Source organism: Mustela nigripes, chromosome 9 (genome assembly GCF_022355385.1).
Source record: "Mustela nigripes isolate SB6536 chromosome 9, MUSNIG.SB6536, whole genome shotgun sequence".
In the NCBI taxonomy this organism is placed as follows: domain Eukaryota; kingdom Metazoa; phylum Chordata; class Mammalia; order Carnivora; family Mustelidae; genus Mustela; species Mustela nigripes.
This window is the reverse complement of record NC_081565.1, coordinates 36,298,470-36,366,177: the sequence shown is the minus strand read 5'-3', so window position 1 is coordinate 36,366,177 and position 67,708 is coordinate 36,298,470. Positions and strand designations below refer to the sequence as shown.

Here is a 67,708-nt window from a genome sequence, read left to right as displayed (position 1 = left end):
AGAAAAAGTACACAAAGTAAATAGATTTAAAGTGTTTTAAGTGAAAAGACAGAGATCATCTCTATGCAGAGCAGAAAGAAGGAACATTTAGACCTACCTGGATCTTCAGGGTAGGTTACCTAAGGAGATAATGTCTGCATTAAGACAGAAGGAAATTTAAGAATTAGCCAGGTAGAAAAAAGGGGTGAGGGCATTCTAGAGAGAGAAATAAGAATCATCATGGGCAAAGATATGAAAGCAATAATGAGCACAAGGGGCTCAGGGGAAACTACTAACATTCTTTCTTCTTTATTAGAACAAATGCAAGCAGGTAATGGCAAGATAAGCAAAGAAGTACAGAGAGATCTGTAAGTGGAGGGTTCTGTACATCGTGTAGGAAATATGGCCTCACTGAAGGATTTTAAAGAGGGTAATATCATGGACATTTTTGGTGAGGAGAGAGGACTTAAGACAGACAAAGTTGGAGAAATGGAGATCAGCTAGGAGACAATTGCACAGTCTGTGAGAGAAATGATGAGAGCCTGAACTAAAACAGGATGACAATGAGAATGGGGAAGAGAGATTTAAGAAACAGCAGATAAAATTAGCAAAAGTTGGGAAAAAATAAAGGGGGACCAGTGTAGAATGGCTCCTGTTTCTTTTCTTATAAGATTTTATTTATTTGATTGAGAGAGACACAGCAAGAGAGGGAACACAAGCAGGGGGAATGGGAGAGGGAGAAGCAGGCTTCCTGGCAAGTAGGGAGCCCAGTGCGGGGCTTGATCCCAGGACTCTGGGATCATGACCCCAGCTGAAGGCTGACACTCAATGACTGAGTCACCCAGGCGCCCCGGGCTCTTGTTTCTTGCCTGGGTGATTAGGTGATACTGATTGCTTTGGGGAACACAGCAGGAAGAGCAGACTGGGACAGAAGGAGAAAATGGTTTAAGTTATGAAGATGATAGACCTGGGGTACCTGTGGGAAACTGAGCTTGGGGATGTTTAGCAAGCAACTGGGATTTACTAGACTGAAGCCCAAAGAAGTCAGTGCAGAAATAACTAACCACACGAGGGACTACTGACTACCTAAGATAACCTACTTTAGAGAATAACATAGTTATTAAAATTGATGGTTAGGAAGAGTTTACAGTGAGTAGAAAAGGCTTACACTAAAATATTAACTGCCTTCCTACCTTATTAAACCTACATTTATTTAATCAACATAAAAATATGAATAGCAGGGGCACCTGGGTGGTTCAGTGGGTTAAAGCCTCTGCCTTCCGCTCAGGTCATGATCCCAGGGTTCTGGGATCGAGCCCCCATCGGGCTCTCTGCTCAGCGGGGAGCCTACTTCCTCCTCTCTCTCTGCCTGCCTCTCTGCCTGCTTGTGATCTCTGTCAAATAAATTTTTTAAAAATAATAATAATAAATAAATATATATATGAATAGCAAAGTCTGAAAAGAAACATGTCAAAGTGCTAGGGAAATTATTTTGAGATTGGAAGTTTATGGGATTCTTCCTTCTAGTTTTTCATATCTCCTAAATTCAGTATATAATACTATCTTAACTGTTTTAAAAAAAAAAAAAAAAAAGGCAATATTTCTTCCTGCCTCTAGTGGGACATAGCTAAACTTCCAAACCCAAAACCTTACACACAGTAGCCCCTCAATAAATGCAGTAAAGTACCAATACCTGGGATCTGAAAGCAGATGCTTCAGATTTTCCTATCTTCTTTTTTAAATTTTATTGATTTAAGTAACCTCTGCACCCAACGTGGGGCTCCAACTCCCATCCCCAAGATCAAGAGTCGCATGCTCTAACAACGAGCAAGCCAGGCGCCCCAGATCTTGCTGTTCTAAAAGCTTTGGCCTGGCCTGTCTGCTAGAGGCCTCTCCATGGTGGGCCTCAGCTCCTAGGGAGCCCGCCTCACCTCAGCCGCTTGACACTCTGCCCTACCTAGTGGGCCAGTGCTGGGCTGCCTCTCACCACTCCCACTGGCGCCCCCCGCGGCCTCACAGCACCCTTCATTCTCCTCTGAAACTTCCCGGGGCCAGGTCTGGCTCCTGTGGATGAGTGTGAAGGAAGGAGAGTTTGAGAAACTGACCTCTCCTGGAGGAGTGGCTCCGTGAGGTCTCACTGTCCTCTGACCAGTCCAGACATGTTCAGGACACCGGGCCTCTCCGGGACACTGGACAAGACCGTGTCCTTGCGGCCAGGGTAGTGGGGCTGGGCTGCTGGCGGGGCCCTTCCCCCGACATCGCCATGGAGGAGGCGGGGACGGGAGGAAAAAGGGGAGAGGGAGGGGGAAAGGAAAGGGAGGAGGAGGGAGAGGAAGAACGACTAGCGGGTTAGGCAGGGAAGAAGCTGCTGCAGCGGCGACGCGTCAACGCTCGGACCCACGGCTGATCCTCGGCGCAGCGCCCCCTACCCAGAAACCTCATCGCTGGAGGTGGGGTAGTCCCGCGGCGGAAAGGGTTCTGGGGCGTCGTTAAAGTCCCGCCTGAACCTGGGCTGTGAGCTTAACTGCCCAGCTCACGTCTCACGGAAGCCAATGAGGCTCACCAGACTGGAGGCCTCCAACCTGGAGGTGAGGCCTCAAGAAGTGGCGAAGGCCTCAAGGAAGCCTGAGGAAAGAGTTTGGAAGCCCGGGAAGAGGACCTAGGCGGGGCCTCTCCAAGAAATCCCGCCCATCGCTCATTCTAGATACTGAACTCTAGCCAAATACTACCAGGCAGATGCTGGAGTTAAAGCAGTGGAGTGAGTAGACAAGGACTCTGCCCTCAGATTATTAAGGCACAAGTTACAGTCTAGTGTATTAAGTGCCAGTTGTGGGTGAGGGCAGTGTGTTAGGATAAGGGCTCCCATCCTAGCCTGGGAAGGTGAAGAAGGGCCTCCCGTAGAGACACCTTTCACTGCAGCAAGAAGGAAGGAGACTGATGAAAAATTTTAATGATGAAAAATTCCCATATGATGGCTTCCATTCCTTTAAAAAGTGGAGATCTGGCCCATCTGCTAGGAGCAGAGGCAAGAGAAGTTGAAGAAAGTAAATAAGGTTTGAATTGATTTTAAGTAGAATAGGAAACTTTCTTTTTTAAGATTTTTTTTTTAAGATTTTATTTATTCATTTGAGAGAGAGCACAAGCAGGGGGAGAGGCAGAGAGAGGGAGAAGCAGACTCCCCCTTGAGCTAGGAGCTGGACCTAGGGCTTGATTTAAGGACCTGGAGATCATGATCTGGGCCAAAGTCAGATGCTTAACCATCTGGACCACCCGTGTGCCCCTAAGACTTTTTTTTTTTTTTAAATATTTTATTTATTTATTTGTCAGAAGGGGAAAGAGCAAAACCAGGGGGAGCAGCAGGCAGAGAGGCAGAAGCAGGCTTCCTGCTGAGCAGGCAGCCTAATGTGGAACTCAGTTCCATGACCCTGGGATCATGACCTGAGCCGAAGGCAGATCCTTAACAAACTGAGCCACCCAGGTGTCCCTAGGATGGGAAAGCATTTAAGGAATAAATGAAATAAGCTCCACAAGCAGGGAGTTTTGTCTGTTTCAAACGCTGATGTATCCCAAGTACTTAGTGCCTAGCACATAGTAGGCACTTAATGGAATGCATGAATAAATGCTTTTCAAGTGATAGTGGAGCTGACCATTAGTTACAGACCATGAATGTACAGTGATACAAACATGTACAATTTTATCCAACAGGGTCGAGCTACTTTCTAAAAGGCAGGTTCAGCAGAGGCAGAATTGGGATTTTGCCAGGTAAAAGTGATGAAAGGAAGAACTGAAGTGTTTGGGATGTGATTAAGTGATAGACCTTGAAGTCTATCATAAAGAGGGAGGAAATGAAGGCAAGAAGTTGTTGATGGACAAGGAGAAAGTGAAACGGATGTTCTGACAAGACTGAAGAATTGGCATATTTAGGACAAATCTAGAGGTTGAAGTCAAAGGATGGGATGCCAAACTATTTTAGAGAGCAAAACAGTCCATGGTGAGGCTTCAGATATGGCATAGCTAGACTGGAGCTGAGGTAAAGGACTCTAAGATGAAAAAGTCTAGGAATTGAGAGTCATTAAATGGGCTATCCATACAGATGTTTACATTTCCCACAGATTCCCTCCTCTTAAAGATGCTTCCCTGGGCTCCATCCAGCCCCTTCCCCAGTCTTCAAAGGATCTGCCTTCATACTTCAATGTTAGCCATAGATCCTAAAAGGATAATGGCATGGCTGAGCCAGAAAACAGAATAGAAAAGTTAGAGAGGGCGGTAGTGGACATCTATTTTGTTTTATTTTGTTTTCATACCAACATGCATACACTTTTCTGAAAACAGTCTGCTTCCTTTGGAGGAACTACAACATCCCGGCTTCTTCAGTCTCAGTCCATGCGCAGGTAGAGTGCAAGTAACTCTGACCTGTTAGAAGAAGCATTCTGTTTCCCTGAGAGCAGTTCAGTGAGTAGTTCAGGGATGGATACATGACCAACTGGAACCCATAAGCACAATGTTGTCAGCACAACACCACATTTTCAGCTTCACTTGAACCTGCTATGACACAAAACCTGAGAATATAGTTAGCACAGAAGAGAGCCAAGAAATAGAAAATAAGGACATCTGGATGGCTCCATTGGTTAGGCATCTTCCTTCAGCTCAGGTCATGATCCCAGGGTCCTGGGATCAAATCCTTCAGGGAGGCGGGGGGAGTCCCTACTCAGCAGGAAGGGTCTGTTCCCTCTCCCCTGCTCCTCCTCCTGCTTGTGTGCTCTCTCTTTTAAATAAATAAATAAAATCTTTTTTTTTTTTTAAAGATTTTATTTATTTATTTGACAGAGAAAGACATAGCAAAAGAGGGAACACTAGGGGGAGTGGGAGAGGGAGAAGCAGACGAGAGCCCAATGCAGGGTTTGATCCCAGAACCCTGGGATCATGACCTGAGCTGAAGGCAGACGCTCAACAATTGAGCCACCCAGGTGCCTCAGTAAATAAAATTGTAAAAGAAAGAAAGAAACAGAAACTGAATCCTGATGACATTGAAATTAGTTCCTGAATCAACCCTACTACCTGAAACCAGACAGTCCTAACTCTTCAGTTAGGGTCAATATAGTCCCATTTGCTTACACCTATCGGATTTTATTTACTGTCTCTTATATCCAAATGATTCCTCACAATGCAAGTGGGTCCTCAAACTCTGGCTCTGCTTTCTGGGATAGCCATATTATATATATTATATATATATATATATACTATATAAATATTTATATATTTATATATAAATATAAATTATATTTACAAATATAAATAAATTATATATAATTTATATTTACAATTTATATATACATATAATTATATATACATATAAATTATATATACATATATAAATTACATATATAACATATAAGAATATATAATATTGTATAGTAACAAATTATATAATTAATATAATTATACTAATATATTAGTAATAAATTATATATATAATTATATAAATTATATAATTAATATATATTAACTTCTCTGTGCCTCAGTTTCCGTTTATATGGGAAAAAATAACAATACCTACTTCAAAGGGTTGTAAAGATTAAACAAAAGAGTTGTAGGAGCGCCTGTGTGGCTCAGATGGTTAAGCATCTGCCTTCCACTCAGGTCATGATCTCCAGGTCCTGTGATCTAGCTGCATGTGAGGAGCCTGCTTCTCCCTCTCTCTCTGCCTCTCCCCCTGCTTGTATTCTGTCTCTCTCTCTCAAATGAATAAAATCCTTAAAAAAAAAAAAAAGAGTTGTAAAGATTAATAGAGTATTATTAAAGAGTAAAAATTTAAGATTATAAATTTGTTTCACAACACTGAGAAACAAGAAACATTACATTACTTAATTTTTCTAAGTTAAATTAAATACGGTTCAAATCCCATTTACTAGTGTTGGAAGACATCCATTATTAAATCACGATGTGGCAGGGGCTTTTTTCCTCTTTAGCATGATACATTCACCAACAAAACAACCCTTCCCCACCCCCCACCCCCAAAAAACCACTTAGAAAATAACCTCTGCTCTTGATATCACAGTTGCCACTGGGATGTGCATTGTATAAATGCATACAGTCCGTTCAAAGACAGGTGGCTCCACAGCATCTCTCTCAGGTTATGCACACAGCATTTTTGCCATAGTTCCCAAGACTATGTGCTGGGTGTTCAGTGCCCTAACCATTAAATTGGCTCTCCCCATTAGAAGCCCTTGCCCCCCTCCCCCAAAATCCTGCTGCCTACCAGTGGACTTCTGTACAGACCCTGTCACTCATGGAACCCATTATTATCTCTTTTCTCAAATTTCTGAACACACTTCTATCCTTGGGCAAGTCTTCTTTCAATCATCCTCCATCTTCTCCTTCTCAAGAACACCTAGCTAGGGGCGCCTGGGTGGCTCAGTGGGTTAAGCCGCTGCCTTCGGCTCAGGTCATGATCTCAGGGTCCTGGGATCGAGCCCCGCATTGGGCTCTCTGCTCGGCAGGGAGCCTGCTTCCTCCTCTCTCTGCCTGCCTCTCTGCCTGCTTGTCATCTCTCTCTGTCAAATAAATAAATAAAATCTTAAAAAAAAAAAAAACACACCTAGCTAAATTAAATTCCCCCTCCCACACAAGAGCCTGGATAAAGTTGTAGACTGGATATCTTGAAACTTGGGTTCGGGACTAGAAAACTAAAATCTATTACCAATTCCATGAGACAAGAAACCTAGAACTCCTGGAAGAGAGGAATTCTATACATAACATAAAAAGTTACCTTTTTATCCTACTGGTTGTTTCCTTTGGCAAGAAGTAGGAGAAAACAATTAAAAGCTTGGTAAATTGTCCTGCCATAAATGTATGTAAGTATTCAACATTGCTTTTGCTTTTTCCCATTAGGACTCAACTTACCTTCTTCATCCACAGGTAGCAAACTCAAATGCAAGGCAGGCAATACAAGTACAAGTAAAAATGGACACATATAAGCAAACAAAATCACAGGCACAATAGATAAACTGCAACTAGCCTTAGCTTTGGCATCAATGATGAGAACATGGAGAGAACCATGGTGAAGGGGAGCCACTGCTACTTGGCTCTAAATGGTCTTTACTTAGGGGCGCCTGGGTGGCTCAGTGGGTTAAGCCTCTGCCTTTGGCTCAGGTCATGACCTCAGGGTCCTGGGATTGAGCCCTGCATCCAGCTTCCAGTTCAGGGGGGAACCTGCTTCCCTCTCTCCCTGCCTGCCTCTCTGCCTACTTGTGATCTCTCTCTCTGTCAAATAAATAAATAAATAATTTTTTTTAAAAGATTTTTTATTTATTTATCAGAGAGAGAGGGAGAGCGAGCACAGGCAGACAGAATGGCAGGCAGAGGCAGAGGGAGAAGCAGGCTCCCTGCTGAGCAAGGAGCCCAATGTGGGACTCGATCCCAGGACGCTGGGATCATGACCTGAGCCGAAGGCAGCTGCTTAACCAACTGAGCCACCCAGGCGTCCCAATAAATAAATAATCTTTAAAAAAAAAAAAAAAAAAAAAAAGGTCTTTACTTAGTGGAAATGAGTGTCTACTGCTACCAGATTTTAAACTTGAAATACTGATTATTATGTACAATCTGCTAGTAGTTTTATAGTGTTCGCTACTCCAGTTTTTAATGCTGGCCACATTGAACCAAATGGTACATATCAGTACATAATTTTTAAGCCCTTTTGTGGTTTCAGCTGCTATATATATGCTGCTAGCTGTCAAATTTTACATCTCCACCATAGACTGCTCTTCCAAGCTTCAGATCCATGTATCTAATTGCCTCCTGCCCAGTTTTTCCTTGTCACAAAAACCTCACATTTGAATGTCTAAATGGAGCCCATTACCCTCCCCCCAACCCTAACTTGGTTCCCACCCAGGTCTGTGTTTTCTATTTCAGAAAAATGGCACTAATAGGGACGCCTGAGTGTCTCAGTCAGTTAAGCACCTGCCTTCAGTTCAGGTCATGATCCCAGGGTCCTGGGGGATAAAACCTGACATCGGGCTCCCTGCTCAGTGGGGAGCCTGCTTCTCCCTCTTCTGCTGGGGCTCCCCGTGCTTGTGCTTCTCTCTCACTCTGACAAATAAATAAAATCTTAAAGAAAAATGGCACTAATATACACACCAAGCCTCCTGAGTTAGGAACCCTAGAGTCATTCTCAACTCCCACTCTCCTCCACTCCATGCCATTGGTAATGAAGTCTAAACCAACTGTATCTTTGGAATTGTACTTGAATTCATCATTGTCTCACTCACTGCCTTGGTTTAGGCCTCATCTAAACTAAACTAAAGCAAGAGTTCCTTAATTAATCTCTCCTCAATCTCTTTGCCCTCAATAGAGCCAGTGTTCTAAGACACAAAACTTGATCTTGTCACTTTCATGCTCAAAATTTTTCAATGATTTTCCATCCTCTTCAGGATAAATTTCAGTTTCTCAGACTGAAATTGAGGGGCCTTGGTGATCCTGTCTTTCCAGGTCCATCTTTTACTGCTTCTCCAACCCCCATACATTGAAATACCTGCAATTTCCCCAATGGTACATGCTTTCTCTGCCCTAGCACCTTTAGACAGGCTGTTCCTCCTATGTGAATTGTCCTTCTCTTGCTCCCTATACTTTCATTTTCTTGGCTCCTCAAAACAAGCATTAATCATCTCATCTGGGAAGCAGCCCCTGGCAAGAAACCCCAGGCTAGTTAGATACCTTCCTCTAACCCCATAGTACCCTGTGTATATTTCTATTTTAACTATTACTTGACTGTTTTCCCCCCACTGAAATGGGACCTACTTTAGTGCAGAGACTGTCTTATTTCTATCTCCTCAAGCCTGAGACAGTATCTGATCCATAGTAGGCAATCAATAAGTATGTTGAAAGAGTGAATGAATAAATAAATCTAGTCCAACTCGTGATACCTAGGGGAGAAATCCTTGTCTGAAATCACAGAGCTTATTAGTGACAGAGTTAGGAAACCCAAATCTTAATTTCAGCTCAGTGCTTTCTATCAGACTAAGAGGCCCTTTGATGGGGGTGGGATGAGGAGAGAGGCATTAAATTGTACCTTGAAGGTGGGGATTGAAGTTTGGCCCTGAAAGGAAGAGTCCATTTGGAACAGAGTGGTGATTTTAGGATAAAGAGGGGCAAATGAAGAAAAATGGTCAAGCATATTTGATTTGTATTCACATACATGCTTGCCAAAAAGTTCTTAACCAACTTAAAGTCAAATAAAACATTTCACAGTTGACACAAGATTTTAAAAGGGGGTAGGGTGGGAACAGAGTCCTTATATTAAAGATGGAACAAGGCTTATAATTAAAAACCTTAAAAAAAGTAATTTTTAAAAGATTTATTTTAGAAAGAGAGCACACACGCACACGCGTGCACAGAAGAAGGGGCAGAGGGAGAGGGAGAGAAGCAGACTCCCCAGTGAGTGCAGAGCTCCATGCAGGGCTTGATTTCAGGGCCCTGATATCATGACCCGAACTGAAACCAAGAATCAGCCACTCAAATCAACTGAGCCACCCAGGTGCCCCAAAAGAGATTCTTAGCATATACTATGTTCTATCCTAATCATATGAGTTTGTTCATTTAATCCTCACAACAACTCTATATGGTAATATCACCCCCATTTGACAGGTGAGAGAACTGAAGCACTAGAAGATTAAGCAGTTTGATTTCATAGACAGGAAGTAGCAGCACCAGGATTTGAATAAAGCAGTTTGATGCTAGAATCCACGTTCTTAATGACAATGTCTGAAGCATAAATCTGGCTCTGGCAATCAAGACAAAAGGTATCACTAAGGTTTCACTGTTATGAAATATTAGTTGCCTGACAAGAGGCAATGTTTTGGCTCTAAATTCAGGGAAAAGGCTGTTAGGCATGTGGGGGATGGGAGTTCTTTGTTCTGTGATGCAGTGATGACCTCGGTAAACTGCCACTAGGCTGAGGAAAATGGAATGGCTGTTAGAAGGCCTGCTTGGGGCTGAAGGGGACATGGAGCTTCTCTGGAGCCAGTTGACCCATGCCCTGGCCTGCAGACACTGTGGCAGCAGCTGCCTCCAGAGTCCAGGGAATCTGGTGACACTATTCCTGTTCATGATTTGGCAGATCCGGAGGTGGTGGCAGCTTGGGAGGTGGCGACAGCTTCAACCCTGGTACTCTGGAGACATGATGCAAGGCACGGTGGGTGACATGGATGTGCAGCTGGGTGAATGACTCTTGATATTACATGTTGAGTTCAGGCAAAAAAAATTACTGACATGGAAGGACTTAAATGTGAGGCCGGATGAGTGACCATGGATACCAGATTTAAAGACAGGTGAATGATCACTGACCCTATAGTTACGGTAGGGAATGCTGATCTCTAAATATGATCTAGGACATGGCCCAGGTGGGTAAGTGACTACTGACCACAGACATGGGGGCCAGGTGAGTAACTTCATCTGGATGTGGAACAGAGATTAAGGGCTTTATGACACACCTTGTGTCTCTGAAAGGTTTCATGCCTGAAGTATCTTTCTCCACTCCCCAGGGCCTACCACTTCTGTACAATGTGGTTTTCTTTGATCACCTGTGGAAGCAGAAGTCAGAGGATGAAGAGGAGGAGGAGGAAGAAGAGGAGACACCTCTGGATCCACTGAAGCCATTTTCATTTCCCAAAGAAGCTTCCACTAGAGAGCAAGCCATCACAGCCCCATCTCAACCATCCTGTGGTTCTGAGGACCTCCACAAAGCTGTAAGGACACCAAATGAAGTACAAACACAGAGCCCAAGCTCTTCCAGATCCTTCCCCACCTTTCAGATCCTGACCAACCTGCCTGTGAGGCACAAAACAGAATCAGGAAGCTATCTACGTCAGAGAAAAAGCCAGCTCTTCTGGGGTCTCCCCTCTCTGCACAGTGAGTCCTTGGAAACCATCTTCCTTAGCTCAAGTGGCCCCTCTCCCCTGAAGTTGTCTGTTGGTCCCTTTGTCTTCTTCAACAAGCTTGCCTTCGTGGCTAGGTCCAATCTGCAGCTTCCCCAGTATTGCTCCCCAGTTCAGCCTCCTACCCATAAAATCCACATTACGGAAGATCTAGAAGGGATAGCCCTTGATCCTCAGCAACTTCCTCCTCCTTCCCCTTCTGTCCCATCACTACCCTTCCATCTTAAGTCCTTTCCCACAGACCACCAGGGAGTCCTATGTGGTGCTAAGGCATATACACAGTGGCTTTTGCAGCAGAAAGAGGTCCCTTGGATCTCTAAGGATCAACCCCTGTACCTACAGCCTGAACGCCAAAGAACCAGACCTTCTAAGCTCTCCCTCTTATCTGAGGTCTGGTGGGATGTGCCACCGGATCCCAGCATCCAACAACACATCCTAGATTCACTCTCTGACTCTCCACTGTATCCTCCTAGCCTTCTGGGAGTCCTGACAAGGCTTGAGGCCCCACAGAGGACAATGGGACAAAATGAGGACACCACGGCCACTAAGCCTGTAATGCCAGCTCTCAGCACAAATCTGACTTCCCTTTCAAAACTCCAGGAAGTCACCCCTATAGAAGGCTTACCTACAGCTAAGGCCCTCTGGGAAACCACAAGGCAAAGAAAGTATCCTCAAATCTCTGAGCCTTCAATCCTGGTCCATTGCCAATCTGTAGACCCCATGACAGAGACACAAGAAACCAGCCCCCTGGGAGTTCCACCTGGATATAAAACTCAGTGGAGAACCACAGGACATAAAGGGAGTTCTCAAGCCTTTGAGCCTTCAATACCAGCTCCCTGCCAAGTCCGAGATGCTCTGTCAGAACTCCATAAAGTCATCCCTGAAGGAGGACCTTCTGCACCAAAGAACTTCTGGGAAACCATGAGTCACAGAGAGAGCCCTCAGACCTCTAGGTCTCCAATGCCATGCCTTTGCTCTCCCCTAGGGCCCCTGCAAGAACTCCAGGGAGAAAGTTCTCTGGAAGATCCATCTAGGTATAAGCCCCAGTGGGGACACAGAGAAAATTCAGGAAACCCATGGGCCTTTAGGCCCCCAGCCCTGGACCTCAACCCAGCACTCTATTCAACCAGCCCTGTATATGTCCCACCAAGATCTGAGACTTCGTGGAATGGTAGGGAGAGTAGAGAAAATCTCTGGGTTTCTGTAGACCCCATTTCTTCTCCCAGGCTTCCTCTATCTTCCTTGCTGGTATCCCTAGGAATGAGTTCCCAGGGAATTTTGTCTGAGTCCAAAGCTCTGGAAGGGCAGAGAGAGAACCTCTGGACCTCTGAGTCCCCAGCCCCTGACCACAGCCCATTTCTAGCTTCCATTCTGGAACTTCACAGACTCAATCCTATGGGAGGCCTCACCAGATCAGAAGCTGCATGGAGGGACATTGAGCATTCTAGGAATTCCTGGGCTTCTGAATCTCCATCTCTGGCCCTCAGCCCATCCCCAGCTCTTAAATTTGAGCCCCTCAGAGCTAGGCCCATGGGGGTCCTGTTTGATTCTGAGGATAGATGTGGGGATATAAAAAGGAGAAAGAACTCCTGGGCTTCTGAGCTCCCAGCTTGCAGCTTACCCCAAGACCCACATGGAGCCAGATCCTTGGGAGCCCTGACTGACTCTGAGCCTACTGGGAGGAACAAGCAGCAGAAAGAAACCTGTTGTGTTCCCGGATCCCCACTATGGGGCCCCAGCCCACCTTCAAACTCTAAATCAAAGACTCACATAAGTGAGCCTCCTGGAGACCAACATATCTGTAAGCCAAAGGGGGAAACAGTGGAGCAGAGAGACAACTGCTGGGCCACTGAGCTCCCAACCCCAACCTCCAGCTCTCTCTCTGCCCCTCCTCCAGATCCACATATTGACTCTGACTTTGTGTGGAGGAATGTGCAACCAAAAGGGATCCCCCAGGGCTCTAGTCCTCCAGCAGTGGATCTCCTGCAGCCAAAACGCTGGCCTGCTACTTTAGCTAAAGCTCTGAAGATTGAGCCCAACCAGCCTGACCTACCCAAGAGAGAACTGTTTCCAGGGACTAAGGCAGAGACTCCATCCTTCCAGGGAGAGGCTGTCCCAGAGGTGACCCCTAACTCTAGGATCCAGGCCTGGCACTGGAGTAGAGAATTGGAACTCAGGCTGAAAAAACTACAGCAGAGCCCTGCTTCCAGATCCCCTGACCCAAGTCAATCGTTTGGCAGCAACTCTGTGCTGAGCTCCACAACTCAAGGCTCCTGGAGACTCTCTTCCTGCCCCCCACAGCTGAATCGTCCCTCTAATTTATGCCCCCACTCTTCAAGCTGTCATCCCTCCAAAATTCACAGCCCAGATCAACCTGTCCAGATCTCCCACTGTTACCATTCACACTCTTCTTCCCAGCCACAGCCACAAGGGTCTGGCAGGGCCGAACAAAGGTCTCAGACAGAGGAAAGAATGAAGATGAAGATAGTAGCTGAGGTCTTATGCCAGGGGCCATGTGTTTGCATGGAGACTGGTGAGAACTGCTCAGACCTAAGCAAGTCCTCAAACCCTGAGGTTCCTGCCTCAGGTAACAAGGCTTCAGCCCCATCTTCAGCCAAAAAGAGAGGGAGTCCCAGGAAACCCAAAGCAGGAGACCACAGAAGAGGGGATGCAAGACTGGAGTCATCCACAGTTACACGGAAAAGCCACCCAGCCCAGGCAAGACGACCAGTAGAAGCCCCTGTAAGCAGACTTTTCCAAAGACCTCAGCACCAAGACCATAACTCTCAACACATTGCTCTTCCTCACCACCTTCACTCTAAGGCTGCAGGTCCCCAAATTCAGCGAGGAGCCGGGCTGGGAGCTGGTCACATCCTGACCCCTCAACACTCTAAGCACTGCCCTTGGGCCCACATGGAAAAGCATTTCTCCTCCCCTACACCTCAGATTCCCCTTACCAAGGGTCTCCAAAGAATGTTAGCCAAGTTTCTGGTCACCCATGACCCCTGCCAATCAAAACCATAAAAGGAAAGGCTGGTAGTACTGGCACCCAATACCCTAAGATTTGAAGCCAAACCAGTTGTGGGATGGGGAGAGGAAATCCTAATAAACTAGGTTAACTAGACCAATCCCTCTCACGTCATCTTTGGAATCTGTGGTACTGAGAATTATCAGCTCCCTATTAGCTTCTGCTATAGCTGTACTACCTCAGGATCCAAGAAGTAGAGAACTCTGGATTTTGCAGGCTTAATTAACTTTTCAAACCCTTCAGATCATCAGCCTGGAGTCCACACTTCTCTGCACTACAGGGGGAGACTGTAACGCCAGAAGAGTCCAATGCTACCCATGAAAAAAACTTCACAACAAGTGAACATTAGAAAAATACATCCATTCACATGAACACAACTGGTCTGAGTCTAGTCAGCTGTTCTTGATCCTCGGTACAGTCCCCTTCTTCACCCACTTGACCCACAAGTTCTCTATACTTCTGACCATTTCTTTGATCATCTATCCCCAAGAACATAAAAATAAGTGCCTTTTTGTATGCTCAGTGACGATGGGGATTTTTTCTATAATTGCCTGTTCATAGCCTTTACCCATTTTTCTACTGCTGCCCTAACAAATTTACCACAAAACACAAATTTGTCAAAGGTCTGACATGTCCCATGGAGCTGAAATCAAGGTTGGCAGGGCTGCATTCATTTCTGTAGGCACTGAAAATTCATTCCTTGTCTTTCCCAGCTTCTAGAAGCTACCCACATTCTTCAGCTACTGGCTGTCTTCCTCCATCTTCAAAGCTAGCAAATCCAAGTTAAGTTCTTACCGCTCTGCTTTATTCTGCCTCCCTCTTCAACTTTTGTTTTGTTTTGTTTTTGTTTATTTGACAGAGAGAGATCACAAGTAGGCAGAGAGGCAGGCTGAAAGAGGAGGAAGCAGGCTACCCGCTGAGCAGAGAGCCCGATTCGGGGCTCGATCCCAGGACCCTGAGATCATGACCTGAGCTGAAGGCAGAGGCTTTAACCCACTGAGCCACCCAGCCGCCCCTCCCTCTTCAACTTTTAAGGACACCTGTAATTACATTGGGTCTACCTGGATAATCCGAGATACTCTTCCTATCTTGAAGTCTAACCATTTTAAAGTCAGCAACCATTAATTTAAACTGCAATGTTTAATTCCTGTGCCAGATAAAAATAATATATTCATAGGTTCCAGGAATTAAGGTGTGGACCTCCTGGAAGGGCCTACCTACCACAAATATTATCCTATTATGCAGGCTACAAATATTTTCTCCCAATCTGTAGCTTAATTTCTAATTTTGTTTAAGGTGACTTTCACTGTACTAAGCTTGAAAGTTTTTATGTAATTAAGTAGACCAATTATTAAGATGATAATTTTTAAAATGTGCTCATATGTATTTTTAAAGATTTATTTTAGAGACAGACACAAGAATAGGGAGAGAGAAAAGGAGTCTTAAACAGACTCCTCACTGAATGCAGATACGTGGCTCCATCTCGTAACGCTGAGATCACAGCCTGAGCTGAAACCCAAGGGTCAGATGCTCAACAGACTACACCACTCTGGTACCCCATAAAATCTGCTTGTATTTTTCTAAAATTCTACAATACACATTACTGCTTCTATAAAAACAAGAAGTTTTTAAAATGTGAATTGTCAAGGTGCCTGGCTGTTGGTAGAGGGTATAACTCTTGATCTCTAGGTGGGGAGTTTAACACCCACACTGGGCATGACTACTTCAAAAAAATTAAGTGAACGGTCTATGCACAATGCACATATGTCTGACAATATTATGTACACTTGGAAATTGAGTGAATTTTTTTTTTTTTTTTTTTTGCCACAAAAACGGGGGGAAAATAAGTGAATTGTCTAGCACTAAAATCTGTCACTTCCTGCCTAAACCGCCCAGAAAACCCACAACTTTAAAACGAACTTCATGGGGCACCTGGGTGGCTCAGTTGGTTAAGTGGCTGCCTTCCGCTCAGATCATGATTGTGGGGTCCTGGGATCGAGCCCCGCATCAGGCTCCCTGGTCAGCAGAGAGCCTGCTTCTCTCTCTCCCTCTGCCTGCCACTTTGCTTCCTTGTGCTCTGTCAAATAAAAAAGTAAGATCTTAAAAAAGAAAAATAAACTTCACTTGGGGAGGCACCTGGGTGGCTCAGCCGATTAAGCATCTCTTATTTTTAGCTCAGGTCATGATCTCGAGGTCATGGGATCAAGCCCTATGTCGGGCTCTGCAATCAACAGGAGTATGCCTGACTTACTCTCCCTTCCTGCCCCTACCCCACCACTGCATATGCGCACATGCACACATACTCTCTCTAAAACAAACAAATCTTTTTAAAAAAAAAAGTAGCAGGAAAAATAAAATAAAAAATAAATTTCACTTGGGGCACCTGGCTCGCTCAGTCAGTAGAGCATGCAACTCTTGATCTTGGGGGTTAAGTTCAAGCCCCATGTTGGGTGTAGAGTACTTAAAATCTTTTTAAAAAATAAAGGTTCTATGAGGTTAAATCCACATTCCCAATCCACTGCTAAACTTTTCATTCCACAATATTCCCTCTATTCCATATATACAGTTGACAAAAACAGACAGTACATGCTGTTCCTCTGCCTCCTGTCACTCTTCTGTTCCAAAGCTTTATTTAGCCTAAACTTGTCCAGAGGGTCTTTGCCCAGAACTCACCACCTGCTGGCCAGGAGTGGAACTGAAGATATGTTTCCTCTTCCCAACTACTGCCCCCACCTCCTAAATAATCTCAAAGCCACTGCAATTCTTTAATTTTTTTGGTTAATTTTAGGTAGGTTCCATGCTGACTATGGGGCTTGAACTCAATCCTGAGACCAAGAGTTGCATGCTCTACCAACTGAGCCAGTCAGGCACCCCGAACACAATACAATTCTTAATTTCTACTTGTCACAGGGGGCATTTCATGAGTATGTGCCTATCTTTTTGCCCTTGGTGGAAAAGAGTAACAAACCATTAACATTTGGCTCAGTTCAGCTGAATTAACGACTGGCAGACCTGTGTTCTCATAGGCATTGTGACTAGACTTTCACGGCAACTTTTAAGATCAGTATCTTAAATCCAAATATATCTTAGGGTGCTGGGTAGTTCAATTGGTTAAGTATCTGACTCTTGATCTCCACTCCAGTCTTATCTCAGGGTCATGAGTTCAAGCCCTGTGTTGGGCTCCACGCTGGGTGTGGAGCCTCCTTAAAAAAACAATAAAAACAAATATATCTTAAGATATTGGGTTTATAGTTTCATCTTTGCTTTTCCATCTGCAGTATACTGTTGGTCCTCTATAGTCTGTTTCATGCCATATTCCTGGTTAGAAATCCATCTCCAAACTGTAGCACCTATCCTATGAAAGAAGCAATTAGCTACAGTAAAATTATAAAATCCAATTTCTTTCTATGAACACTGGAAGGAAAAAATGGGACTGCCTATATGATTTGCCTCTTGGTTTAGGTATGCAGGTGTCTGCATGTGCAAGCTGACAGTTCCTCACACTGCTTTGTACAGTTTGCAAAGCACTGTCAACCACTTATCAGAGGCCCCAGAAGAATTAAGTGCCTTGTTCAAAGCTACACTGCTATAAGCTCCAGTGCCAAAACCAGAACCAGACCTCTCTCTCACTGTCAGTCTTGTTCCCTGGTTTTTCCCAAAGGATCTATAGAGCTCCATCTGTCTTCTACAAACACACTCTGTGTGACATGTAAAAGTAAAACAATCATTCCAACTCAAATTTCTCACATTATCAACCAGTATCTCTACATATTTTGCAAGAAAATACCACTTGTCTTCTAATCTGATCCTATAGCTTGATGCAGAGGCACCACCCAAATGTCTTTCCCCCAAATGATTGTCTTTGGCCCACAATGAAGTCAGGCTGCCAACCCAGTGATAAGCCATATGGATGACAGAATGATAATGTTCAAAGTGGAAATAAGACTGAAGGCTAGCCATCAGGAAACATAAATGGTGGGAAAACCAGAAGAGGATGAAAGACAGAATGTGGCAGAGAACGAAACATGGAGAATGAGGGAAGAGTCAACTCAATCTCCAACGTCCAAAAATCTCTATTTCACAACACACCAAGTTCCATCAGCCAATAAAATTATCTTGTCCTTGCAGATTATCTATCTTTGTAATCCATACCAGTGACTGGTTAAGTACTAGGAAGACCAGTAAAAAGCTGACTGGGGATTATTTTTTCTGCACCATACTCCTCTCTAGGTAAGGCATCACAGTACTGATACTAAGAGCATTAAATGATTATGTTGGTACCCGTTGAACAAAAAGGATATTCTATACCTGGACATGGACAAGACTATGCAAGCAATCATCTGAACAGGGTGAGCAGAGGAGGATGTTAAGTTTAGGAAAAAAATACATCCAATACTAGAATTTTATATTAAGAAAAAACCCATATTTTTTATAATACAAATTACATAAAGGTGGACATAACTAGTAATCCTCAACCAAAGCATCAATGTTTAGGACTTTCAGATGCATGTAAACAATATCCACCTCAGAGATTCTCTTTCTGCAACCCTTAAGATTTTTGGAGGGCAGCCGAATTCAGTCGTTGGTCAGGAAAAAAAGAGAGCTCTGCAGGCTAAACCTTACCATCCACATGAAACACAACTGGAGCTCCATCAGGCAGGCTGCACCCCCTCCCCTGCAGTCCTACTCAGTGATGATACAGACATGGGGCAAGGTGGCAGTTCATACTACAGTAAATCAGAAGGGGAAAGAGGGTGCAATCTTTAATTTTTCACATTTGAAGAGGGCCTTGACAGTAAGGGATAGCCCAAGGCCCTTCCCAGGAAAAGAAGCAGGCACAGGGGCCAGGACTCAGGCTCCATTTTGACCCAACGTTTATTGTCCTTTTACAACATGTCATTTTTGGTTTAGAAACTGCTTGTGATTAGTTTTCCAACATTAACTCAAAAGCATGTAAAATAAAATCAACCTACTCTCTATATAAACACCCAGCAACTGTGGCCCTTCAACCTCCTGCCCAGGCTGGGTAGAAGGAAGGAGGGAGGGCTTGGGTAGCACTGAGTGAAGTGCAGACGCTTTACTGTGGGGAGTGGCAGTGGTGCCTTGGTTCACACCCACACAGGTCTCCTGCACTGCCCCAAACTACAACAGAAATGGCGTAGGCCCAAGGCCCAATTCCCTGTTGGTAATTCACTCTCTGCCTCCCAAATGAAAATCGCTTTTATTTTATCTCTTTTGTTTGTATTTTTTTGCAACAGAAACCCCCTGTCCAGAGTCTGACTGTAGCTGAACTGTTCAGACTGAGGAATGGAGCAGGCCATGGGCACACCCCTGGTCCCTCCTGGGCAAATGCCCCCACCCTCAGGGAACAAGGTCCAGCCAGGCCAGCTCGCTGCATGCTGGCCAGCACCACTTAGCCATACAGATCATCATCATTGTCTTCCGTGTACACACTGCCACCTGTGCCGCCTCCACTGCCCTGACTGGGGCCAGCTCCACCCTGGTTTCCTGAAGGGAATCTGTATGCACAAAAGCAGAGCCAAAAAAGAGAGTTAGGACAGGGCCTGTGTAGGATTTTCACAACTAACCCTCCAGCCTCCTTAGGATTTCCACAATCCTGGTTGTATAATTACCCAAAAAACAACTTAAGAACTGCCCACTGTAATGAAATTACCTGAAGCTGCCAAAGCCCCGACTCTGCTGAAGGGTCTGAGCAAACATCTCATACTTCCGGATGTCATTATCACTGACAGAACGGCGGGCAAAGCGCATGGCTTCCTCAAAGTGATCTCGGCGGATCTCAGGCACTGGATCATCTTCTTCTACCTCCTATAAGGTTGGTAAACACAGACCACCAGGGCTAAAAGTCCAGCCCGAATTCCTTCCCTGGCCTTCCTGGACACTCCCCTCCCTTACTGTCTCCTCTAATCCAAACCGAGTAAGTTGAAAGGCCAATCTTCCTAAGAGTCAGTGCCCTGTTTAAAAACCTGTCAGTGCATTCTGGAAAAAGCCCAACTGTGGCAACAAAACTCACGTTAGTGGTTGCCAAGGTCTTAAGAGTAAAAGCTGTAGTACTGAAGTGGCATGAGGGAACTTTCTAGGGCAGAAATTTATCTAAACTGTGATAATAGTTATAGAACTTAAATACCCATTTGTCAAGATACACAGAGACAGTATATATAAAAAGGATGACTTTTACTACATGTGAATCATATCTCAATAAAGCTAAATTTTAAAAATAAAGTTTCTAAAAAAATAAATAAATAAATAAAGTTTCTAAAAACAAAACAAAACAAAACAAAAAACTGAAACCACCTAAATTTTAAAAAGATAAATGACTTTCAGCACTTACTACATCAGATGACACCTTACCTCATGGCCTCACTCCAGTAACATATGCCCTCTTAAATCTATCCAGGTTTCCCCCAATTCCTGCAATCCTATTTCTTGAGCCAGTTATTTGGGCTACTTATTTCCTTATTCCTTAGCCTTTACAGTCTCCTTTCATAACCCAGCTCCAACTCTAGCTCTTCCACTAAGAAGCCACTCCGACTGCTGTGACATAAGAGATTGCTCCACAGAATTAAGTATATCAATAGTTTCTAAGCTTTTACGGGAGAGAAGGAGAATCTCAGAACTCCTACAAAAGGTAAAGTTTCTCATTCATTTATTTATTCATTTATGAAGTCTCTAACACGGTGCCAAAATACACTAGAAAACATACAAGATTATATAGATTCCCTATCTTTATGAAGCTTACATACACACCCCAAATTCTGCATTTAATTTCAGGAGGTCCATGGATCACCAAGGAACACAGGCCCACGGATCCCAGGTTCTAAACCCTGCTCTATTTGTTTATGTGCACAATCATATTTTGATTTCCTTCACAGAGCCTACTTCAGGCTGAGCATACAGACTAGACTATGCATCTCTCCTCGGCTTTTACAATTCCAGACTGAGGAGATTAATACTCCATATTCTCTCTGACGTCCACCTAACGGGGCATTTATCAGGTATCTTTTCAAAACCTTACAACTCTTAACTCCAGAGCATGGCAGACGCCCTGACGCCCCACAACTGGCACATATGGCGAAAAGATGCATACTCACCATGGCAGATGGATTGGTCTGCCTCTCCCGTTCTCGCCTAATTTCACTCTCGATAGATTCACGGATGGCCAGCTTGCAAGCACGCTGGCAAATTTCTGTCAGGTCAGCTCCAGAGAAGCCATTAGTCATCTTAGCCAGGAACTCCAAGTCCACATCCTAAAAGAAGCAATAGAACCTTACCATTTAGCCTCTCCACCCCTGCAATACACTGATCTCTGAGCCACCCAAGCACTCCTAATACTAGCCCGTGCCATCTTCTGCTGCTGTTTTACTCCTGATTACGAACTGTATTAATACCTTCAAATCTTCCATCTTCCCCTGACATCCCTAACCCCAATGGATTCCCCCCAATGGAATCTTTTCCAGGAATTGAACTCCATACTAGGCTGAGCACTCACAGAAATCCCTTATCACCAATGCCCTTGCACCTGCCTTGGCAACTGGAGACTTGCGCAGGTTGGCCTTGAGGATGGCAACACGGGACTTCTCATCAGGAAGAGGAATATAGATGAGCTGATCGAGGCGGCCAGGTCGCAGGATAGCAGGATCAATAATGTCAGGTCGATTGGTAGCGCCAATAATAAACACATTCTTTTTTGTAGACATGCCATCCATTTCTGTCAGGATCTGGTTGATGACTCGGTCTGCAGCCCCACCGCCATCTCCAATGTTGCCACCACGGGCCTTGGCAATTGAATCCAGCTCATCAAAGAACAGTACACAGGGGGCAGCTTGGCGGGCCTATGGGAGAGATACACGGACTCAAGCATTAACATAACTGGGTCTCTCAGACCTGAGAAGGAAAGGAAATTAAAGTGATCTTCACTGCTCCAGAACAAGATATCTTCAATTCTCCCAAGAAAAAGCTACCTTGCTGCCAAACAAGCGAGAAGACAGCTCAACTGCTTGTAGCTCACCTTGTCAAAGATTTCCCTGACATTGGCTTCAGACTCCCCAAACCACATGGTGAGCAGCTCAGGACCCTTGATGGAGATGAAGTTGGCCTGGCACTCATTAGCAATGGCTTTGGCCAGCAAGGTTTTCCCACAGCCAGGAGGGCCATAGAAGAGTACTCCCTTGGAGGGTGTCATACCAAACTTGAGGAATTTGTCTGGATGCTCCACAGGATACTAGGAAGAAAAGGAAAGATGGTTTGGCATACCCCCATAGTCTGAAACAAACTTAACCGAAGAGCAGCATCCCTCCCATGGTGTAAAATCTGGTTCTCTAGGGGCACGGTCCTTGGTGCCTATAAATTGAGAATAATAGGTTCATGAATTATGCTCTCACAATTCTTGAACTACTAACACCCCAAGCCACCTACAATATATTGAAGCAATGACTCACTCTGGACAAGTTACCCTACCTGGACCAGCTCCTGAAGCTCACGTTTGACATCCTCCAGGCCCCCAATGTCCTCCCAGGTCACCTGTGGTACCTCCACCACAGTTTCCCTCAGTGCTGATGGATTGCTCTGGCTCAGGGCCCACTAAAAAGAAAAACTGGGGATGAGATTACCAATGGAAAGGTCAAAATGCATGTGTGTATACCTGAGATAGGGGTGCAGTCCTTACCCGGAAGTCATCCATAGTAACTGCCAGAGAGTTCATGACTTCAGCATCGATAGTCTCATCCTCTAAGTCAATGAGGTCCATCTTCTTGCGGATAGCTTGAAGAGCAGCTTCCGAGCACAGGGCTGCTAAGTCAGCGCCCACATGCCCATGAGTCTCATTGGCGACCTGCAGAGAAAAGATCTACTTACTACTCTGTAAGACCTAGCTGCCTTAGGAGGCTCAGAGTATATATAAAATCCTGGCCTCTTCCCGATACGCCTATCTCTGGGTCCTCCCATTTCCCTGAACACATACTAGCAGTTCTTTCATGGCTGGGTTTTAAGTAGTCAAGCCTAGAGTTGGGGCCTGGAAATAAAGCTGACCTCAAAGTTCTGGTTTACTCTAATGTGGTGTCAACAGAGAAATATGTCAGCTCCAGTTTCCTGGATTCAACCTCAGATCAATTCCTTTCCCCTGTCCAAGAATCAAAATCAGTCTCTTTACATCTTAAGCTTATGTTCACTTTAACTGCCCGGGAACAGGTATCGTAACTCAGGGCCAGCCCTCTTCACCACTCCACCTGCTCCAGGTCCACATCGTCTGCCAGCTTCATGTTCTTGGTATGGATCTGAAGAATTTCCAAGCGTCCTGTAGCGTCAGGGATTCCAATATCTACCTCCCTGTCAAAGCGACCTGTGGGACAGTGTGTGAACACAGACAGGGCTCATTTCTGGTCCAGAGGGAAGAAGGGACAAGTCTCAGGTGACCAACCATCCCTGTCTGTCCAGGACTGTCCTGGAACTGATAGTTCCATGTCCTGGGAAACTCCTCAGTCTCAGGCAAACCACGATGGCTGGTCACCCTAGACAGGACACAGAATAAGGGAAAGGCCCCCAGGCCCTATCACTGCAAGGAGCTTCAAGAAATCCTCAGATTAAATGAAGGACAGGAATGGGATCAAAGAGATTCAGCTCAGTAAAGCTATAGTCTCCCTTTGAACAAGAGGAGGGTTGAAAGAAATCTGGGGTCCTTACCAAATCGCCGAAGGGCTGGGTCAATGCTATTGGGTCTGTTTGTTGCTGCCATTACAATCACATGTGCTCTCTGCTTTAGACCATCCATGAGGGTCAACAACTGTGATACAATACGCCGTTCCACCTCCCCGTGGGTCTGTCAGGACAGGATGTCTGGTCAGAAGTGAAGTGAGGACCTTTCAACCCCCACTATCCCCTCGGATAAGTTCCTACTTTCTCTCTTTTGGGAGCGATGGCATCTAGTTCATCAATGAAGATGATAGCAGGAGCATTCTTCTCAGCCTCCTCAAAGGCTTTACGAAGGTTGCTCTCAGACTCACCAGCCAACTTGCTCATGATCTCAGGACCTAAAAGGATACAGAATTCAAACAATGACAAAACTGTATCCTTCTTCAATCCTGAAAGAAATAATCTCTTATCTGCCCAGCCCAGAGACAGGCACTGTATGAAAATGTGGTAACCTCTGCCTACTTTCTCAGAGACTCTACCAGACACTATCCCAGGACAGCCACCAAACTAGGCTGAAGAAAAGCCAAGGAACTCACAACACCTATCTCACAATCAAGCTCTAAATGTCAAGCACATGCTCTGGGACTTCTGGCCAGAGCAGGAGACGCAGCAAACCAGTTAGACCTCTATCATTCTCAAGGAGCCAGGTGATCTCAGCCAGTCTTCCCTCAAAACCTCTCAAATAAATTTGCAGACAAAATTTGAGTTCTCCTTCTATCTTGCTCCCTCTAAATGCCTTCAGCCTTTCCACAATCTTTCTCAAGGGGGTTAAGTCGGGGGCACCAGAGTACAATACCTTCCCCTTTTTGCGTATCTGTCCATAATGTACGCTAGCAGAAGAAAGATGATGAAATATACACGAGGGCACGTGTGGAAATAAACGCCCGTGAGTTCTCCAGCTCATGAACCTGGATCATGCTCAGCTCAGAGTATGATCCAGCCAAACGAAGGTGAATCAAGTCTCCTACCATTGATCAAGAAGAAGAAGGCTCCAGTCTCATTTGCCACAGCTCGGGCAATTAGGGTCTTCCCAGTCCCAGGAGGTCCATACAGCAGGATTCCCCGAGGAGGCTGAAGAACAGTACAGAGGATATGTTTAGGTTCAGAGTCCTACCTTCTCCCATCGCCATCCACTCTAAAATGGTTTGACTGCGGCTCTATCTAGAGAGGGTGAGAATCAGAGCTTGACCCTGACACTAATAAAAATAAGCTCTCAGCATTAACTGCCAGGAAAACAGTTTACTTCAGATTATACTCACTCATTCCTCTTATTAGCAGAGAAAATACAGTCAGAAAACTGACGTTTATGACATTTATCACATACATTGCATACAAGACTCAGAGCACAGAAACCACCTAAGAAACTCTAATGTGGCGAAGTCTAAGATCCTGGACTACAAAATAGCAAGAGGCCACTAGGTCAAGGGCTTGACTTTGGACAGACAAGGGCCAGGACTAGCTTAGCCACCTAAGTGGCCTCATTCACAGGCTGCACATGGGAAATGCCCACGCAAAAGATAAAATTATTTGTATGGTACATACTAGATGGAGGAGTAATTTCATCTTCAGTGTGCCCCATGATATGCAAATGGTTAGGAAGTTACACTGTAGATCTGCAGTTCTCAAATGTTTTGGATTCAGGAGCCTTCACACTGCAAATTTCCTGAAAGTTCTACTTCTGTTAGGTGATACTATTATAAACAAGCTAGCAAACCATGGTATTTGCTTTTATAGAGTCCATGAGATAACAATGGTTTTTTACATTTTTTAAAGGACCGTTAAAAAAAAAAATAGACATGTAACAAAGAATGGACCTACCTGATTCTATGTTAGTCACCAGCCGAGATTATGTCTCACGGGGCCCAGGATGCTTACCTTAACACCAATTGCCTTAAAGAGAGCAGGATGTCTGAGGGGTAGCTCTACCATCTCCTTTATCTGAGCCAGCTGTTTTCTGCAGCCACCAATGTCATCATAGCCTACTTCATTCAAGGATTCTTCCTCATCCTGGATAAAGAGACAAAGAAAAAAGAAGGCAGGATATTAGTAACAGCAAAAGTTGAGTTTCTCTAAACCCTTCTATAATCTAGAGAAATCTTTTCTAGGATTTCCTCTAAAGGGATCCTGACTCAAAGAGCAACTCTAAAAATCCCAAAGCAAAGATTTCTAGCACAGCCTTTCCCTTTCACACTACTATCCTTAGTATTATTACTGGTAAGGGCTCCCCCACAGACCTAAAGCTGGAAACTCTGGGAAACAGGCAGAAGTCTGGATGCCATCATCAATATCACTTCTACAAAAATTATTCTAACCACTTAAGATCTTTCAGGTTTAATCTAGATTTTATTTTATTTTTTTTTTTTTTAAAGATTTTATTCATTTGGGATGACTGAGTGGCTCAGTCGGTTAAGCGGCTACCTTCGGCTCAGGTCATGATCTCAGGGTCCTGGGATCGAGTCCCACATCGGGCTCCTTGCTCTGCAGGGAGCCTGCTTCCTCCCTATGCCTCCACCTGCCACTCTGCCTGCCTGTACTCTCTCTAGCTCTCTGACAAATAAATAAAATCTTTAAAAAAAAAAAAAAAGATTTTATTCATTTATTTCACAGACAGAGATCACAAGTAGACAGAGAAACAGGCAGAGAGGAGGAAGCAGGCTCCCTGCTGAGCAGAGAGCCGATGCGGGGCTTGATCCCAGGACCCTAGGATCATGACCTGAGCTAAAGGCAGAGGCTTTAACTCACTGAGCCACCCAGGCGCCCCGAGATTTTATTTTATTTTAAAGATTTTATTTATCAGAGAGAGCACACAAGCAGGGGGAGGGGCAGGCAGAGAGAGAAGCAGGCTTTCCACTGAGCAAGGAGCCCAATGTGAGACTTGATCCCAGAACCCTGCAATCATGACTTGAGCTGAAGGCAGACGCTTAACTGACTGAGCAACCCAGGCATCCCAAATAATCCAGATCTTAAAAATCACTGGTATCAGGGTGCCTGGGTGGCTCGGTGGGTTAAGCCTCTGCCTTCAGCTCAGGTCCTGGGATCAAGCCCCACGTTGGGCTCTCTGCTCTGCGGGGTGCCTGTTCCCCGCCCCACCGCCTTCTCTCTGCCTGCTTGTGGTCTCTGTCAAATAAATAAATAAAATCTTAAAAAAAAAAAAAGTCACTGGTATCACATACTTCTAGGAAACACACAGGTCTGAAAATGAATAGTTGAAAAATTTTCCCACCTCTGGAAAGCAGCTTAGTTCCAAAGAGCAACCAGTTTTATTTTAATTTTTTTTTTTGGTGGGAAGAGAAGGAAAGGGAAAGAGAGAAATCTTTTTTTGTTGTTGTTTTTAAAGATTGTATTTAATTATTTGACACAGAGAGAGACAGAGAGCAGGAGCACAAGCAAGGGGAGTGGGAGAGGGAGAAGGTGAGCAGGGAGCCTGATGCGGGGCTTGATCTCAGGACTCTGGGATCGTCACCTGAGTGTACGGTAGATGCTTAACCACCTGAGCCACCCAGGTACCCCAGGAAAGAGAAAATCTTAACCAGGCTCCATACCTAGCACATAGCCCAAAGCAGGGCTTGATCTCACAATCCTGAAATCATAACCTGACTTGAGATGAAGAGTCAGACGCTTAACAGACCAGGCCACCCAGGCGTCCCAAAGAGCACCCACCTGATTTCAGTAGTTATCACGTGACTGCCCCACTTTTGTAATTATGAAACTGGGTACTGGAATGAAGGAGAGAACTCACCTCTCGTTTGATAGGCTCCCCTTCACAGTGAATCACTGTGTCTGGAGCAACAATGCAGTAAGGGCTGGGATCTGTCTCCACTACTTTGAACTCTACAGCACGCATTCCACCCCGGACAAGGAAAATGTCTCCTGTGAGAGCAATTAGCACAAGTGAAGTTAGAGAGGTCAAATACCAGAGCAAGTGAGAATTCCTCATTAGTACCTAGAGTCTAAAACGCCAAATTCGTGCTCGCTTTGGCAGCACATATACTAAAACGCCAAATTCATTAGATATTGCTCTTTTCCCTTCCCACCTCCACTTTATTAAGCATCAGGCAAAAGGAAAAAGCTAAGCTGTGAAGCGTCCCACTGCCACTCAAGGACGCTGAACAAAACCTTATGGGTTTTTTTGGTATATCAGGTTTTAGCCTCTGGCCTAAAGTCCATAGGTTTTTGATTTCTGGACTATAAGTAACCAAGCTTTCACAACCACCACCAATGGTCAGGATGTGCTAAATATTAAATACACTTTGGACTGGGACACAGTCACAAGTGCCCAAGCCCTCCTCCTGGGACAAAAGAAGATAGATTACTCTACTAAAACAGGGAGTGGAAGTAGGAAAACGGGGCAGGGGGAAGGGAGAAGGAGGGAAGGACAGTACACATAAGCATGGGTGCAGAATATATGCGTAAGCACATATATATGAGAATGAGATAAAGACAATCCAAGGTTCACTCCTAGGTAGCCCTACAACCAACCATCCTTAAACTCAGTCCCTAGATTGTCTCTCACCTTTCCGGATGGGTCGATAAGCTTCCAGGAAGTATGGCTTAAGGTATACCTCGAAGAGATTGCCAGTGATGCCTTCCACCGTGTCATCGATGGGTAGTACATGGATACGTTTGCCGTACTTCACATCAGGGCACGGCTGGATGCTGAGGATGACAAGCAGACTCCACATTACCAACCACACTGCAGCCCCAAGCACTGGGTGTCCAAAAGGGCCTGGCACAGAAAGCTGATGGCGAGCGAAAGAGAAAAGGCAGGGATGGCTTTAGGTGAAGAGAGGCAGGACAGTAGTGTGAAAGTGAGGACAAAAGAGCAACCATGTAGAACTAAGACAAGTCATACTCGGTAGGGTAGTAGCAGGAGCCATCAGAAGAAGCTACTGGGGCTGCTCACTCCTCATCAGCAAGCCAAAAGGAAGACCCACACATGTAAAGCCCCCAAAATAAAACAGGAGAAAGGGTCTTTAGTGAGAGATATCCAAAGATGACCCATTCTATATCAGTAACCCAATATTACAAAGTGTCAGGATCAAAGAAATAGAACTGAAAAAAATCATCTCAGCCAAGTGATCAGAGCATCTTGACAAAGTGACTAAGCACCTCTAGGAAGAAGGCTACATGAAACCTAGAATCCATGAAAAATAATCAGAAGTCTGAGATGTTCCCGGCCAGATGACAGGTGGTTGAAGAGCAGTGGCTAATGAGGACTCCAAAATGGGGAAGCCTCTTGCCTAAAATTAAGGCCAAAATCACTCCAAATGAAGCTATTTAGGGATCTAACTCAAACCATGTCTCCCTGCTATATTAACTTGGATCCTTAAAAAAATTTACTCGGGAGTCCACCCTCTGTGCCCACACTTCCACCTCTTTCTGGCCCCAACACAAGCCATTATTTCAACATAACAGTGAGACCATTTTATAGACACACACCCTCAAATGGCATCCTAAACCAGTGTCTAGCATGTGATAAATTATACCTCTGGAAAAGAAAGAAGGAAAGAAGGAAGGAAGGAAGACAGGCATCAAGAAAGTCATAGAGGGACGCCTGGGTGGCTCAGTTGGTTGGACGACTGCCTTCGGCTCAGGTCATGATCCCGGAGTCCCGGGATCGAGTCCCGCATCGGGCTCCCAGCTCATGGGGAGTCTGCTTCGCTCTCTGACCTTCTCCTCGCTCATGCTCTCTCTCACTGTCTCTCTCTCAAGTAAATAAATCAAATCCTTAATTTAAAAAAAAAAAAAAAAAAAAGAAAGTCATAGAAATCCAATTTGTCCCAAGGATCAGCAGTAGTAAATTCTGAAGTCCCAGGGAGGAAGAAACAAAACCTAGACAGTCTTGCTATAATAAGCCTTCCCATGGCTAGGAGGCTTCTGCTTTGTGTAGCTGCCAAGGACTTCGCTGGGGTCCTGTCTATAATTCAGGCTGTCTCTGGCCTCCCATCCCTGAGGGTACAAGAACCCCACACACACCTGATGACATCTCCTAGGTGTACACGAAGGTTGTTCCGAACAACTCTATTCATTCGAATCTTCTCATCGGAACATGTGTCATCAGAAAGCACAATGCACACAGCTTCCCTCCTCTTCTTTCCTTTCAGCAACACCGTGTCACCTCGGAACAATTGCAGCTCATCCATCTTGGGCTGAGAAAAGAAGGTTAAGGGCTTTGGGTCACTGGGCCAGGGGTTAAGCAGCAGCCCTGGAAGCCAGAATACCCAGTAAACCCTGCTCTATCTGTGGTCACTGCAAAAAACAAACGAACAAAAAAAACCCAAGGAAAGAAACCCGGGAAAAGCCCTCAGGTTAAGTGCAATGAGGAAAGATTAGACCTTGGACCCAACTTACCTGGGACAAAGACACCACACTGTTGTCCTCATTGATGGCTTCATCAACAATTAACCGATTGGGACGGTTCTTCTGTTTAAGAATGGCTGTTGATAAGTCATCACCTTTTGAACTAGAAAGAAAATGAAGTTAGTCCCAATACATACTCTAGTCCCAAGGGCCCCACCAGTCATTAAAACTCACACTTAGGAAAGAAATAGTGGATAAATGAAGCTGTCCCTAAACCAGTGATGTGAGATAAAAGATATTCATCCAAGGTCATATAGAGTAACATTTAGCACATACAGTTCCCATTCCAGCAGCTCTTGGTATTCTGAGCACTGGTAACCTAGCTGTAAAGGCCCCAAGTGATCCTGCCCCAGAGTCAGGAAACTATGGCCTGAGAAGACTAAACAGATGTAGAGGCTGGATAACAATTAGAGAAATGACAACAGTCTTAATATGAGACAGTGATTAGGAGAAGGGGCTCGCAGTAAGACCTGCTAGGTCTGAATCCCAACCCTGCCACTGCTTGATTGTGATCTTGGGCAAGTCATTTAACCTCTCTGGAAGTTGGAAGTTCACCATCTGTAGAGAGGTGAATACAGTAGTACCTATCTTACAGGATTATTGTCTTAAGTGAGATAATGAATGCAAAATGTTCAACACAATGCCTGGCACATGGTATTAATGGTCACAATGATTAGCACTGCAGAACAAAGCATAAGCTCGCTCTTTGCTAACCTTCTTGGAGAATGAAGTGAGCAAGACAACTTCCTGTAGGGCTCAGCGAAGCCCCAAGTCCCACCAAGCAAGCCTGGGGACAATGAAGCAAAATCATTAGCACTACTATCCTTACTGGCTAAACCAGCTGAATGCCAGCGCATTCGATATACCACAGAAATGCCAAGCATAAAGACCATGATATTTGGGGAAAACAAAACAACTCAACTAACAGATATGAAACCTTAAAAAAGATGGCCAAGCTCAAAAACAGCTTCACAAATCACTGCAAAGACATACAATTCCACAATGTTGGCTCAAAAAGTCAAAACCAAGAAATGCTGAGACATGGAGCAAATCCAAATCCCTCACCCAAATCAAGGCTGCCTGAGTCTAAGCTTGGTTTAAGCCCTCTAAATAGTTTCAATCATTTCCTTGAAGATTATTCACTTTATACCAACTTCTTACCTACCTCTTCTTCAATCTTCAGTAACTAGACTCAGTGGGCTTTCCCTTTGAAAAGTTATCCTCTTTTACTAAGGCTCAGGAAAACCTGAACATTAACCAAAACAGGGAGACCAGAAAACGGAGAAAATGAAGAAATAAAAAGGAATCTTTCCCATTAATTATTCCTTCAGTTAACAAATTAGCAAGTATACATTACAGGCCAGCCACCCTCCTAAGTTGGATGTATCTTCACAACTTGCAAGAAAAAAAAGATGCCCATATTCCAGAATACCAGAGAAGGCATTGTGGGGTTTCTCCATCTTTTGGTCCTGATATACCCAACAGAAATACAAATCCCGTTCATCTAGCAAATCTGCTGATCCTCTCACATAGGCTGCGTCTTTAATCATCACCTTAAAACTGATTTCTAAGAGTAGAGTTTCCTCAGCTTAAACTTGCCTCCTCAACCTAAAAATGTAGCACTCTGGGCACAATGCTGCATAGCAGGCAGACTCTTCCAGTGCTTATCAACACGCTGGAGAACAAGTATGGTCAATTCGGCAGCTGAAGGCAATTCCATCCCATCAACTCTCCCTCTCTCCCACACATCAAAATACCTTCCAAAGACTGCCCACTTTCCTGTTTAATCTATGGTACTGGGGCTAGAGAAAAATAAAATGCCAGATGCCTCTAGTCATCACAGTTTATATTTTAACCCCAAAGCTGCATTCTAGGAAAACTTACCTGCCTACCATTCCTGACCCTGGCAATGGAGATGAGCAGTATGTCCTTCTCTTAAGGTAAAGACCTTTACTTCCCTATCTATCTACTAAGATCAAAGGAAGTAACCTCTAAAAGAGAGCTTCAGCCTGATCGTGGGCCAACAGCAGTCCTGGAGGCTCTTTGGGGACATCCCCCATTGTCTTCTGCATGAGTCAGGCCCTTTCCAGAACTCCAATGGGCCACAGGGGACTTGGAGGGAATTCAGGTAAGAGTCATCAAGATGACCTAGAGGTTAGAAACCATCTATGATGCCAGGTTCCGAGAATTTTGAATTCTTATTTTTAGTCTTGAAAATAAATGATTGACTAAATTACCTAAGAGAGTAAGAATTAATAAGTAATGGTCCTTTAAAAGACACCCAAGTAATACTTCATCTCGGTTTAGAGACCAAAAAAAAGAAACACACCTCAAAAAACTTAATTCTCTTCAAGTCAGGAAAGTGATTTGCATAAGAGTTTCCACAGGATGGCTTTTTTTTCCTTTTTCAGTATCTAAAGCTCTTGATTCTAAATATAATGGGCAGGGGGTTGAGGTGGTCATCTCTTATCTGATGCTTTCCTGAAGAACTGACGACCCAAGATTTCTCAACACAGCGGTTTGGAGAAAGGAGTGTGTGTGTTCAAAGAGTTAGGGCAACTCTAACTTTCTCATCACAAAGGCTGATATCGAGGAAGGCCCGCAAATTACCATCTGAGATTCGAACTTTAGCAAACGCCCAAAACAGTAGAGAAAAGTTCCTACTTCCCACCCCACTTCCTAAAATTAAGGAAAACTGACTAAAGCTTTATCATGTGAACAACCAACATAAACTACGAAGGCCAGAAACCTAGGGCCCGCCCTCTCCCTAACAGCCCCTCACTACTCAGGTCGTGAGGATGTCAACCAAGGGACAGGCCGAGCCAGCTCCGAAAAGGCCGTCGTGAGCTTCCCTGAGCTCGCCGAGTCTTCCCGGTCCCCGCTCCGGCCTCCGCCTGTCTCGCAGCTACTAAGGCCTTCACGTGGCCCAAAGTCCACGCCCACCGGGCCCAGTTAGGGCGTCAGGCCCACGGGGCCTGCTCCCTCCGGGGACCAAAGGCCTTCCGCGGATAGTAGACCTGATCGCAGGTGGGCGCCCTAAGGCCCTGGGGCTCCGCGCCGGCCATGTGGACTAGAGACTTCACAAGAACGGGACAGTGGTTCCCAGGGAGCCAATCAGGCCGGCCGGGCCTGCATGACACAGCACGATCTGGCCCAGGCCCCGACCCAGGCCCAACGCAAGCCCGGCCTAGGGGACGCGCGGCTGCGCAGCCAGACCCGACCGCGGCCCCTCATCGCCCCCCTTCTTCTGCTTTCCCTGTCTCCCTCCTTCCCTCTCTCCACCTCTTAGACGCGCCCACTGCCAGGCCCCGCCGGGCCTACCCAGCTCGGCGAGTCCCCAGGTGCGCGCACCCGCAGCGGGCGGGCGGGCGCGCGCACACACTCACTCAGCTCCAGAGGCCATGGCGCGCGCCTCTCCCGGCCGGCGGCTGTGGCGGCCCGCGGGTAACGGCTACGAGGGGTGGCAGGCGACCGACTGGGCCGGGGCTCGGCTCTCCCAGGCAGGGGGCGAGCTGCGGCGACAAACCCGCAGGCGGCCTCCTTCTCGTTTCCTCCTAGCGGCACCGAGGCGGTGGGCGGGCGGTATACACTGGCTCCTGATCCGGGAGGGGGCAGCGGCAGCAACGACTCAAACGACGGCTGCAGACGCTGCGCTGAGACTGAACCCAGAAGAGCCGAATCATCGGAAGGAGAGGTGCTCTCACCTCAGCCAATCAGCGCCTGGCCTGGGGACTCCCTCCCGCCTCTCTGCGCCTCTCCCCAGCAACCCGCAGACCAGAGCCAATCAGGAAATTCGCTTGTGGCCTGGCTCCCGCCTCAGGGATGCAACACGCCTAGTAACGCCACGTCAATTGGCCGCAGCGCTACGCTTCCTCGACGGATTGGAATTTACGACCAATCAACAAAAAGGATGGGGCCAGATCGACGGGCGAAAAAAAGAGCCTTTAATCCCTGGGAGGCGGACTCTCCCACTTGGCTCCAGTTCATTGGTTCCTGATCTTACCCTGCTGAAGAACCTGGCACAATGGATTGAACCCTTGTATTAGTCTAGTCCTGTTGCAGTGATAACCTACACACCATTTTCTTCCCAAACCTAAGGATCCACCCTAAACCTTCTCCTGGCTTCTTCAAAACGCTGGCTGGAGCCATGCCTACTCTGAACCCTTTGACTAGCACCCCACCTTTTAATCCACTCCACCCTATTCTTGTGGCACCCTCTGGTAACCCTAATCCCATAAGCTTTACAGTTCCTCAGAGCTTGGAGGTACATGCTTCCTCTTACCACTGGGTATTTATATTAATGGCTAGAGGAGGGAGGGCACTCAAGTCCAAAAAGGAGTCTAAAGGCAACCACAGAACCCAGTAGATTCAATAGAACCCAAAGCAGCAAGAAAGCTGCATGCTGGGCGCCTGGGTGGCTCAGTGGGTTAAGCCGCTGCCTTCAGCTCAGGTCATGATCTCAGGGTCCTGGGATCGAGTCCCGCATCGGGCTCTCTGCTCGGCAGGGAGCCTGCTTCCTCCTCTCTCTCTCTCTCTGCCTGGCTCTCTGCCTACTTGTGATTTCTCTCTGTCAAATAAATAAATAAAATCTTTAAAAAAAAAAAAGAAAGCTGCATGCTGAGACTTGAAGTCCTTGGGCCCCAAATGCCAGCTAGCCCTGACTAAATTCAATAAACAGATTTGGTATCATGCTGATTATATTAATTCACCCTTCACCTCCTATCCACACAGACAGGATTGACTGAGACTGTCAAATCCCAAATTTCTAGAATTTGGGATAGGGGTAGGGAGTCACTTAGAGACTCAGAGGTCTGCTTGTCCCTCCCCTCTAAGAACCAAATGTTTGCCCTTGTCCTGAGAGGTCTGCCCAGACCACCTTCCAGACCCAGCTCCACTCATTCTGTGACCTTGCACAGGATCCTGGGCTTTGAGACTCTGGCTTTTAGGCAACAGAAAGAACCAAAGCCATTGCAAGGATTCCTGTGGCCCTTTCCCTTTCTTCTACCCAGAACTCAATCTCATAAGGTAGATGATGTTGGGAGAGGGCATCTTAGAGAACCAGCACTCAACTGAATCAGACAGCTGTGAGCCATCCCACTCAAGTATATGTAGTAGGCAAACAAGAGATAAATATGCATTTTACTCAACACAATTAACAGGAATATAGGAAAAAAAGGTGTCAGTCATAGCAAAGTTAATGCCTTTTTGGTGGCAAAGGAACCAGAATGGCAGTAACTAGGCCAAATTTTGCAGGACTCCTACCAACTTCACCAATACCAGACTTATACAGGAATGATCCATTTCACCCACACTCCTCAAGAATGGTAAAGCAGAAAGCCGTCCCCACAGAGAAATGGGCCACTGGAGCCCCAGCTCAGGCTCTTTAAAATGTGGCAGCTACAGTTCATGAGGCTCCGGCAGAGATGTCTGAAACTCCTCAAGAAGGGCTTCACGGTCAGGGGAATGAATCCAGTCCAGATAGGTTTCTAGGTACAGGGGGAGAGACCTGGAGAGCAAAAAGAGTCATGTTTGAGGGTGAAGGATAGGCAGCCACTCCATCCCTTTCATTCATTCCCACCCCCAACAGACTCAAGGACTCCAAGAAGCCAACTGCCCTCAGCCCCAACCCCGCAGGCCTCAGCCTCACCATGCAGCATTCTCCTGTGGCAACTCTGTTTGGGCCTTTAGCCTCCACCAGAGAGCAGTGGCCTCATGCCTCCGATCCATCCTCCTCAGAGTCTGAAGCAAGTGAAAGGAAGCATCTTGATTACCTGCAGCCCCACCCCAAAGTAGAAAGGCTTAGAACCTGACACAGCCTTAAGCATTTTATAAAAGGAGAAACTGAGGCTTAGAGCAGGAAAGTATCTTTTCTACAGTCACACATGGAACCAGGAGGGTCCATTCCCAACCATTCCTTGCCCGCCCAAGAAAAAGGGCTCAGCTGACTGCTTCTCCCCAGCAAACTCTGAGCATAGTTGTGGTCTTTGTGTCTGAGGACACTGGAAAGACTGAGGAACTCCAGAGAGTCCTCACACACACTTGCAAATGTCTTCAAGCCTGGGTATATCCCTAGGTATATATGGTACAACCTCATTCATCCCCTTCTATCTGGGAACATCACTCTTCCACTGATCCCCAAGTACCTCCCAGATGGCCCTCTCTGTCCTTGTACATCTGGACCTAGCTGATATCATGCAAATATACATACCTGGGCACATTTGCACACTGAGAAGGAAGTCCTGTAGGGCTTTCGTATCTTGGTCAACGGCCACCCACTGAAGTCCACGACTAATCAGGGCAGCTGCCCGAAGCTGTTGTAGTGCCACATCTGATATACACCCCTTCTCACGATTGGAAGCAGGCCCTGGGGACCACCCCGAAGTCAAAAAAGTATGTCCCTGCTACACAGGCACCTGTGTACTGTAGTACTACAGAATCCCAAGTACTCCTCCTTCTCTTCTTATGTCTGGAGTACCCCCCCAACCTTTTTTTAAAGTCTCCTGGTAGGCTAGGATACAAGGAAAGGCAACACATTCACCACCCCTCCCCTTCCAGGAGGGACGAGGAAAATTGAGAGTCTAGATCACCTTGTTCTTCATCCTTAGGTGTGGTCCGGAAAAGCAGCTCAAGGCACCTGAAGTGGAACACAAAATAGGGGTGAGGAAGAGTCAACCTCAGAAACTCTAGGGTGAAAAAAAAAAAAGAAAAGAAAGAAAGAAAGAAACTCTAGGGTGACTCGGTAAGAATGGAGCTTACTCAGGTCCCAATCAGCAAATTATCCCTCCACACTTCCCCTAGGATTCTGGTTGGCTTCCTGAGCTCACCGGCTAAATTCACTAATTGCCTCTTTTGGGGCCCCCAGCTGCACCCAGGCTTGACCCTGAAGCAGGTAGGTTGCAGAGACCCAGGATGGGCAGTGTGGTGACTCTTTGGTTCCTTTTCTGGCATCTTCCCTCAGCTGGGGCATCTTGGGAAGCAGAGATGATGTGCGGCTGAGTAGCTCCTCACATACAGTCAAGGCATCCTGGGCTCGGCCAGCCTGGATCAGTGCTGCAGCTGCCTCTAAGAACACCTCAGGCATACAAGGCCCTGGAGGGGAAGGTGGGGGAAAGAACTGGGGTGGGAAGAGGACACAGTGTCTTAAAGAGACATTAGTCACCATCCCCAACCTCTTCACCAGGCTCTGGTACCACAGAGACCACCCATTGCTTGCTACCCCGGACCTTTTGCTCGAGAACCTTTGTGGTCTGGCCTTCCAGCTTGGACAGACAGAATAGCAGAAGAAAGAGAAAACAACAGTCCTATTCTACTCCAGAGGAGACTCCAACCCTCTCACTCCATTACAGAGAATCTTGAAGACATACCCACCTTTGATTCTGAGCCATCCAGCACCAGAGCCAGTAGGTCCAAGTAATGCTCTGCAGCATCCTCTGCCCTGAGAAGTCATAGCCTATGAGCTTCATCTTAGGCCCTTAGCAGGGTCCGCCAAGGGCTCTAAACTAACAAAAGGATGCTCAAGGTCCCTGGGGAGTAGGGAGAGTGGGAGCTTGGGGCTCCAATCCAAGCTTGGAGCTACCCTCCTTACAGAATGGATTTGGGAGATTTCAGGGTTTTACACTTGATCTTAGCCAAAAGGCCAAGAAGCGATTGATTTCAGAATTTTAAAGGTACAAGAGCTTAGTGTCTGGGTGAAGAATCTTAAGTTCAGGTCCAGCAATAAGGCAGAAGGTCGAGGAGTGGAAACCTATGTCCTACCACTGACTCGTCCACACAGCTGACGTGCAAGAACAGAAGCAGAATCACACCCCAGGGAAGGCATCAGAAATGGGAAAAGGAGCTCAGATGAGCAAGGCAGTGGAACCTCACCTTCCCACCTGTAAACATCGGCTTGCTAGCAAGTACTTGGCCTGGCTCGGTGTGCCACAATGAAGGGGTGAGGCTGGGTGAGGTCTGGGGAGTAGTAACTCTACTTCAATGAGAAGCTGAGGGGCTTCAAAACTGTGAGTGACATTCAAGGCCTAAAAGGGACAAAAAGAAAAAAGTATATCTTTAATCTTTGGAAGTCCTATTTCCTTCTATTTACAATTTGATTAGTCTCCCTAACACTTCAGCAATCCCTGTATCTTCAGTCCCTTACCTCAACCAACAGCTCCAGACTCTCCAACTCTGCTGCTGTGTTCCCCAGTTGCCGATACAGCCTAGAGGCCTCCAGAAGTGGGGGACCACATGTTGACCCCCCTTTCAGGGCTGCAGCCAAGTACAGCAGAGCTCTTTGTGGATTGCCCTAGAAGGTTGAGAGGACACAAGCCTCAGCTACCCTCATGACGCAGAAAGGTGTCTATAACACCCATAAGTTCCCCGACCCCCACTAGGACTGTCTTTACCATTTTACGGAGACAGGTCCCTAGAGCCGTGTACACCTGGACCAACACAGGTCGTGAGCATAGACCTGAGGCTGCTTCTTGTAGGCTGCTCAGTGCCCTGGGCAGGCTTCCTGTGATCAGCTCCTGGAGGCCTAAGGTCAGTTCAGGGTTTAAACTTAAGGAAGCTGGGGGATGATAGGTAACAAGAAGTACAGAGAAGCTCCACTGAGCTGAATGGTACATGACAGGGAAGGTTTGAGCCAAAGGACCCCTTAAGACAGGGAGCGGGGAGGAAGGGATGAGTAGGACTGCTAGCTGACCTTGGCGATAGGCAGAAGCTGTAAGAAGGATATCCCTTAAGCCCCGGGCATCCTGCAGGGTCAGTGGAGCATCTGACTCCTCAGCTGGAGGGCTCCAAGTTTTCAGAAGCAGCAGCAGATTCTCAGAGGCCTCACTCTGAGGAAAGAAGGGTGATCAGAGGCTCTAAGCCTATAAACCACCTCTCCTCTCCTATCTCAGTCTATCCTGACTGGACCTTGAAATCAAGGGTCCTCCTGATTCCTGTTCCCTCAGTTTTAAGACATAGATAGCTATGGGGTGAGGATAAAGGGAGGAAGAAAACCTTGGGGGCACTGATGATCTGTTTTAGTGAGCCTCCTCATTCAGTATGAGCCCAGAGGACTCAGGGCAAGAACTATGTGTGGGTTATTGATGAGAAGACTGAGCTGGGAGATGACTTCAGCAAGGTCAATAAAAGCCCTAACCCTATCCAAGATCATTAAGCAATTTGAAAAAACACTCAAGAGGCACCTGGGTGGCTGGGTTGGTTAAGTGTCAGATTCTTGATTTTGGCTCAGATTATGATCTCAGGGTCATAAGGTCAAGCCCCACATCCGGCTCTACGCTTGAGTCTGTTTGAGATTCTCTCCCTCTCCCTATGCCCTGCCCGTGCATATGATCCCTCTCTCTTTCTCTCAAAACAAATAAATAAATATTAAAAACCTACCACCACTCAAGAGAATCCCCCCAGTGAAAGACCAACCAGAGCAATGTCACCAAGAGTCCCAGAGAGAATCCAGGTCTTCTAACCACCAACCCAGCAGCCTTTCCAGCACAAAATGATGCTACTGCCTCTGAGACAGGTGAGAAACAGGAAGAGACCCTTAGATCCAAGTTACTTCCCAAATTACCTGGTTGCCATTCAAGGTCTGCAGCAAGAAGGTCAAGTCCCCCAAACAGTCAGTGCTTAGCCAGACGGCAGCCTGCAGGCCAGCCAGGTGGTGAAGGGCAGGGAGCACCTCCAGAAGGGTGGAATAATGGAGAACGGAGTCCCACAGCCCCCTGAGCCCACATTCCAGTCTGGGCCCCAACTTCTTCTGGGTCTCCAGCACTGTAGAGGACAAACATACAGCTGAGGTTGGGACCTCATCTCTGCTTTTCTCTTTCTGCAGGAGCCCAAAGGTCACAAAAAGTGCTCCTGGTCTGAGGAACACCTGGAGGATAAGAGAATTGCAACTCTCTCCATGGAGGTGACAAATTTTATTGCTCCTGATATCCCCTTTGCAAGTACTTAAACCCAGACAATCTGGCAGGGAAATGGAAAGCAATCTCTGGCCCTCACCTCTCTCCAGGCCCTGTTGGATATCCTGTGCCTGGTCCTCAGTGAAACCCTGGGCCAGGCTCGCCCTCAGGGTAATGAAATTGCAGGTAACAGTCAATTCCAAGGGGAGAACAGGAACAGCTGCAGGGAGCCCTGGAGGAACACAAGTTGATCTCACAGACCACTCCCTGCAGAAAGATTCCCCAAATAAGATCCAAACCCAAAGATCACCTCACCCCAACCAAAATGGCCATTTGCAGAGTTTGGAAAGGGCGAGTGATGGGGCAAAGAGATTCACCTGCACCAAAGTGAATTCCACTCCAGTCCTGTCTGTGACTTAAATAGGATCCCCTGTCCCTTGGGGAATTTTCTCAGTTCCAGAAATGCAGAACAGGAACTGGTCTCTAGCTGTGGGGGAAGGTAACTGACCAACCTGAGGAGTATCCTACTTACCCCTCAGACTATGGAGGAGTCCCCTGAACCCTTCCAGTGAATCTTGAGCCAACTGCTGTCGCCTCAGAGACAGACCCGAGTCCTGAGCCACCTAACAGATGTGGGATGAGGTATCATTGAGGATCAATCCTTATTTCTCCCCTTGCAACAGTGGCAAGGGATGACGTTCTCCAGTCATTTCTGGCTCCTGACGGGGGAAGCCAAACTCACTCCCTCCCCATCAGTTGCGGTAAATCCACCGGAAACCCCCTTTCTGGTAAGCGAGGGTCCCAGCAACCGTGTTACCTTGGCCTGTCGAACGAGCTGGTCATTCTTTTCCCTCCACAGGTCTAGGCAGCTGGTGTGTGGCACTGAGGTGCCCAGAGGGTTCTGGTGCGACATGGTGGTCTAGGCTGGGGTTGGACACCTGGAGGGGAACCCTGAAAGGTAAGCCCGGCCCCGCCGCGGTCCCCACCGGAGCGGGGAGGGGTCCTTCCGCTTCCGAAACCCCCCGCAGCTCCTTTGCTCCCCTCCGGGCCCCAGCAGGAGCGACTCGCCCTTTACAGGAGAAATGGACTATCTCCTGGACACTGTGGCGGCTCCCACCCCAGCCTCTTCCATCTCGCCTCTGGTTGGCCCGGCCGGCAAAACTCTCGGCTGCGGTTGGTCCTCTTCAAGGGTTAGTGCCCGCGGGAAACTCGAGGAAGAAACGAGTCGGGTAGCGATGCGTGAGAGAGGCTACGGCGGACCAGAGGGCGGAAGTGCTACTTCTCAGGGTTCGGCTTGCTAGTCCTTCGCGCAGGCCAAAACCCTGAGAAATCGATCTCGGTACTAGAAACCGTGTCCCATCCCTTCCCTCGCAGCCACACTTCCAGGTCTGTCTAGCTTTGCCCCCGCAGAGGGAAGGCCCGCGCAGTGCATGCTGGGAATCGTAGTACCGCCCGGAGTCGCCACAAAATACCCAGCCGAGGCACAAAGTATCTCCAAAAACGAACTGAGGCCAGACCAGGGCCCTTGCTAATCCGCCCATCCTTTCTTTGCTCACCATGGAGCACCAGCACGCTACCGCATTCTGCTCAACCCTATGCAGGCCGACTGCTGGCAGAACGGCCCTGGGCTTGCACAACCCGCTCTGCTCAAAGGTACCTGCCCCTTTCAACAAATGAGACCCAAGAGAACTGGCTATCAGTACGCAGAAACAAAGCAAAACTGTGACCCTTACCACAGATAAAACCAACTCAATATGGGTAAGCTGAACTTCATTAAGAACTTTTGCTACAAAGGCAAGATCAAGAAAATTAGGGGTGCCTGGGTGGCTCAGTGGGTTAAAGTCTCTGCCTTCAGCTCAGGTCATGATCCCAGTGTCCTGGGATCCAGCCTTGCATCAGGCTCTTCAGCAGGGCACCTGCTTCCCTTCCTCTCTCTCTGCCTTCCTCTCTGCCTACTTGTGATCTGTGTCTGTCAAGTAAATAAAATCTTAAAAAAAGAAAGAAAATGCAAAGTCAAAAATGGAGAAATTATTTTCCGATTATTACCTACCTTATAATCTTATAACCGACCAGTATCCACAATATGTAACTCTCAAAGCTCAATAATGAAAAGAATCTAAACCATTTTAAGATGAACAGAAAAACATGAATAGGAATTTTATGGGGAAAAAAGGTACATGAATGGCTAAGCACCATATTAAAAAATGATTAGCCATCAGGGAAATGCAAATTAAAACCACAAGATAACATGGCTGGCTCAGTATGTCTCTTGATCTTGGAGTTGCAAGTTCAAGCCCCATGTTGGGTGTAGAAATTACTTAAAAGAATAAAATCTTTTTTAAAAATCTTTAAAAAATAATAAAACCATAAAATACCATGACACATGTACACACACAGAATGGTTACAATTCTTAAAATGCAGATAATGCCAGGGGTACCTGGCTGGCTCAGTCCAGGGTGTGTGACTCTTGATCTCACAGTTTAGAGTTCTAGCTCCACATTAAGTGTGGAGCCTACTTTAAATAAATAAACAAACAAACAAACAAATAAAAACACAGGTGATACCAAATGTTAGTGAGGATGTGGAAGAACTAGAACTCTTACACATAGTGGGAATATAAAATGTTATAGTTACCTTGGAAAATAGTCTGGCAGTTTCTTAAAAATTAAATCATAAGCTTATCATAGGACCCAAAAATTCTACTCTAGGGAAACCTCTCAAGAAAAATAAAAACACATCTACACCAAGAATGGTATGCAAATGCTCACAGCAGCTCCAAAAATATTCATAATAGCTAAAAAACAAAAAACCCTAAAAGCAATCCAAATGTCCATTAGCAGATCATAGCCATACAATGGACTATGACTCAGCAATAAAGAGGCAAAAACTGATACATGCTTCAACATGGATGAACCTTAAAAAATTCTAAGTCATTGGGGTGCCTGGGTGGCTCAGTGGGTTAAGCCTCTGCCTTTGGCTCAGGTCATGATCCCAGGGTCCAAGGATTAAGCCACACATTGGGTTCTCTGCTCAGCAAGGAGCTTGCTTCCCCCTCTCTTTCTTTGCCTGCCTCTCTGCCTACTTGTGATCTCTGTCAAATAAATAAAAATTAAAGACCACGTATTTGATGACCCCATTTGTATGAAATGTTCAGAAAAGACAAATTTAGAAAAACAGAAAACAGATCAGTGACCTGCAGTGAAACTGAGGATCAGTTGTAAACAAAGTATAGGGACTCTGTAGGAGTGATAAAATTTTTTCTAAAACTAGGGGCGCCTGGGTGGCTCAGTGAGTTAAAGCCGCTGCCTTCGGCTCGGGTCATGATCTCGGGGTCCTGGGATGGAGTCCTGCATCGGGCTCTTTGCTCAGCAGGGAGCCTGCTTCTCTCTCTCTCTCTCTCTCTCTGCCTGCCTCTCTGTCTACTTGTGATTTCTCTCTGTCAAATAAATAAATAAAATCTTTAAAAAAAAGAAAATGAAAAGACTAGGGCAGTTGGCTCAGTCAGTAGAACATGGGTCTCTTGATCTCAGCGTCAAAAGAATTCAAGTCCCAACTCAGGAGTGGAGTCTACCTAAAAAAAAAAAAAAAAAGAGGGATGCCTGGATGGCTCAGTCAGGTCAGTGTCCAGCTCTTGGTTTCAGCTCAGGTCATGATCTCAGGGTCCTAGGATTAAGCACTGCCTTGGGCTCCATGCTCAGTGTGTCTAATGAAGATTTTCTCTCTCCCTCTACCTCTCCCTACACTTGCACACACACTCTCTCAAATAAATCAATCTTAAAAAAAAAAAATGAAAGGACAACTCAAGAAAATGAACAAAGTATTTGCAAATCATGTATCTGACAAGGTATGTATACCTGGAATATATAAACAATGCTTATAACTCAAAAATTAGGAAAAAACTCAATTAATAAACAGAGAAAGACTCTGAATGGACAGTTCTCCAACAAGCACAAGAAAAATGCTCATTACCTTTAATCATCAAGGGCATGCAAACCAAAACCATGAGATACCACTTCACACCCACTAGGATGGTTAGAATCAAAAGTAGTAATTATAAGGCACGGATGTGCAAAAATTGGCACCCTTATACACTAACCATGAGAGTATTACGTGGTACGGCGCCTTGGAAAACAAACTGGCAGTTCCTCAAAAAGTTAAACATAGATGTACCATTTGACCTAGCAATTCCACAATATACCACTAGGTATATACCAAAAATAAATGAGAACATACATCCAAACAAAACTTTTACATGGATGTTCAAAGCAGCATTATTTGTAAAAACTGAAAGGTGTTAAGAACCCAAATGGCCATCAATGAATGAACAGATAAACAAAATGTGATATATCCCTGCAATGGAACATTATTTGGCCATAAAAAAGAAATGAAATACTGATACGTGAAGCAACATGGATGAACCTTGAAAAATTAGGCTGAGTGAGAAGCCCGACAGAAAAGGACACATACTGTAGGATTCCATTTATATAAAATGTCCAGAATAGAAAACACAGTCAGAAAGGAGATTAGTGGTTGCCTAAGTTTAGGGATGGAGGTAGGGAGGGTTGGAGGGTGATAGGAAAATGTACCGAGTTTCTTTTGGGGGTGATGATAATGTTCTGAAATGGACTCTGGTGAGTTGTACAGCTCTGTGAATATACCAAAAGTTATTGAATTGTGCACTTTAAATGGCCAAATTTTATATGAATTGTACCTCAATAAAGCTCTTTAGAAAAACAGTGAGTTAGTGTGGAATGGGTGTTTTGATGTCAACTAGGAGGCAGGGATAAGAATTTTTAACCATATATCTTTCTCCAAAAGGATCTTGAAGTTAGATCAGAAGAAAACGAAATAGCCGATGGCAGATCAGCGTATTTTCCTTAGGCTTTAGGCTTCAGGCTCCAGGAAAGGAGGCTCCCTGCCAAGAAAAAAAAAAGAAAGAAAAAAAAAGGACGAGGTGGAACCTGACTAGGAGAAGCTGAGGAACTGGAGTCCTGAAATCCTTCCCATTGGTGCTAGGGATGGAATAGGGTCTTTTCTTCTCACAGAGGTACTGTGTGCTTATTAAATGATGCCTGGGAATGGTGTCCACGAGACAGAGAAAAGCAAAGGGACTTTTTTCTAATTCATCTTTTAGTCTTAGCTGGGGCCTAACTTCTCTCTTTTTTAGTGTATCCCTGCCAAGGTTACCAATGTCCAATCCTCTAATTGCCTGAAATAGTATACATTTCTTATCATCTTTCTGTTTGACCTATGTAGCACTACAGACTATTAGCCATGAATAATTCCATCTCTTTCTTTAGCTACCACAGCCATGAATGCCTTTCCTTCACACTCACTGCTAAACTAAGCAGCTTGTCTTCTTTCTGCCAAGAAGAAGTGCTATTCCACAATTTTACATCTGTTCTTCTTTCAGTTGTTTCATCTCCTCCTGTCCTGGGCATTCTTGAACATCAAATAGCAGGCCTGACCCTTCTCTTAAGAGCTTCCCCCCACCCTCCTTTGAGGCACATTTCCATGAGAATTTCATGCCAGCACTTCAATGTGACACAGTAGTGAGATGGATGGAGAGCACACATGCTTTAAACTTATAATTTTGGTTTAAAGTCTGGAATAATCAATGGGACAAGATGAAATGCTATGTAAGAAGGGCATTAGGTCTGATAAATGATAGCAAATGCTGGAAACCTAGGGTGGCCTCCTAAGCCACTTTGTCCTAGAAGTGAAGGACAAAGGGTGCTCTGGGGTGAAAGAACCCAAAAGAGGAGGGAATACAGCACCGTTTCGGATTTTAGACAATGAGTCTGTGTACTCCATGATGCCTGGGCTTGTCTTTCCAGCAGTCTCTGCTATCAGCCAAAGGATAAGAATTTAATAAAATACGTTACACGGAAAAGAAAAGAAAAATGGCAGGTGGGATAACAGGAATGAAGTAAGGGGAGGAGGAGGAGGAGGAGAAGTAAGGGAAGTGAATTCAGACACTTTCAAACACTTCCCAAAGGTTTTCAGGCATAGGTAGGTCTGCATAAGATGGCCGATGTTATCTGTGCCTCATGGAAGGGGAGAATGACCATTCCCCTAGTCCCTGTAGGACAGTGGGGGCTCTGCCACCTCTCAGACACACATATTTACATTATTAGTTTATTCTTCTTTGGAGGCCACCCTCGAAAGCAAGAGTTAGGGAGCAGGCCCCACTATGATTTTGAATTATAAAATAATGAAGTCCCAGGTGTCAGTAGCTCCTGGCTGCATGGTGGTAAAAAGTGGAGCTAAGCCTCTCTTGCAGATGATCCAGCACCTATATAGGCCAGGCTAGACTGTTCTCCAGCTCTGCCTGTGGCCACAAACCAGCATTAGCCGCCTAGGCTATCTCTGCTGGGCCAGAACTAGCTGCCTGAACCAGGAGCTCACAGCACCATCCACTCGCATCACCAAAGCTATGCCCAGGAAAAGTCCCACGCTGCTCACAATAAAGCCCATGGCTTCAAAAATGAACCTGTAAAGAAAAGTGGAGAATTCTCAGGGGACACTGAGAGTAGGTCTAGAGCCTTTTCCCTGATGAGACAAAACCTGCCCACCCTAATGTTCATTCTTTCCTCCAAGCTTCACCCTCCCCAACACCAATACTTCTCAAGCAAATCCACTTACTTGGGGGCAAACACCTTCCAGACCATGAGATGCCTGCGGAGGATGGAGGCTGCCAAGGCACAGGCCAGAATCTAGGGAGGACAGGAAAGGTCAAGTTACTTGGGGAGGAGGAAACAGGTCAAAGGGAGAGTTGCCCCTGTGAGGACTGGGAGGAGTAGGAAAGTAGTGCATGTCAGTGGAAAAAAACCTGGGTTAGGAGTCAGGAGACTTAAGTCTTTTCCTGGCCTCACCATGACTCACTGTGTGACCTTGGACAAGCACTATCCACCTGTGCTGATCACACTCAGGCTCTGCCTCCTAGGTTGAGAGGAAGATGTCAGTCACACCTTCTGCCTCTGAAGGGAAGGAAGATCCATGACATAGTCTGGGAAAGAATCCTGGCCATCACCTCAGTTTTTCCTGTCTGTCCACTAATGAAGGAATCGCCAAATGCAATCAGCAAGGTCCAGATCTAGCTTATAGAGAGGAAACAATCCAAGGCTAGGATTTAGGAGACCCAAGTTCAAGTCTCAATACAGCCAGCCCCTTGAGGCCACAGCCTTAGGCAACCATTTTGCTTATCTGTACTTCGGTCCAGGCTCTCCCCCAGGGTTTTGGCAAAGCATGAAAGAATGTGATGTACAGACATGAGAAAAGGTCACTAACTCCGTGCTCTCTCTCTGCACCCACCTGAATACCGAGGACAAAGAGGTACTTGAGGCCCAGCTGCAGCAGCGCTGCATTGAAGTGATGAGGTGCATCCCGGAGCCGCATCTCCATCAGTGGCTCCTCTTCCTCCTCAGGCCTAACTCTGGCTTCAGCTTCATTCCCTAGGGACTGCCACCTCTTCCGGGGCCCTTGACTCTCACAGAGGAAGGGCCAGAGCAAAAGCAATGGGCAACCTACTGCCTCAGGGGGAAGGCAGGGCTAGAATCAGTGGAGGCCTTAGGAACCAGGCCACCCCGGCCCCCAACCACCCTAGCCGACTAAGGCTCCAGGGAGTGCTGGCCAAGGGGTGCCCAAAGATCCAACAAAATAACCTTGACCCACTCAAATCCAGGGGTCTCCTTTCTCTCCAGAAAGTCAGGGTAAACAATGGAAGCAACGGAGGAATAAAGTACCTGCAAAGAGGAGATGGGAGGCAAAGGTGTTGGCTCCCACCAGCAGAGCAGGCAGCCAGGTGGAGGAGCCATGACCCTCTGGGAATCCCACGAAGGCTGCGTGCCAATGAATGGCTGGAAAGACAGGCTGGTGGCCCATGGAGTAGAAGCTCTGCGTGGCCATGAGGGCCCAAGCAGAGACTGCCTGCCATGGCACAGTAAAAGGACCTGGGGGAAGACAGAAACCTCTTCACAGTCACATCCCATTCCCTAATCCATAGCCTACTGCCTGGCAGTCAGATCCTCCTACTGCTTCAGTGCTGCACACATACAATGCCCCTCACCCCGACCTCCTTACATGCAACACTCTGCTATTCTAATTCCCTCTTTGGCACTAAGCCTCCATTTCTCTAATCTGAACTGTGTTCCATCTCTCTCTCTCTCTCTCTCTCTCATATACAAACAGCTCACTATGACTTTACACACTTGTAATTCCCCACTCCCATTACTGGAAAATCAGGAAATGAACTCCATGAAGGTGCAGCATTTCCACTAAGAAATGAATCTTAGAGTACTCATGTCTCTCCCTCCTTCATGAGCCTTGCTGAGAGCCAGTGGCAGGGATCAGTTAGCTTGGCTACACCAGGAAGACCATCCCAACTTTGTGAAGAATCTGAGGAGCAACACCTCCCTGAAAACAAGCGAGGCTGAAGTCACATCACTACTGTCCTTGGAGGAATAAGGGCTGAGAAACGTATTTACCAGGGGTGGTGATGGGTATCCCAGCAGCAAGCAGATGCAGGAGAAGGAAGCTCTGCAGAAACAGAAGCAGGAACACCAGGCTAACGCGCTCTGCATGCAATAGCAGAAGTGGGAAGGCCAAGAGGGTGAGTGCCGTGACCATAGCAGCTGAGTAGACACTCCCCAACTGATAGGCCGCCACAGTCAGGGGGCCCCGGGATCTGGTCCTCTCTAGCCGGCCCCGGAACTCCTCTTGCATGTGTCGATAGATCTGAGGTACCACATAATCCAAGTCAGCCTGAGAAATGGGCGGGCCTGAGAAGGGAGTGAGGACAGTCCTGGTCCTTGGGGCTCCTGTCGTAGCCTTTACTAGCACTGTCACAGGCCTCCAGAGCAGCAGCATGAGCCCTGAAGCGGCCAACACGGCCACAGCCCTAGGCAGCACAACTGATGCCCCAGCAACCAAGGCCCGGAGACGTGGGGGTGCTTCATCAGCCCCCGACGCCAGCGCCCAGTAGGCAGCAGTGCCCAGTACCATTAGGGGCAGCCCCCAGCGCACAAAGAGCACAGAGGGCTCAGGACTCTTGAGATTGCTATAGCGGCGAAGCCATAGGCGCACAACAGCTAACAGGGCTACCAAAGCCCCCACACAAGCTCCATACCACAGATTCTTGGCTCGACCACCCACCATGGATGCCAAGGGACTCAGCCAGGGAGAGGAACGGCAAGCAGGTGTCTCTTCAGGGCAGCGATGAAAAAGCCCAGCTAGCCTTATACATAAAAGCAACCCTACTCCAAGTCCCAGGGCATAAGTACCACTGTGTCGGGGAGGGCCCGTGGAGGCCGGAAAACAAAGGCGGGGCATTGTGAGCAGCTTAGGTGGGAGCAACTTGCCCTCCCAGTGAAGCTGGGCAATCAGGAGCAAGATGAGGGAACCCAAAAGGAAGGGGGTGGCCCTCGCCTCAGCTACAACAAAGCTATCAGAGAAGAAAGCAGCAAAACGAATGAGCAGGAATAATAAGACAGGCCCAGGGATGGGAAGTAGGGCTTCCAGGGGCCTCTTGGACCCCCAGCCAGCCCATGCTTTCCACAGAAAAGGCAGGAGTGAGCCCACTGCAGCCATAGCCCCTAGGACCACTGGATCCAGCCTCAGCCCAGTAGTTGTCAGGAGTCCAGCACACACTATGGTACCAGCCAGACCACAGGCCATAGGTATTAGGAGGAAGGGGTGGAAGCAGAAGCCTGGGGATGTCGCCCACTGGGATACCAGCAGACAAAGAAAGCAGGCAGCGGCCATGAGAGCAGCACCCCCGGCCATGCGACCCAGAGAGAAACGAGCCCAAGACTGAATGCACATGGCCCGAACTCCCCGCAGGAACTGCTGCAGCTCAGTAATCACAGTCTGTAGTGCTGCCTCAGCCCCCTGGGGGCTCTGCAGAAGCCGCTGGTAGTCAGCAGAGGCATTGGAGAAAAGGTTCTGCAGCCGATGAAGCTCCGTAATTTGAAGGTCCTGAGAAGCAGCTGAGTAGGCGTGAAGAAATCGGGATACCTGGCAAAAATGGTCAGAGACCAAGGGGAAAACATCAGAGATATCAACCAGGACAGAGGCAAAGATAGCTGTTATCAAAAGGGGTATCTGGAGGGCGCCTGGGTGGCTCAGTGGTTAAGCCACTGCCTTCGGCTCAGGTCATGATCTCAGGGTCCTGGATCGAGTCCCGCATCGGGCTCTCTGCTCAGCAGGGAGCCTGCTTCCTCCTCTCTCTCTCTGCCTGCCTCTCTGCCTACTTGTGATTTCTCTCTGTCAAATAAATAAATAAGATCTTTAAAAAAAAAAAAAAAGGGGGTATCTGGAAATCAGGGACCTGAACTCTGTCTGGAACAGGGGGGAAGGGAGGGAAGGAGGACATGGCTATGGAAGGTGGGATTAAGACTGAACAAATGACAACAAGTGATCATTATGCTTCTCCTATGCCCACCCTAGTCCATCACCTACCTGCTGGGCATTGAGATGGAGAGCTGAGGCTTGGGCCAGAGCAGAGGAGTGAGGCTGGGCATCTTCAACCTCTGAGAACAGCTCAGCCATCACCTCCCCAATGTTCCCAAACGGAATGGGCAGGCCCAGCAGCAGGGCCAGCGTAGGAACAAGGCTGATTTGAGGAACTATCTCTGGCTCCTAGAGGAAAAGGAGAGGGGCCAATGGGTTCACCACAGAGCTGAGATCAGGATTTGGGATGGAAGACATAGGGACCTCAGTAGGAAATGAGTGGGGGATGCCCAGAGTCATGAATTTGAGAGCCAAAAATGGAGAGAGCCACAAGAATGCTGTGATCATAATTCAACTGAATACCAAGAGACCAGACAAAGAACACCCCAGGCCTCACCTCTGGGGGGGCACCAGGAAAGAGGGCTTTGGGACTGTACAGAAAAAGTGCAGCAGAGATCTCCAGCTCACTGTCTCCTCCATGGTCCCCAGTCATGGTCATCCCATGGTCCCCAATCACAACCAGCAGTGTGTCATTTTCCAGACGCTCCACAAGTCCCCTGAGGGCCAAGAAATACATCAGGAGGTAGGAATGGATAAAGATTTTCCTAGGAGATCATTCCCCGCCACCATAACTTCCATTAGGAGGGCCTAGACTTTTGGCAAAGAGATACCTCTTCAGTCATGACCCTACTTCCCAAAGCCGCATGCTGAGTTACTCAAGATGGATGAGGCCCCTAGCTTCAGAAAAATGCCTAGAAAAGGCAGAATTCAGCAAGGAAAGAGGCTCCAAGATAAAGACTTTTTCTCTTGGGTCAATATATCCTAAGATTCTCAGACACAAACCCATTCCCCCAGCCAATATCCCACACTCACTGGATCACCTGGTCCATTTGGCTAAGTTTCTTGGCCATTTCAGGGTGGTGAGGGCCATACTTGTGGCCACAGTGATCCACACCCAGGAAGTGAGCAATCAGCATATCCCATTTACCACTGTCCACTGTGAAAGGAAAAACACTAAGCACAGGGGACTAAGGCCCACTCCTCAACCCCAGCCAAGTTCTGACACTATGTGAAGGGACACAATCCCAGGCCACTGTACCCACGGGAAGCTCAGAATTTGTGACCTGAAGTAACCCTCCCCAGCTCCCAGTCTTAGGCCTGCCTCTGGCCCCATGCTCACTGGTTGGATACAGGTGTTCCAGGATGCCATTGTCCACTGTGTGCAGGTCTCTGACATTGAAGGATGGGAAGAAGAAAGCTTGGGAGAAAGCTCCAGGGAAAAGATCTTTCCAGGTATCATCTCCCATGAAGACCACACGCCTTCCTGCAGGGACATGAGAGTGGGTCACAACCTAAGCAAGAGTCAAGGCAGAGGGAAAGAGAAGAGGATGCCCTTTATAGATGTCTCAGAAATCTCAACCAGCAATTTCACCCAGCAACTCTTTATCCTTCAAGGCCTAAAATTTTCTGCTATGAAGCTTCCCCTGATAACCATACTTTCCCCAGTAACCAGACTTCTCACTCCTTGTTTCTACAAAAGGCTCTGCTAGTTCTCAATCCCTAGCTATTTTTGCTACTCTGTTTTTCCTGGGTATATGCTGCTTTTTCCAAGTCAGTGAGTGGACAAGGTATGGCACCCTCTACACTTTCCTCCACACTTGTGAGAATATCAGACTCACATCGTCTCCTCTTCATTGCTCTACTGCCTCTTACTGAAAGCTCCCCAAAAGTAAAACCAACACTCCATGCAGATTATAAACTCCAGAACGAAAAAGCCCACACCTGCACTTGCATGCAGGGCTCTGGTCCCTCTCTTCCCCTGTCCTTGCACAGCAGTCTAGCATGCAGTTGAGCACCCAAAGTTCTGGCTCTCTGACCTCTAAAGAGAAAATATGGTAAGGTATTCTGGCTTCCAAAGGGGCCCAGACTAACCTGCACTGGCGAGCTGCTTAATGAGATTGTCTTCCACTATGGCATAGCTGGCAAAGTTACTGCCAGCATCGATAAAGGTAGGCAGTGAGCCTGTGGTGAGGGCCTTCAGGCGCTGCATGGTGGTGGTGGGGGGATCAGCCTTAGATTGGTAGAGCCTGGCATGGTGGGGCTGAATCTCCAGGATCCTTTGCAAGGAGTCCAATTTGCCCAGGAAGGGCAGAGAGACAGGAGGCTCTCCAGGACCGTGGGAGCGCTGGGGATGGGCAAAGTCAAATCTCAGAGCATCTATCAGCACCAACACAAGCCGAGAGAATCGAGAAGCCATCCAGCAGGCCCCAGGCTTCCCTTGGCTCCCCCATGGCAGGGACCCAGGGCCTGGGGGCTCTTGGCAGCTGCTATGGTTGGTGAGTTCCAAACGGGTAAGCAGGAAGCCACTGGTGAAGAGAGCAATGCCGGCGTAGAAGAGGAAGCAGACCCAGGCCAGGAAGAGCAGCACTGAGATCTTCTGCATCCTGCTGGTAGCGGGGAAGGAATTCATCACTGTAGGGTAATGTATATTCTGGTGCCTCAATACAAAGCAAAGCAAAAATCACTTCCTCTTGGAAGCCTTCCGGAGGATAAACAGCCCCATAGCCAACCCAACGCAATGTTCCTCTCCATCAGTTATACCAGTGTTTCCAAAGATGAGATCCGCAGACTATGGGCATCAACCTGGAGCAGTTGTTTAAAATGCTGATTTCCAGGCCCCACCCCAGATCTACTTAATCAGGATCTTTGGGGGTGGAGCTAGGGATTTGCACATGTACTCCAAGAGAGTCTAACGATGAAACGCACAGTCCACGAGGGAAACTTATTCCTACTGGTAGAAAGCTCTCTGACAGCTCATTTCTTCACCTCTCTCCTTGCCAATCTCAAAACCCCTGGGGTGGCCAGGGCTTGCAACCGCAGGGTAACCCGGGCGGGACTGACGGCGCCGCCTGGTGGGGACCAAGAGGACCAAGGGGAGGAGTCACGCTCAGCTTCCGGATGGCCAGTCTCGCCAGGAGACCGGAGTGGCAACCTACCCCGCGCAGCAAACCAGAGTCACAGGGTCTAGGGCTTGTTGGGCCTCGCCGGGACCCACACATCCGGACGACTCTGCTTCATCTGGTGGCTACCCAGACTTCTCCTGGGCGCCGTGGCTTCGGTACTTAGAACACTAGGTTGCGAGCTGCGGGGGATGGGTCCCTTTGGAAAAGGGGAGTGACCAGTAGGAAGAGCGAGTAGATTCTCGAAGACCCTGGCTCACCTTGAACGATGCCCGGAAGCGCAGCAGCAACGCCTGCCCACTGGCACCACAGACAAGCGCACGCCGGACAGAGCGGCCCGCGGGGGCCCTCAGCGCCATCTGCCGGCGCCTCCGAAGAAGTTCGGCAGGGAGCGCCGGACCGGCCCCAGGAGGAGAATTTGATGAGAGATCATAGAAGTTCAAGAGAATTAGGAGCAGGGAGCTAAGCTAGAAGAGCTCAGGGAAGCACTGGTCATTCTTGATTAAGGCTAAGAACTGTCCTTTTGGAATCAAACTTAGCATGAATCTTAGCTCTGCCACTCGCTGGCATTATTGGGCATTACTTCATCCGTAAAGTAGGGATAACTATTTTCTCCTTTTTGCTTAGCTGACACCAACTGATAGATTTTATTATTCCCCCTCTTCATGTATTTTCACTGTATCTTCCAATTTAGTAATTTAAAAAATACTCCCAATTTAAAAATGGGCAAACGTGTGGCAACCGACGGGCTCAGTCGCTAGAGCATGCAACTCTTAATCTTGAGGTCGTGAGTTCAAGCCTCACATCGGACAAAGACTCCCGCTTTAAAATAAATAAATAAATAAATACATACATAAAATTTTACAAGATTTTATTTATTTGACAGAGAGAGATCACAAGTAGGCAGAAAGACAGGCAGAGGGAGAGAGGGAAGCAGGCTCCCTGCTGAGCAGAGAGCAGGATGTGGGGCTCCATGTGAGGCTCTATCCCAGGACCCTGAGATCATGACCTGAGCCGAAGGCAGAAGCTTAACCCACTGTGCCCTCCAGGCACCCATATAAGATTTTTAAATGGGCAAAGGAGGGGCGCCTGGTTGGCTCAGGCAGAAGAGCAGGCAACTTTTGATCTTGGGGTTGTGAGTTTGAGCCACGTTTGGTGTAGATATTACTTAAATAATTTTTTAAAAGATTTTATTTATTTGTCAGAGAAAGAGAGAGAGAGTACACACAGATAGAGTGGCAGGCAGAGGCAGAGGGAGAACAGGCTCCTCGCTGAGCAAGGAGCCCGATGCAGGCTCAGTCCCTGGACCCTGGGATCATGACCTGAGCCACTTAACCAACTGAGCCACCCAGGTGTCCCAAAATAAATAAACTTTTAAAACACAAGCATGTTTTTAAAGAATAAATAAATATAGGCAAAAGATCTGACTTTTTTCCAAAGAAAATATACACATTAACATTGCACCAATTAACATAGGAAAAGATGCCCAACATCATTAAGCATCAGGGGAATACTAGAGATACCACTTCATACTCACTAGGATGGCTGTAATAGAAAGGAAAAAAAATGAGTACTGGCAATGGATGTGGAGAAATTTGAACCCTCACTCACTGATTTTGGGATTGTAAAATGGTGCTTTGGAAAACAGTCTGGCAGTTCTTCAAAAGGTTAAATATAGAGTTACCATACTCCCCAGCAGTTTGACTCCTAGACATACATCCGAGAGAAATGAAAAGCATATGTCCACACAAAAACTTGCACTTGACAGTTCATAGCAAAACAACCCAAATGGCCTTCCACCAATAGACAGATAGACAGATATTGTATGATATACTATATCATACAATAGAATATTATTCTGCCGGGACGCCTGGGTGGCTCGGTTGGTTGGACGACTGTCTTCGGCTCAGGTCATGATCCCGGAGTCCCGGGATCGAGTCCCACATCAGGCTCCCGGCTCCATGGGGAGTCTGCTTCTCCCTCTGACCTTCTTCTCGCTCATGCTCTCTCTCACTGTCTCTCTCTCAAATAAATAAATAAAAAATCTTTTAAAAAAATATTATTCTGCCATAAAAAGTAACGGAGTACTGCTACCTGTTATTACATGGATGAAACTTACTAAGAAGCCAATCACAAAATAGCATTTTATATTATTCCATTTACATGAATACAAAAAGCTACAGAGACAGTACATTAGTGTTTTCCTACAACTGGGGGAAGAGAGGAGTGACTGCTAATGAGTACAGGGTTTTGGTGGTGTAGTAGGGATGGAGGAGAGATGATGAAAATGTTCTAAAATGTAATGGTTGCACAACTCTGAATACACTACAAATCACTGATTTATACTTTAAATGGGTGAATGTTATGTGAATTTACATCTCAAGAAAGTTACTCTTAAAAAACATTTTATTTTTTCAGTGTTCCAAGATTTATTGTTTATGCACCACACCCAGTGTTCCGTGAAATATGTGCCCTCCTTAATATCCACCACTAGGCTCACCCAACCCCCCCCCCCACCTCCCTCTCCTCCAAAACCCTCAGTTTGTTTCTCAGAATCCACATTCTCTCATGCTTCAACTCCCCCTCTGATTTCCCCCAATTCACTTTTCCTTTCCTTCTCCCAATGTCCTTCATGTTATTCCTTATGCTCCACAAGTGAAACCGTATGACAATTGACTTTCTCTGCTTGATTTATTTCACTCAGCATAATCTCCTCCAGTCCCATTCATGTTGATAGAAAAGTTGTGTATTCAATCTTTCTGATGGAGGTGTAATATTCCGTTGTATAGATGTACCATATCTTTTTAGAAAGCTACTTTTTTTTTTTTTTTAAAGATTTCATTTGACAGTTTGACAGAGAGAGAGAGAGAGATCACAAGCAGGCAGAGAGAGAAGGGAGGAAGCAGGCTCCCTGCAGAGCAGAGAGCCCGACGCGGGGCTCGATCCCAGAACCCCGGGATCATGACCTGAGCCCAAGGCAGAGGCCTAAACCCACTGAGCCACCCAGGCACCCCCAGAAAGCTACTTTTTAAAAAAATATTTATTTGAGAGTGAGAGAGACAGAGATAATGAGAGCACAAGCAAGAAGGAGAGGGAGAAGCAGGCTTCCCAGGGGGCTCAATGAGGGCTCAATCCCAAGACTCCATACCAGAACCCCAGGATCATGACCTGAGCCAAAGGCGGACTTTTAACCAACTGAGCCACCCAGGTGCCCCTCCATAAAGCTACTGTTATAAACAAAAGCCCTCTCCATTGGTTTCAGATTTCACAGTAAAGCCCAAGTTCTTGTAGTCCTGCATGGTCCTACAAGTCTTCATGCCAGCTCTGGCTTCCCTCTCTGATTTATCTAGTTGCCACTTCTTTGCTTGCTTAAGTTTGTTCCATCTATTTTAATTTTTTTTGCTTTTTATTTTTAACTTTTAAATTTTAACTTTTGCTCTTCCAGTTACAATGGCCTTACCACAGTCACATTTAGAATCTCCAGGTTTACTCCCAGGTGCTCAAATAGGTCTTCCCCTCATCTCCATATCTAGCTCAAATATAACTTCCAGAGGTTTCCAGGAACATAATGTTACAGATTACAGCCTCCTCTCCCACCTTCCTTCTTTTTCTTCTGTAGCACAACTCACTAAACATCTTATTAATGATTTGTCCCTTCCAAATAGAAATTAAAACTTATTGAGGGATATCTGACTGGCTCAAGTCGGTAGAGCTTGTGACTTGATCTCGCAATTTTAAGTTTGGGTCCCAAGTTGGGTATAGACATTAATTAAAAATTAAATGTTATAAATAAAATAAAAATAAAATCTTAAAAGAAAAAAAACCCTTTTTTCTCTCTCATTGAGAGCAGGGAATTTAGTTCTTCATTATTATATATCCTTAGTGCCTGGCATGTATTTTGGGGTTCAATAGTTATCAAATAGTTAAATGAGTAAGTTCTAATTCAGACAAATGTTGAAGAATGTCATCCCTTCACCTCCATCCCAATGGGTCCTTACTTCAGTTCAGGCCTCATCATCCCTTCCAGGATTGTTGAGGCCGCCTTCCTACTGTCTTTCTGCCTCCCATTTCATCTTCAAATACCCTGCCCACATTGTACCAGGTCAGTTGTATCTAAAGCACTAATATGACTACCTTAATCTTCCTAAAAGAATTCAGGAAGGGAAAAAAGAAAACCTTCATGGCTCCCTCCCTATCCTAAGGCTGAAGTCCAAATTCTTCGTATTCTATCTCCTTGTGCTGTGGACCTTGCCACACAGTTACACACCCTAACATCCCACCCTTCAGCCTTAGCAAACTCTGAATGTTCCAACTTCTCTGGAACTGTGGGCCTCCGCATATTCCCAAACCCTAGCCTGGTGAAGGCATTAATTTTTCCAGCCTGAGCTCAATGGCAGAGTTGGCAGCCCTGTTGCTCGCACCAGAACCTTCTCCTATCCTAGCACTTATCACTTTGTATCTATTTCCTTGTCTGTCTTCCCTGCCCAACTTGAGTCTGTGAAAACAAGAACCACTGGGTGGGTCTAAACTGCTTTTGTAAACTATGTCTAGGACTGAGGTTGGCCTATGGTAGAAATCATGAAATTTTTGAAGGAATAAGTATCTTCAGTTCCGGAAAACTCTTTAAGCATTCAGCAAGACTGTCCTGCCAGCATAGTTCTGCCTCCCATAAAAAAAAAATCCCCCCAGGGGCACCTGCTGGATGGGTCAGTTGGTGGAGCAGAGGAATCCAGCATGTGAAATAATCTTTTTTTTTTTTAAGGTTTTATTTATTTGAGAGAGCTTAGGAGAGCACACATATGTATACAAGCAAGGGGAGGGACAGAAGGAGAGGTATAACCAGACTCCCCGATGAGCAGGGAACCCAATGCAGGGCTGGATCCCAGGACCCTGGGATCATGAACTGAGCTGAAGGCAGACACTTGAAGGACTGAGTCACACAGGTGCCCCAAGCAGGTGACTTTTTATCTTGGGGTTGTGAGTTCTAGTCCCACATTGGGTATAGAGCTTACTTAAAACAAAATGAAACCAATCCCCCAAACACCTGCTCAAATTCACATCCCCATAGTTAGCAGGAGGAACTACACTCCCCAGCTGGCAGTTTAGTAGACCTGTGGCTTAATCCTTCCACCCTATCCCAAAGCTTTTCCTAAAGATAGGATGATTTTATCTACACGAAGTTCATTCTTACTCATGGAGGAATCAGCTTCCTAGACCTGAGAGGCCTGGAGGATGGAAGCAGACATCCATGGAAAACAATGGTGATTTTTTCCCAACTTCATTCCCCAATCAAAGAAGACAGTTTCTGGTTTGCCACTGGCAAGTTTATTACATGATTAAAGTTCAAATAAAAAAATAATAACAAAATCTTGGCAGGGAAGCTAGAACCAGAGTCTGGGAGTACTGTTTCCCTGTCCCCAGCCTCCCTGGCCAAGCCCAGCTCCATTAACTCAGTTTGACTCGATCAAATTCCTCATCAAGACTTCCATCTGTGCCCTGGACATCTCTGCTGCTCCCGCTGGAGACTGAGTCCTTGGCCCCTGGCACGGGGGCTTTGGTGAGGGCCCCATATACACCCATGGCCTAAGAAGAGGGACAAAGAGAGAGCCATGAGGACACATGAGAGAAGGCACATCCCAACCCACCAATGACTACAAAGAAAGTGGGGCTGGGCCCAATATGGTTGTTTTCCCTTTCTCTCTCTCAAGACTCAAACTTTTGAGCTGATTCTAGGAATCTTATAAGCTGTCAAAACAGGGTCACCCTCAAAATAATGGTGTAAGTATCTGCCAAAAAAAGAGATGTCTCAAGAGCTCCCCTTCCCCTATCTACAAGGGTGAGGAAAGTGTTTCATTCTTAGAGATTTATTCTCTACAGAGTCTAACAGGAGGTCCAGGTCTCATGGAACTCCAAAAGCCTCCACGGTGTATAAGTTGTGATGGTGATGGTGGGGTCTCAGTTTCTGGCATTGGTGTTGTGCTGAGTCCTCGGGGCACTCTAACCTGGGCCACCATACTGGTGACATCACCAGGGTTGGAGGGCAGCAGAATAGTGTTGGAGTCCTTAGCCAGTTTGGAGAACGCACTGACATACTGCTCAGCCACAGTCAGTGAGGCTGCTGCATCTCCATTCTGTAGCCATAGAAGGGAAAAAAAAAAACACAGATCACAGACTCGGACAAGGGATTGGGGACAGAGGGTACGTAGAGGGGAGGGGAGAAAAAAGAAGTCGGACTCCTGAAAAAAATATCAGATCACAATGCAGATCACAATACAAGAGATCATGTAATCTGGCTCAATGGAACACACAAAGGCAGGAACTTATCCCAAGGGTAGATGAGAAAACCTCTTCCAGTGTCAATTCCTGTCCCCGACTCCCAACCTGGGGCCTCTTACATGTTGTGTCAGAGCTGCAGCCAGGATCCGAATAGCTTCAGCCTTAGCTTTGGCCTTGGCCAGAACTGCACTGGCCTCCCCTGGAAGAGAAGAGACACAGCTTTACTCATGAGGTCAGGGTACATCAAAGCTCCTGTCACAGCACCAACCCTCAAAGATCCACACCCTGCTCCTCCCTCAGCCTCTACCCTCTGCAGACCTGCTGCCTGATTTATTTGTTCAGCCTTTTCCGCCTCGGAGGCCAGGATCTGTGCCTGCTTCTTCCCCTCTGCCACGTTGATGGCTGACTCTCGGGTCCCCTCAGACTCTAGAACTGTGGCCCGTTTTCGCCTTTCTGCCTCCACCTAGAAGGCCCCCAACAAGCCCCATCAAAAAGAAGCCAGAATAAACTCTTACAGAGACCTGTAATATCATGATAGGGAAGGGAGTCCAGGTACTCATGAGACTGGAGCATCCTGAAGTCCTCTTCCCCATCCCTCCCTGGCCCCCACCTGCATCTGCATGGACTCTTTCACCCGGGGTGGCACGTGGATATCCTTGATCTCATAACGGAGGCAGCGAATGCCCCAGCAGTCAGCAGCCTGATTGATGGCGTCCACAATGCTAGCATTCAGGGACTCCCGCTCCTGGAAAAAGAGGTATAAGTTCCATGGCCTCAACCCACTGATCAAGGGTCTAAGCTGAGAAGTGCCTCTGACTAATCTTAACCCCCAGAAAGAACTGAGAGTGAGAGGTATGTGTCTTTCAACACTAACTCTGGCTCAGATCCCCTTACCCGAAAGACTTTGTCCAGAGAGAGTTTGCCGAGCTCTGATCTCATGGTTGTCTGAGCTAGCTGTGTGACAGCATACTCAGGGTCCTCTACACCATAGCTTGCCTGAAAAGGGCATGGACAGTTTAAGAAGCTTGAGTGCAGGATTTTAGTGAGAAAAGCAACTCAGAAGCTGAATAAAGCAAGTAGGAGATACCTTGTAAGGGTCCATGATTCGCAGATAAAGGACTCCATCGATTTGCAGAGTTACATTGTCTATAGGTACAGGAGTGGGAGAGAAAAGGGGGAAAATCAGGCCTCCAATTTTCAGTCAACTCATTCTCCTGAGCTCTGGATCTCCTGCAACCACATCCTAATGGCCTCAGAAAACCCGTGTCACCCTGCACCCCTCACCGAGAGTCACAGCCGACTGCTCAGGCACGTTGATGACAATTTCCTTGAGACTCTGCACATATCGGATCCGGTCTAACACAGGGATGAGGATGTTCAAGCCCTGGGAAGAGGAGTCATGGGTCCTCAGGATGAGGGTTGTAGGGTTGGGATTCAAGCTAGGCCTGGAGTGGGTATGGAATCAACATGTGGTACATTCCAAGTACAGCAGAAAGCTGGGGGTGTCAATGGTAGGGAAGCCCAAGAGGATAGGAATACAAGGCTGCACATCTGAATGGAAGAGAGAATCAAGGGAATAGGCGCCAGCAGAGTAGTAGACGGGTGGAGCTGAGAGAAAGTAGATATGGGAGATACCCAAGAACGGGGTCTGTGGGATGCTAGAGCAAACAGGAAAAGATGGTAACATGGGTATGAAGTTCAGCAGCCTGCGGTTCGCTAGGTCTGGCTGGGGGAGTTGGAAACCAAAGGTGGGGGCAGGCTCAAAGGAGATCCCACCCCATTCGCCCATGTCATGGGGGAATTCGCCATCCGGCTGGCTCTGAGTGGGCAGAAGAGGTTCTCACAGGCTCCAAGATCCGATGGAATCGGCCCATTCGTTCCACCACCCAGGCCTCCTGCTGCGGCACAAACAGTACCACGGTGTTTCGGGGCAATCCAGAGGAGGCGCGACGCGGAGCACGACCAGAAGCCTGTACGGAGCCCTAAAGAAAAGACAAGGATTAGCTAAGACCCCAGCCGGCGGGGCACCACGCCCTTCTCGGCGCCTGTCCAGGAGACATCCTTCCTAAACCGCGACCCTAAAGGGTCCTCCGAGAGGAACTCACGTGGATACCATGACCTCTGACCCCAGTTCTCTGACCAAACTTAGAATCCCGCTTCTTCCCAGGTACGGACCCAGGTGCTCTCTGGCCCGACCTTTGGAGAAGGTTCCCCCGAACTCACCCTCAGCAAAAGGGCCCCAGTCCCCCGCGCCGCGCGCGCCAGCATTTCCCACGGCCGAAGGACCTCCGGAACCAACGAGACGAGGAGCAGAGAGGTCGCTCTAGAATCCCGGACCGGAGCCTTTCCTCCTATATTTCCACTCCCCAGACGGACTTCCGGCCGTCGGCCCTCCCCCAACCTCAGCCAATCAGCATTATTCAGCTGCAGTGTGTATCAAACTGTTTCCTTGGAGATGCAGGCCTTCTAGTGAAGGCCCGAGGGTGGAACTCGTTCTAGTTCTCGTTGATCGAGTCCAAGATCCCGGACATGGTGACTATACAGGCTATTTTCCATGTGCAGCTGGTCCAAGAACACCTCCCATCGAATTCTTTACCTCCATCGGAGACTCAGTTTACCCTTCTGAGCATATAAACGCTCCTGTCACCATAGCGACCAGGGGATTGGAGCTCTTTCTTACGGTTGCCATAGTGACATAGTCAGGTAGCTGTGTTGTATCCAGCCCTCCCACTAGGGACTGACCCCATTCCCGTTGCCGTGGTGACTGGGCCTAACAATGCCTAGTGATTGGACTGAGATTTCCCCTTCCCCTCTTTTCGCAAAGCACCACAGCTTTTTCTACTTCTTTCAACCTCTTCCCAGTTTATCAGGCCTAGCGCCCTTGCATAGCGCCCCACACAGCCCCTACATTCGGCCTTCTCTGGATCATGTCACTGCACATATCCCTGATGCCCTGGCACATCTTCTAAGAGACCTCCATTAAATCACTCTCATTTTACATTTCAGGGCTCGTAAGTTCAAGAGGGGCTAAAATCAGTAACAAAAGAACCACTATAGGAATGCAGGTCTACATTCAGAGAGTTTAGCTTTTGTGGACTGAACCTTCCCCACCACCCAACCCCATTTATCTGAAAAGAACAAGACCAGATCCTGAGAATCTTTAGGGCCTTGCCTAAGACTTCATGGCCTTGGGCCTCAGGTGTCCTCTTTGGAAAAATGGGCAGTCTGAGCTCCAGTTAGGCCCTCCATCCCCAGTACCATACACTCCCCAACAGAAAAAGTAAGGTTTAGCTCAAGTTTCCAAACAAGAATTTATTCTTTCTGGTTTTTTTTCTTGAAAAAAAGTACCAGGTACAATTTTTTCCTTTTTCCTTTTTGTTCAAGTTTCAAGCAATTGCTTGTTCCCCTCAGCCCAGCCCTAGGAGTTAGGGCTAAGACTGGGTCAGAATCTGGTGTGGGTATTGGGGTAGCTGGGAATCACATGACTGGGTGTGAAGGGTATCCCTCACCCCAGCTGAGGTAGGTGGGTCAGAGTCTGGCCAGATGAGAGGAGGCATCCCAGTCCTTGGCCCTGACTCTGCCCCCTGAACACCTTCCTCAGTCAGGACCCCAAAGCAAGGAGACACAGGCAGGAGGATAGGGACAACTGGAATCTGGAGACTTAGATGAGGGGTGGTTAACCTGTGTGTGTGCATGCATGCAAGCTCTCTCTCACACACACCACGCAAATACAAGCTTGCATGTGTGCACATACGTACACACACACACACACACACACACACAGCTGGTTTTCAGAGAGGGGTCAAAGGGTAGGGGAAGTGAAAGGTATAAGACAGGGCACGGGAAGCTGAGTCTTTGGCTAGTGACTCAGTCCTTCTGGGATAACCTCTCTGCTGTCAGCTGAGGAAAAAGAGTTCTTCCCTAACCCCAACATCAGCTTCTTCAACTCCTGAGCTTGGAGCAGTATCTGAGAGTGAGAATAGAGGAGGGGCAATGCCAATTACCAGGTTTGGGAGGTTACCAAGGCAATCCAATTTGAATAAATTATAAATTAAAAATAAATAAAATAATAAGTGGCCCCTGCCCAGGACAGGGAGGCAACGCTGGCATAACTTGCCTGGGAACTTGGGATAACCTCGGGATAGCTCTGGTGTCTCCCCACTACCTAAGCTGGCCTGGGAAATCCAAGGGGATGAGGAGGCACGTGGAGTACCCAAAGTAGAGCAGAGTGTGGTAAGGATCGGAAGCCTTAAATACCCAAATAATCAATTTGGGCATGAGCATGGTGAGGGCTTTAATTCAAGCCTGGAGGATCTTTTGCCACCTTTCCACATATTTGCTCTGTTCGGGATGGAGCAGGATGAGCTGGTACTTGGCCCCCATGGGTTCAGGGCACTGACAATCAGGGCAAAGGTGAATAACGTGGGTTGTGAGGGGACTCAGTCACTGCCTGCAGTTCGTAGGGGAGCCCTGTGTCCAGTTCCAGGCTCCGGCGTGAAAAAAGCAGGCGGATGTCTCCATGCAGGCTTAAGCGGCCTGAGCGGGAGCTCCGGAACCTGGGGGAGGACAGGGTGATCAAAGAAAGGATCCAGACAGTTTAGAGGCCAGGAGAGATCCTATTCAGAGAAGAGAAAACCCAGGGTGGGGAAAATTCTTTCCCTGGGCCTCCCAACGCCCCTGGGCACTGTCCTAACCTGAGGTGCAACAAGTAGCAGAGGAGGCGGCAGGTGGGGCTAGCATTTCCCTCCTCACCCACAGGCACCAAAAAGAGGCGATGGCGCAGGAAGGTCATATGGGCAGCAGGCATGTCCGAGAAGTCAAAAGTCACAAGGAACATCTTCACCACAGTCTGGTTGGGGTTAAATAAGGTCTGGGGGCAGGACAGAACAAAGTTCGTAGGGTCTAGGGGCTATTTTCCTCTTCCTACTGCCCCTCCTTCTCAGGGAACACTTACCACTTGGATGGTGCCCACCTTGGGCACGCTGTAACCCTTCCTCCCCAGGGGGTTCAGGTCCACGACACCCTAGAAAGGCCATGGAGCCATCAGCTAAAGTTGGGTCTCATCCATCTCCATGATCTTTCACTCTGGGCCTGGCCCTCGCCCCACACAAGAGTTCTCCCCACCCGGCCCTGAACACCTAAAGAATCCCTTCTGCCACCAACCCCTCATCCTCACAAGCTAACTTAGAGTTGAGGTCAGATCATACCAGGAAGGGGGCCGGGGCATTTTGCTCAGAAACATCAAAGAAGGTGACAGTGACAGGCAGCGTGACATGCTGGGGGCAATAGGATCCACTAGCTCCAATCTCTGCCGTAAAGCCCTCAATGTGGCCAGATGGTGCAAAGCGTCCTCGCAGCAATGATTCCTGGGGTGGAGATGGGGAAAGCATATTAGGAGACAGACACCAGCTGTTTTCCTTACCCATCCAAGCCACATTCCACCATCTCACTTCCCCCAAGGCCCCCCAATCACAGAATCCAAGGGGAACTACCTCAAAGTTGCCCAGCAGGGTACGGCTGACGGCAGGGGTAGGAACAAGGGAGGCACTGGGGGGGCTCAGCAGGCCTGGCCCCTTCCGGAGGCTTCGAAGGGAGCTCCTGGTAGGGGAGGGGACACACAGTGTGTTGGCTTAAAGCATTCTGCTATGCTTACTCATGTCCTTGGGTTCACCCTTTGCCACTATCTAGGGCTCCTGCCCTGGGGTCCCCTACCCTGGGGTTGGAAAAAGGATTACAGACTTTTGCCCTATTTGCAGGGTCAGAGCAGAGGGAGAAGCTGATCACTCACAGCTTCAGGCGACGGGCACCTTTCAGCCTCCGCCCCATGGGACTGCAGTCTGTTGGGTCCTATGGAGAGGAAAGATTACAAAAAGAGATTGGGTGGAGGCTAAGTATGTTTGCAAGCAGGAACTCATTACAAGCTCTCATAGGAACATCCCCACTGGTCTTCACCTTTTCCCATACATGTATCTACTTAAGAGTAGACCGTCTCCTCTCCTGGCTTACCAGCACAGGCTCCTTGGGCCCAGGCAGCAGATGGCTCCAGAAGGGTGTGGCTTTGGCATCAGAACTGTTGGCAGCAGGAGGGTGGCCCAGGGTTCCCCGGCGCCTCCGAGGGGCTGGCCCCTCATCCTCAGAGCTGACATCTAGGGCTTCTCCAGCAGGAAGCAGCCTTCGCTTGGTGGGGCAGGGGCCTGGAGGTCCAGGGCCAGGGGGTGTGTGCTCGGGACTATGCCCATTGGCAGTGCCAGGGGACTCCCTAGGCCAGGGGCTTCCCCCGTTGCCCACCCCAGCCACTGGGCTCTTACCCCCTATTTGTGCAAGACTGTGCAAATCAGTGTCAAATGTGTGCAGCTGGCCCAGAGGGGCTGGCCCTGGAGACTCCCCCAGGGACCCCTGTACCCCTGGATCTGGGGAAGCCCAGTCTCTGGTGTGCAAACTGTTGCAGGAAGCATTTGATGGGGAACAGGGGGGACTTTGGGCCCCTGAAGTCCAAGGTGAGGTGGAGCTACTTCCCTGTTCCACAACACAGAGGCCATGATGGCAGAAATGCTGGCTGGTCACACCCAGTCCCAGCCCCAGTCCCTCTGGGCCTAGTAGCCTCACAGTAGATGGTTCTTCAGGGGGTAGTCCCTCTCTGGCCCCCAGCCCAGGACCTCTCTTCAGCTCCCTGGGAACCTCAGTGGGTGGGGCCGGCCGTTTGAGGGCCCTATGAGGCTCAGAGGCACCAGCTGGAGGGGAAAAGATGGATACCTGGTAGACCCCGGGGGATGTCGCCCCCCCTGCTGGGCTGTAGCCCATGAGCAGGCCACCCTGGAGAGCCCCCTGCCTGACTGCAGGCTGTGAAGGGCCAGCCTCTGGTTCTGAGGATGGAGACGGCTCCGCCTGCACGTGGCGCATGAAGCCCCCCTTGGGTCAGGGGGGCCCCCCCACACAGCCTTTATGCTGGGCCTGGGCTGGGGGGCCTGGGGACATCTGTGCAAGAGAAGAGAAGAAAAGACCATCAGAGGAATCTATGAGTCTTCTCCCTTCCACTTGAGTTTCAGATCCTCCCCCAGCCTGAAGAGATGACCTTGTGGGGTTCCTGGGGGTGTAGGTGTCCAAATCCCCAGAAAGATTAATGGAATATTGATCCCATTAATAATAGACCAGTGCGAGAACTTCTAAGAGGGTAACGTGTTTAGCTCAGGTTTCTTACTGGACCTGTTTCCCCTCCCTTTCCCTAGCACTCACGCCGATGAAGAGGCCTTAAGCCTAGATGTGTGTTCCCTCTTCCTGACTGATGCCTTGCTCTCCTAGCTTGCAGTCTGGTCCATTCCCGCTGCACTGGCAAGGTGACTGCCACCATTCCGTGCAGCTCCTGGGCTCAGCCGGACCCTGAGGGAAGAAGAGCAGACATAAGCCAGAATGCCTGAAGCCAATGGTTAGGCTCCTCTCCAATTGTGAACTCCCAGAGTACCCTCCAGGATATCCTTCTCCCATATGAAAAGCTCTTCAGAAACAGAAGGTGCAGTCTTGGGATCCAGAGCCCAGAGGGCAGAGCTGGGCTACCTAAGGAGTCAGAGAGAGGCAGGTCTCCCTTCAGTGGAGTAAGGATGTGAGAAGTAAGTTGTGGCAGGATGACCACTTATCAGGGCCACCAGCAAAGAGATTTCTGCCCTGAACATGAGGGGGATGTAATATCCCAGGATCCAAGAGATCATGCCACATGAGAGCTGGTCAGAGCCATCAATGAAAGAATGAATTATTCCATTCAGTTTTCCTAGTCCAGGCCACTGAGTTGTGTAACTCCTTCCCCGTAAGTCTATCTCCTAAGGGACAGTGCTACCCCAAAGCCCTAAGGGCAGAGATCTTGCAGAAATTCGTGTCCCATGAGCACTCCTCAGAGGTACAAACCTCAGGTCAGCTCAAAGCTGACTCTTCAAATGTAAACTCCCAATTGCCTCCAGCAGTCTATCCCTTTAATAGGAGGCAACAAATCTAATCAAAAACAAGTGGAGGGGGAGTGGAGGAGGCACTGCCAGAAGGCACTTTCCAGGACCTACCCTCCCCCTAGGCCCTGCAAACTAGAGATAAGGCAGGGGCAGTCAGACAGCTGGAAGCAACTAAGACTACCTCTTCGCTTTTCACAA

General features: G+C 47.4%; 6 protein-coding genes across 16 annotated transcripts in view; 1 reads left to right on the top strand and 5 right to left on the bottom strand.

The window, feature by feature from the left end:
• The first annotated feature begins 7,514 nt into the window (after positions 1–7,514).
• SPATA31G1 (SPATA31 subfamily G member 1) lies at positions 7,515–17,833 on the top strand. The gene is made up of 2 exons (XM_059411429.1): positions 7,515–10,168; positions 10,518–17,833. Exons 1-2 carry the CDS (start codon positions 9,938–9,940, stop codon positions 13,932–13,934), a joined length of 3,648 nt encoding a protein of 1,215 aa, XP_059267412.1. The 5' UTR covers positions 7,515–9,937; the 3' UTR covers positions 13,935–17,833.
• Positions 17,834–18,795: 962 nt separating this feature from the next.
• On the bottom strand, positions 18,796–33,713 carry VCP (valosin containing protein). Of its 2 annotated transcripts, none has more exons than XM_059411428.1 (17): positions 33,393–33,713; positions 29,998–30,109; positions 29,623–29,795; positions 28,160–28,302; positions 27,386–27,516; positions 25,522–25,653; positions 24,615–24,717; positions 23,851–23,984; positions 23,638–23,773; positions 23,184–23,296; positions 22,625–22,789; positions 22,417–22,539; positions 21,968–22,180; positions 21,483–21,791; positions 21,051–21,206; positions 19,613–19,767; positions 18,796–19,457 (listed from the first exon to the last, which is right to left on the bottom strand). In XM_059411428.1, exons 1-17 carry the CDS (start codon positions 33,407–33,409, stop codon positions 19,352–19,354), a joined length of 2,421 nt encoding a protein of 806 aa, XP_059267411.1. In that variant the 5' UTR covers positions 33,410–33,713; the 3' UTR covers positions 18,796–19,351. The 2 variants fall into 2 exon arrangements, with proteins under 2 accessions (XP_059267411.1, XP_059267410.1); XM_059411427.1 differs by lacking the exon at positions 33,393–33,713 and adding an exon at positions 30,721–30,739.
• Positions 33,714–35,127: 1,414 nt separating this feature from the next.
• FANCG (FA complementation group G) lies at positions 35,128–41,979 on the bottom strand. 4 transcript variants are annotated; one of them, XM_059411424.1, is made up of 15 exons: positions 40,959–41,977; positions 40,708–40,828; positions 40,423–40,513; positions 39,991–40,122; positions 39,560–39,759; positions 38,690–38,825; positions 38,391–38,521; positions 38,144–38,290; positions 37,873–38,024; positions 37,375–37,441; positions 36,831–37,120; positions 36,594–36,640; positions 36,215–36,370; positions 35,654–35,777; positions 35,128–35,512 (listed from the first exon to the last, which is right to left on the bottom strand). In XM_059411424.1, the coding sequence occupies exons 2-15, from the start codon at positions 40,801–40,803 to the stop codon at positions 35,404–35,406; spliced, it is 1,878 nt and encodes a 625-aa protein (XP_059267407.1). In that variant the 5' UTR covers positions 40,804–40,828; positions 40,959–41,977; the 3' UTR covers positions 35,128–35,403. The 4 variants fall into 4 exon arrangements, 3 of the variants coding, with proteins under 3 accessions (XP_059267407.1, XP_059267408.1, XP_059267406.1); XM_059411425.1 differs by having other exon boundaries at positions 41,028–41,977; XM_059411423.1 differs by having other exon boundaries at positions 40,708–41,977.
• A 1,843-nt stretch (positions 41,980–43,822) lies between these two features.
• Positions 43,823–53,613, bottom strand: PIGO (phosphatidylinositol glycan anchor biosynthesis class O). 4 transcript variants are annotated; one of them, XM_059411420.1, is made up of 11 exons: positions 53,561–53,595; positions 52,273–52,784; positions 51,521–51,664; positions 51,214–51,337; positions 50,738–50,897; positions 50,350–50,529; positions 48,378–49,905; positions 47,637–47,843; positions 47,206–47,420; positions 46,537–46,607; positions 43,823–46,384 (listed from the first exon to the last, which is right to left on the bottom strand). In XM_059411420.1, exons 2-11 carry the CDS (start codon positions 52,781–52,783, stop codon positions 46,255–46,257), a joined length of 3,270 nt encoding a protein of 1,089 aa, XP_059267403.1. In that variant the 5' UTR covers position 52,784; positions 53,561–53,595; the 3' UTR covers positions 43,823–46,254. The 4 variants fall into 4 exon arrangements, with proteins under 4 accessions (XP_059267403.1, XP_059267404.1, XP_059267402.1 ...); XM_059411421.1 differs by having other exon boundaries at positions 52,273–52,787; positions 53,561–53,576; XM_059411419.1 differs by having other exon boundaries at positions 52,273–53,613.
• Positions 53,614–58,602: 4,989 nt separating this feature from the next.
• Positions 58,603–61,924, bottom strand: STOML2 (stomatin like 2). Its single transcript, XM_059411418.1, has 10 exons — positions 61,800–61,924; positions 61,421–61,558; positions 60,861–60,960; positions 60,664–60,722; positions 60,471–60,572; positions 60,187–60,321; positions 59,895–60,039; positions 59,696–59,775; positions 59,303–59,431; positions 58,603–58,883 (listed from the first exon to the last, which is right to left on the bottom strand). The coding sequence occupies exons 1-10, from the start codon at positions 61,842–61,844 to the stop codon at positions 58,746–58,748; spliced, it is 1,071 nt and encodes a 356-aa protein (XP_059267401.1). The 5' UTR covers positions 61,845–61,924; the 3' UTR covers positions 58,603–58,745.
• A 944-nt stretch (positions 61,925–62,868) lies between these two features.
• The window catches only part of ATOSB (atos homolog B), an 11,704-nt gene continuing 6,864 nt past the window's right edge, over positions 62,869–67,708 (bottom strand). For 3 of the 4 annotated variants that reach the window (XM_059411415.1, XM_059411416.1, XM_059411414.1), the window contains exons 2-9: positions 66,810–66,953; positions 65,583–66,551; positions 65,365–65,423; positions 65,069–65,174; positions 64,784–64,942; positions 64,531–64,599; positions 64,271–64,446; positions 62,869–64,132 (exon numbers count right to left, since the gene is read on the bottom strand). In XM_059411415.1, the coding sequence (XP_059267398.1) occupies positions 63,979–64,132; positions 64,271–64,446; positions 64,531–64,599; positions 64,784–64,942; positions 65,069–65,174; positions 65,365–65,423; positions 65,583–66,476 (1,617 nt within the window). In that variant the 5' untranslated portion in view covers positions 66,477–66,551; positions 66,810–66,953 and the 3' untranslated portion in view covers positions 62,869–63,978. Of the gene's footprint in view, positions 64,133–64,270; positions 64,447–64,530; positions 64,600–64,783; positions 64,943–65,068; positions 65,175–65,364; positions 65,424–65,582; positions 66,552–66,809; positions 66,954–67,708 lie in introns of those variants that run through there. The other variant, XM_059411417.1, reaches the window with a different exon arrangement.

What these genes read in the sequence shown, in the direction of transcription:
- STOML2 (XM_059411418.1), bottom strand. Translation starts at nt 61,844, where the DNA reads ATGCTGGCGCGCGCGGCGCGGGGGACTGGGGCCCTTTTGCTGAGG. An exon ending in CTGCAGCTCTGACACAACAT is followed by an intron (nt 59,432 to 59,695) that starts GTAAGAGGCCCC and finishes CTATGGCTACAG; the next exon opens with AATGGAGATGCAGCAGCCTC. An exon ending in TCACCAGTATGGTGGCCCAG is followed by an intron (nt 58,884 to 59,302) that starts GTTAGAGTGCCC and finishes CCCTCTTCTTAG; the next exon opens with GCCATGGGTGTATATGGGGC.
- SPATA31G1 (XM_059411429.1), top strand. Translation starts at nt 9,938, where the DNA reads ATGGAATGGCTGTTAGAAGGCCTGCTTGGGGCTGAAGGGGACATGGAG. An exon ending in GAGACATGATGCAAGGCACG is followed by an intron (nt 10,169 to 10,517) that starts GTGGGTGACATG and finishes TCCACTCCCCAG; the next exon opens with GGCCTACCACTTCTGTACAA.
- FANCG (XM_059411423.1), bottom strand. Translation starts at nt 40,803, where the DNA reads ATGTCGCACCAGAACCCTCTGGGCACCTCAGTGCCACACACCAGCTGC. An exon ending in AGCTCGTTCGACAGGCCAAG is followed by an intron (nt 40,514 to 40,707) that starts GTAACACGGTTG and finishes CACATCTGTTAG; the next exon opens with GTGGCTCAGGACTCGGGTCT. An exon ending in GTCTGGAGCTGTTGGTTGAG is followed by an intron (nt 38,025 to 38,143) that starts GTAAGGGACTGA and finishes TGTCCCTTTTAG; the next exon opens with GCCTTGAATGTCACTCACAG.
- VCP (XM_059411428.1), bottom strand. An exon ending in CCCAGCCCTTCGGCGATTTG is followed by an intron (nt 23,297 to 23,637) that starts GTAAGGACCCCA and finishes ACTGTCCCACAG; the next exon opens with GTCGCTTTGACAGGGAGGTA. An exon ending in CGGGGCTTTGGCAGCTTCAG is followed by an intron (nt 19,458 to 19,612) that starts GTAATTTCATTA and finishes TTGTGCATACAG; the next exon opens with ATTCCCTTCAGGAAACCAGG.
- PIGO (XM_059411419.1), bottom strand. Translation starts at nt 52,810, where the DNA reads ATGAATTCCTTCCCCGCTACCAGCAGGATGCAGAAGATCTCAGTGCTG. An exon ending in TCCATCTCAATGCCCAGCAG is followed by an intron (nt 49,906 to 50,349) that starts GTAGGTGATGGA and finishes CATTTTTGCCAG; the next exon opens with GTATCCCGATTTCTTCACGC. An exon ending in TCTTTGTCCTCGGTATTCAG is followed by an intron (nt 46,608 to 47,205) that starts GTGGGTGCAGAG and finishes TGTCCTCCCTAG; the next exon opens with ATTCTGGCCTGTGCCTTGGC.